We start from the raw sequence: 72089 nt of genomic DNA, 5'->3' as shown, positions 1-72089 counted from the left end.
GGAAGGCGGGCAGTCTTTAGGAGTTGAGAATGGCCCCCAGCTGACAGTAAACAAGGAGAGGCAGACCTCAGTCCTACAACCATAAGGAACTGAATTCTGCCAACAACAGAAACAAGCTTGGAAGCAGATGTTTCACCAGAGCCTCCAGACAAGAACTCAGTCTAGCCAATACCTTGATTTTAACCTTATGAGACCCTGAGCAGAGAACTCAGCCATGCCATGCCAGACTTCTGACCTACAGAACTGTGAGCTAATAAATGGGTGGGGTTTTGAGCCACTGAGTTTGCGGTAATTAGAAAACTAATATGCTGTGTTTAAAAGGGTGTGGAGAAACAGGCTGATTCATTTCTCATTGGCCGGCATATAAATAGGTATATCCTCTCTGGAGGGCAAGCTGGCAATATCTATGAAAATTGAAGTTGCTCATCCATTTGACCCAGCAACTCCACCTTTATGGATTCATCCTACAGATGTACTCACACATGTGCAAGAAGATCCAAAACAACAACATACATTGCAGCATTGTTTGTAACAGCAAGTCTGCCACCTAAATATCTATCAACAGAAGACTAGCCAAATACATGATGGTATGGCCCCCAAAATGCAACCATTCCAGATATACTGATGTAGAAACATCAGGAATTATATTTAGGCAAAAATGCAAGGTTTAGGTGGTGTGTAGAATGCTACTATCTATATAGGGCTCCCCAAAGATATACAATCAAACCTGTTGGTAAATGCACAAGATATTTTGGGGATATACCCGAGAAACCAGTCCCAAGAACACTTTGGGGAGTGGACTGTGTGACTAGGGGAGAGAGGAAAGAGGAAGGCTGTTCCCAGGTCACCTTGGTTCTCTTGTGTGTGTTACGTGTTCAGAAAAAAATACAAATGGAAGAACAAAATGAGCTCTGCCCTTTGGCGTACTTGAAGAGAATGAAACGGTTTCATTTATTCGTTTTGCTTTCCTCCTTCAAAGGAGGAAAGGGAAACTAGTAGGAGCAATGGAAGGAGAGACTTCCCCTCTCTTCAACTGCCTCTTTCTACTTGGTATGAATGGTACTGAGAGAGGCAGGCCCCTGGGGGAGAAAGCAGTTACTTGCCTAGCATGGTGGCCAGTGAGCTCAGCATCTAGCATAACACCTTCACACAGAATGGAAGGCTATATTTCTTGTTGGTCTTTTTGTTCTTTTTAAAGTGATTTTATTTACTTTTGGCTGTGTGGGCTTTCTCTAGTTGTGGCTGGAGGCGGGGGGCTATTCTCTAGTCGCGGTGCATGGGCTGCTCATCGTGGTGGCTTCCCTTGTTGCGGAGCCAGAGGGCGTCGGTAGTTGCATGATGTGGGCTCCGTAGTTGCAGTTCCTAGGCTCCAGAGCACAGGCTCAGTATTGAGGTGCTTAGTTGCCCTGCAGCATGTGGGATCTTCCCAGACCAGGGATCGAACCCATGTCCCCTGCATTGGCAGGCGGATTCGTAACCACTGGAGCACCAGGAATGTCCTATTTGTTTGTCTTTGGCCATGCGTTTTAGTTCCCCAACCAGGGATCGAGCCCATGTTCCCTGCAATGGAAGTGTTGAGTCTTAACCACTGGTCCACCATGGCATTCCAGGGTATGTTTGTTTTTATTTTCTCCCTCCCTTCCCCCATCAACTATGTGTTTCATCTCTGAATCCTCAGCTTCAAGCAATATACTGGCACACACTTTGTGCTCTAAAACTGTTTACTGAATGCATGCATGCATGAATGAATGAATGAACAAGCTTGGAGTGTATGTTACTGAGTACTAAGGGAGAAGACTGATTTTTGAGGTGCTAGGATCAAACTACAGTGGCTTTGAGTGCCAGAATGAGTTGTCTACTTGAATCATTTGAGGGAACAGCTTTCACACTTAAAAATTGGCAGAAAACACAGGCGTTTGAAATCAGAAAAATCTCAAAACCACTTGGCAAACGAGGCTGTGCCATATCCATGTTGTGGCACGAGGATGAATATTATTGCTTGAAAAACGGCTGTCATTTCTGTAATTTCTTGAAGTACCCCAGAGCCTCAGAAAATGATATTCCCACTCTTCCCTTCTCAACCAGGGCTTTGAAAAGCTATCCACAAGTGGATAGGACCCTGTGCTTCCAATGCAGGGGGCCCCCTAGCCCACATGCCTCGGGGTGAGGTGGGGGAGCCTCGGCAGGAAAAATGAAAGCCATCTCCAAACTTCCCTCTCAGTCCAAATAAAGATGCTCTTTTGGTTTCCTTTTTCAGTTGAACTGCTATGGAAAGTAACAACCGTGCCACAACTGAAATGACCCCAGACAGGAAGAACAAGAAGGGGCAAGTTATGTGGAAATCAGCGGTTGTATGCACAACCACTGCCATCCTCCGGAAATTGCCCAACATGCCCTCCTGGGCCAGGTCAGAGATGAACCAAGCAGGCCTGGCCACGGAAGTGACCTGCCCACCTGCCCTTGGGCACTCCCACGGCCTCTGCCATGCTGGCACCTAGATGGGGCCACCCTGCCCTGGTTGCCATGGTAGTGGATGGGAACTGAGTTGCTCCCATGTCCTCTGGCCCCAAGCCAGGACCAGGCTCCCTGCTGACAGGGAGCACTCCCTGGGGCTCTCGCCCGGCCCTGACTCACCTGTCCTGGCACCGATAGGTGTGGCCTGAGCAGAGACTCTACCAGTAAGGACCTGGGTGGCCTCCAGAAAATGAGCACCTGCTTTCCTGTCAGCCTGGGATCCAGCCAGAGTGTTCCAGGACCCTCAGAAAAGTACACTCAAAGGGCTGGACATCTTAATCTGCCTACCGTAAAATGTAAGGCAAGCATCAATATCAGAAGGATAGATAAGAGGAACACAATTCTTTTCACAGGGATTAGCCTGACTTGGCCACCCAGTACAGACGGGGCAGCCCAGGTACTTCTGGTATTGAAGCCCTGGCCTGCCCTGGCCTTTTTTTTTTTTTTTTTTGGCTGCACGGCATGCTGGATCTTCATTCCCTGACCAGGGATCAAACCAGAGCCCCCTGCACTGGAAGGTGGATTCTTAACCACTGGACCATCAGGGGAGTTCAATGAGATAGTTACTATTATTTGAAATTTACTGTTGGGAAGATTAAAGCACAGAGAGGTCATGTGACCTGCCTAAGTCACATAGCCAATAGCAGCAGAGCTAGGATTTAAACCAGGTTCTGGCCTCACTCAGGAAATAGCCATGTGTCTACAATTGTATAGACTTCCCTCTGACTGTTTTTATTCATTCTCCATTAGCCAAGCTCATGCTAAATTCCCCTTGAAACTCTGACTTTGCTCTTTCCTCTCCAGTCCCCGATCCAGCCCCAGGCCTAGACCCCCACCACTTCATTTCTTGATTCCTGCCCCAGCTTCTCAGTTGGCCTTTTACTGCCAGTCCTTGCTTAAAGTACACTTTTACACACAATCTGGGCTACACCTCCTAAAACCCTGCTTTCTTTCCATCATTATAATCATCTTTGGCTCTGCATCTTTGCCTGCAATGCATCCTGTATTCAGGGAGAAGCTCAGCCCACACCCACATGTCAGTCTGCACAGACCCCCAACCAGCACGTGCCATGCACATTCTCAGGCCCCATTTCCCAGCAGAACACATTCTTCTGTCTGCATAATCCTGTCTCTCCTCCAAGGCTCAGCTTACTTCCCTCACCCTCCACCCCCCTACAGGCCACCCTGGCCCACAACTGTCCTCCCTCTCCACAACTGTGCTGTTTTCTAAGACCACACAGTCTGATCCTGAATTGTCCCCTAGGAAACCCTTATGTTTCCCCAGTGTGACATGGGTGATGTTGAAACAGGAGGGGAGGGTGCAGGGCACAACCTTTAGAAGAATGGCATAGCCTTTGAGGATACACAAAAACTGGTCAGGCCCAAGAAGGCAGAAAAGTAGGTTTCCAGTGGACCTTGAGCCTTATTATACTCTCATCGTTGGAGAAGGAAATGGCAACCCACTCCAGTACTCTTGCCAGGAGAATCCCAGGGACGGAGGGGCCTGGTGAGCTGCCGTCTATGGGGTCTCACAGAGTCGGATATGACTGAAGAGACTTAGCGGCAGCAGCACATTCTCATCGTAATACACTTCGTGTGCGCTCAATCGCTTCAGTCGTGTCCGACTCTTTGGGACTCCATGGACTGTAGCCCACCAGGCTCCTCTGTCCATGGGGATTCTCCAGGCAAGAATAGTGGAGTGCATTGCCCTCCTCCAGATCTTCACAACCCAGGGGTCGAACCACTGTCTGTTGGGTCTCCTGAGGGTTCTTTACCACTAGCACCACCTGGGAAGCCCTCATAATACATTCAGTTCAGTTCAGTTCAGTTCAGTCACTCAGTCGTGTCCGACTCTTTGCGACCCCATGAATCACAGCACGCTAGGCCTCCCTGTCCATCACCAACTCCCAGAGTTCACTCAAACTCATGTCCATCGAGTCGGTGATGCCATCCAGCCATCTCATCCTCTGTCGTCCCCTTCTCCTCCTGCCCCCAATCCCTCCCAGCATCAGAGTCTTTTCCAATGAGTCAACTCTTCACATGAGGTGGCCAAAGTACTGGAGTTTCAGCCTCAGCACCAGTCCTTCCAATGAACACCCAGGACTGATCTCCTTTAGAATGGACTGGTTGGACCTCCTTGCAGTCCAAGGGACTCTCAAGCATCTTCCCCAACACCACAGTTCAAAAGCATCAATTCTTCAGCACTCAGCTTTCTTCACAGTCCAACTCTCATATCCATACATGACCACTGGAAAACCATAGCCTTGACTAGATGGACCTTTGTTGGCAAAGTAATGTCTCTGCTTTTCAACATGCTATCTAGGTTGGTCATAACTTTCCTTCCAAGGAGTAAGTGTCTTAATTTCATGGCTGCAATCACCATCTGCAGTGATTTTGGAGCCCCCAAAAACAAAATCTGACACTGTTTCCACTGTTTCCCCATCTATTTCCCATGAAGTGATGGGACCAGATGCCATGATCTTCGTTTTCTGAATGTTGAGCTTTAAGCCAACTTTTTCACTCTCCTCTTTCACTTTCATCAAGAGGCTTTGTAGTTCCTCTTCACTTTCTGCCATAAGGGTGGTGTCATCTGCATATCTGAGGTTATGGATATTTCTCCCGGCAATCTTGATTCCAGCTTGTGCTTCTTCCAGTCCAGCATTTCTCATGATATACTCTGCATAGAAGTTAAATAAGCAGGGTGACAATATACAGCCTTGACATACTCTGTTTCCTGTTTGGAACCAGTCTGTTGTTCCATGTCCAGTTCTAACTGTTGCTTCCTGACCTGTATACAGGTTTCACACCCACCAGCACCATGACAGCTCTGAAACAGAGCAGGACCCCATGGTCTTTGCTCCCCACCACCCCCCACCCGCACCCACCCATGTCTTCTGCCTGCCTTTTGTCTGTGGAAAATTTCAAAGAATTAAGTTTAATCAGAGAAATGAGAAATGCAGAAACAAAGGAAAACAGTCCAAGGAGACCAAATAATAATAACACAGTCATTAAGCATAGTCAAGGACCTTTAGTTCCTTCTCAAGGACTATAGATAATATTTTGAGCCACATCCTGTGAGCTGTCTTAGCGATACTAAAACCCCAGGTGGAGAAGTTAACCACATGATGGCCAGACTGTGCCCAGGACATGAGCTGCCACGGTTCTGAGAACTGGCCTCAGAGAAATGGGAACAAGTGGACCCTGGAACTGCAGATTAACTATACCTAAATCAAGACGACCAATTTCGAGATGACTGTCAGAGCTGACTGTGCTGTTTCTGCACGTAGCCCCTCCTTTTGACTATAAAAGCTCTTGCCCCACTGGTTGCCAGTTGGGGGGTGGGGCAGAGAGCCGGCCTTTGAACAGACGTCAGTCCTGACCCCGCCCACCAAGCCTGTTGCCGGCATCTGAAATAAAGCAAACTTTCGTTTCCACCATCCTGGCCTGTTTCTTAGCTTTTGAGCAGCGAGTAGCCAGACCCACACACTCTTTCAGTAACAATGCCAAGGCCAATCATAAAAGGCCAAAAAGTGGGCAGTGGTCCGGCTCCTGGAAATCCCTGCCCCTTCCTCTAAAGAGTTAGAACAATTCTCCCACTCATTAACCTAGGAAATTATCCAGTCCATAAAAACTAACCACCCTGTATTTCAGGGCCTCTCACCTTCTGAGATGGCCCACACTCTATCTGTGGAATGTGTTTATCCCAAGGCTGTTCTTGCCTTTTGAGAGGGACTGCGTTCTATGAAATGTGTATCTCTCTAAATAAATCCACTTCTTACCTATCACTTTGTCTCTCACTGAATTCTTTCTGCAACATTAAGAATCTGAAAACCATAATTCCAAAAGATACATAGAGCCCAGTGGGTTTGTTTGTTTAAATATTTATGTATTTATTTGGCTACACCAGGTCTTAGTTGTGGCACATGGGACCTTTATTTGTGGCATGTGGGATCTAGTTCTCTGACCAGGGATCGAACCCCAAGCCTCCTGCACTGGGCACACAGAGTCTTAGCCACTGGACCACCTGGGAAGTCCGCAGCCCAGTGTTTGTTGCAGCACTATTTACAATAGCTAAGTTACATGGAAGCAACCTAAATGTCCATCAACAGAGGAATGGATAAAGAAGATGTGGTACACATATACAATGGAAAATTATCAGTTGTAAAAAGGAACAAAATTGGGCTATTTGCAGAGACATGGATGGACACAGAAGAACTGTACAAAAAAAATCTTCACGACCCCAGATAATCACGATGGTGTGATCACTCACCTAGAGCCAGACATCCTGGAATGTAAAGTCAAGAGGGCCTTAGAAAGCAACACTACGAACAAAGCTAGTGGAGGTGATGAAATTCCAGTTGAGCTATTTCAAATCCTAAAAGATGATGCTGTGAAAGTGCTGCACTCAATATGCCAGCAATTTTGGAAAACTCAGCAGTGGCCACAGGACTGGAAAAGGTCAGTTTTCATTCCAATCCCAAAGAAAAGCAATGCCAAAGAATGCTCAAACTACTGCAAAAACGCACTCATCTCACACGCTAGTAAAGTAATGCTCAAAATTCTCCAAGCCAGGCTTCAGCAATCCGTGAACCGCGAACTCCCTGATGTTCAAGCTGGTTTTAGAAAAGGCAGAGGAACCAGACATCAAATTGCCAACATCCGTTGGATTATCGAAAAAGCAAGAGAGTTCCAGAAAAACATCTATTTCTGCTTTATTGACTATGCCAAAGCCTTTGACTCTGTGGATCACAATAAACTGTGGAAAATTCTGAAAGAGATGGGAATACCAGACCACCTGACCTGCCTCTTGAGAAACCTGTATGCAGGTCAGGAAGCAACAGTTAGAACTGGACATGGAACAACAGACTGGTTCCAAATAGGAAAAGGAGTACGTCAAGGCTGTATATTGTCACCCTGCTTATTTAACTTCTATGCAGAGTACATCATGAGAAACGCTGGACTGGAAGAAGCACAAGCTGGAATCAAGATTGTCCGGAGAAATATCCATAACCTCAGATATGCAGATGACACCACCCTTATGGCAGAAAGTAAAGAGGAACTATAAAGCCTCTTGATGAAAGTGAAAGAGGAGAGTGAAAAAGTTGGCTTAAAGCTCAACATTCAGAAAACGAAGATCATGGCATCTGGTCCCATCACTTCATGGGAAATAGATGGGGAAACAGTGGCTGACTTTGTTTTTGGGGGCTCCAAAATCACTGCAGATGGTGACTGCAGCCATGAAATTAAAAGACGCTTGGTCCTTGGAAGGAAAGTTATGACCAACCTAGATAGCATGTTGAAAAGCAGAGACATTACTTTGCCAACAAAGGTCCATCTAGTCAAGGCTATGGTTTTTCCAGTGGTCATGTATGGATGTGAGAGTTGGACTGTGAAGAAAGCTGAGTGCTGAAGAATTGATGCTTTTGAACTGTGGTGTTGGAGAAGACTCTTGAGAGTCCCTTGGACTGCAAGGAGATCCAACCAGTCCATTCTGAAGGAGATCAGCCCTGGGATTTCTTTGGAGGGAATGATGCTAAAGCTGAAACTCCAGTACTTTGGCCACCTCATTCGAAGAGTTGACTCATTGGAAAAGACTCTGATGCTGGGAGGGATTGGGGGCAGGAGGAGAAGGGGATGATAGAGGATGAGATGGCTGGATGGCATCACTGACTCAAGGGACGTGAGTCTGAGTGAACTCCAGGAGCTGGTGATGGACAGGGAGGCCTGGTGTGCTATGACTCATGGGGTAGCAAAGAGTCGGACACGACTGAGCGACTGAACTGGACTGAACTGGATGGACCTAGAGATTGTCATACAGAGTGAGGTAAGTCAGAAAGAGAAAAGTATCATGTATTAACACATATATGTGGAATCTAGAAAGATAGTACAGATGAACCTATTTGCAAAGCAGAAATAGACACAGACATACAGAATAAATGTATGGACACCAAGGGGAGAAAGTGAGGGGTGGAATGAACTGGGAGATTGACATTAACATATAAACACTACTACATATAAAATAGGTAACTAATGAAAAACTGTATAGCACAGGAAAGTCTTTAAAAAAGGGGAAATACATCTTCAATTTGTTTAATATCCACACAGTGGGATACTACTTAGCAATGAAGAGAAATAAACTATTTCTACCTGTAACAACGAAAAGAACCTGAACTTCAGTAAGTCCTGAGATTAAGTGTGTTATCTCAATTAAAAGACAGGGGGTGGGAGGCGCTTCCCTAGTGGCTCAGTGGTAAAGAATTTGCCTGCCAATGCAGGAGACACAGGTTCAAACCCTGGTCCAGGAAGATCCCACATTCTGAGGAGGAACTAAAGCCTGTGCACCACAACTAGAGAGTAGCCCCCATTCTCTGCAACTAGAGAAAAGCACATACAGCAATGAAGACCCAGCACAGTTATAAATAAATAAAATTATATCTTTTTACAATTATCATTCTAAAAATAAAAGATATATGGGGGGATTCCCTGGTGGTCCAGCAGTTAGGCCTTCTCACTCTCACTGCCAAGGGCCTGGGTTCAATCCCTGGTCAGGGAATTAAGTTCCCCACCAAGCCACACAGCCTGAAAAGAAAAAAAAGGGACTTCCCTAGTGACCTGGTGGTTAAGACTCCGCTTTCACTGTACGGGGTGTGGGTGGCATACCATGATGTGACCCCCCAAAATAAAAAAAGATTGGGTTCAAGTCCCAATCTGAGTTGTGCAGTTTCAAAGTCATACATTTCCTTGTAAATCACTCGTTTAGGGAACTTTACTAAAATGGCAATTACACAGATCCCATCTTAGACTTGCTTAACCAGAATCTCTGAGGGTAGGCTCGGATGTCTATATTTTTTTTGGTAATAGCTTAAGTGAGTTATAGGGCTTCCCAGATGGCTCATATGGTAAAGTGTCTGCCCGCAATGTGGGAGACCTGGGTTCTATCCCTGGGTCAGGAAGATCCCCTGAAGAAGGAAATGGCAACCCACTCCAGTACTCTTGCCTGGAAAATTCTATGGACAGAGGAGCCTGGTAGGCTACAGTCCATGGGGTCGCAAAGAGTCGGACACGACTGAGCAACTTCACTCACTTTAAGTGAGTTATACCTTACATAAAATTCACCTTTTTTTCTCTTCTAGTTTTATTGAGATCTGGTTGACATACAATGCTGTATAAGTTTTAGGTCTACAGCATAATGATTTGGCTTACGTAAGTCATGAAAATGATTACCACAATAAGTTTAGTGAATATTCCTTGTGAGGAGAAAATTCACCCTTTTGAAGTATACAAGTTATAGTTTTTAATATATTCACAGAGTTTTGCAAGCATCACCACTGGCTAATTTTATAACATTTTCATCACCCCCCCCAAAGGAAATTCCATACCCATTAGCAGTCACTCCCCATTCCCCTCTTCCTCCAGCCCCTAGCAACCACTAATCCACTTACTGTCTCTATGGATTTATTTATTCTGGAAATTTCCTTTAAACAAAATCATACACTGTGTGGTCCTTTGTGACTGCTTAGCTTTAAGTTTTCGAGGCTCATCTATGTTGTAACAGGAGTTAGTATTTCATTCCTTTTAATTGCTGAATGATATTCCACTGTAGGGATAGACCACATTTTGTTTCCATGCATCTTTTGCTGGATATTTGGCCTGTTTCCACTTTTTGACTATTATGAAAAAGCTGCTGTGAACATTTGTGTACAAGTTTTTGTGTGGACATAAGTTCTCACTTCTCTTGCGTAGACACTAGAATTGCTGGGTCATGGGATAACTCTTATGTTTAACTATTTGAGGAACCGCTGAAGTGTTTTCCACAGCAGCTGCACCAACAATAAGTGAGGGTTCTAGTTTCTCCACATCCTCGCCATATGTATTTTTAACACATTCCATGGGTATGACAAAGTTTGAGGATTCCTGTGCTAAATTCTGGAAGCCCTGCTTGTCTACCATCCTGAGAATTACCTGGGACTACTTTGAGGTGTTGGGTGGCCCTGGGTTGAATGACCTTCTGAGACAGGAGAGAATGGAGCTGGGCACATCCTCTAAACGAATGACATAGCCGTTGAGGATACACAAAAACTGGTTAGATCCAACAGGGCAGAAGATTTGACTTCTTGTGGACCTTGAGCCTTATTACACACTTGTAATATATTAGCATATGCTAAATGACATAACCACAGACACCATGACAGTTACAATGCGGACCACAAAAGGCCAAAAAGTGGGCAGGGGCCAAATCCTGGAAATCCCTGCCCCGTCCCCAAAATAGTTAGAAAAATCCTCCCATTGTTAGCTTATGAAATTACCCAGCCCATAAAAACTAACCACTTACACAGAGAGACAAGCATACACCTCCTCTCCCTTTCTGAGATGGCCCACAGGCTATCTGTGGAGTGTGTATCTCTCAGAAAATCTACTTATCAGTTTGCCTCTTACCGAATTCCTTCTGGGCCAAGACGTAAAGAACCTGAGCTTCATTAAGTCCTGAGACGAGGTATGCAGTTTCAGCTGGGAGATTTGGGGTTCAAATCCCTTTCCTAAGCCAAAGATTGTAGGTTCAAGTCCCATCTGAGGCACAATAGGGCTTAAGTCCCAGCTGCCGTACGCAGTTTCACTTCCACAGAGATCCCCAGATGGAGGTGGTGGAAACAGCGTAACTAGGAGCAAAAGCATGGCAGCCCAGGTGCTAAAACTAAAGGCCCAAGAAACGGAGGGCTTAGAGATATTTAGGAGGAAGTAGCTGCTCTGGGGGTAAGGCCTGAGACCCAGCCAAGTTCTGACTCAGCCTTTGTGTTGCTGTTTGTGTGTGACTGGGTCATTTAGCCTCCGGGGCAGGCCTCTATTGTGTAAAAAAAAAAAAAAAAAAAATGAGGATGGCATTTGCTCTCCATCCTCACCCCTGCTCTCCACCCCCATCCCAAGAAGGATGCTGTAAGGTTAAAATCGGCTAATTGAAAGCATCTGGTGGTAGCCCTGGCTCACTCCTTTGCTTGATTATGCTATTACCTCCGTCTAGTTCTCAGGTGGGAACCGGAGGGCGTGGTCCGTGGGCCAGGGGGTGCCACAATTTTCCAGACTGATCTAGCAGTTGTGATTCCTTCGAAGTGCTACAGCCCTGGTTTAAATCCCCGCCCCCACAGCTTTAAAGGACTCAAATAAACAGGAAGTTCCCGTTTCACCTCGATCTCACTGAGGCTTGGGCAGCGTGTGGTTTTAGCTGTCTAGTTCTGTATCTCTCTTGAAGGACCTTTCAGGCCGAGGCGTGGCTCCTTTGTACTCAAAGCAAAGCGTCCTCTTTTTTGTTTGTTTCTGAGGTGTTTTGTTTTGTTTTTTTCTTTTTGCCTGTATGACTTCCTATCCAGAAATGATTCTAGTCCCCTCTCCCCTCCACACACATGGAGAGAAAAGGTGCTGAAATCATAGGGTTAGAATTCATAGCGAAGCCCACCACCCCACCCCACCCCCCGCCCCCGGATCCTGTGGCAAATCCACATGAAGCTATTTGTGTAGGACCCTGACAGCTGTTACTCAGAAGCATAGTTCCTGAGAGCACAAAGAACATTTCTTTGAACCAAGTGAAACCTTAGTCCCTGGAACAACTGAAGGGTGTTTCCTTGCCTTGCCGGCGCAGGCTCCCTGTGGGGTGGGTCAGAGTCAGCCGAGCCCCGGCTTTTCTTTGTCTCTGGGTTTGTTACCGAGTCCCAGGGAGGACTCAGCCAAGGCCACCGCATGTCAGTCAAATGGTGGAGGGGGCGGGGCGGGGCGGGGGGTGGGGGTGGCCGACTGCTGTACAGGGAATCAGAGGTTTTGTTTCCTCTCTGCCATGAACAGCAGACCCCTGCAAGAGGTCTACGTGGAAATAGTCGTTGAGGATAAACAACTGTTCACGGCTGACAGCCATCACCGATCAGCCCCGACAGGGCTCCCTTCTCCTACTTCCTGGAATTGTATTCCTTGGCTGGGAGAGGAGCAGATGGTGTAAGTTCATTTGCAGCTTTGGAATGAAGGCTTTCCCCTCTCCCACCTTTTTAAATAGAAAAACGAATGGATTCCACACGGTCTGCTGCCCAAGTCTCTGCTAAATTTTATCAAGCCTTTGTATGGTTCGCATGTCGCCTCGTGATCCAGATCTCAGTCATAAACAAATAAGCCTATCGGAACCTCTGATCCTTTCCTTCCCAGAAATCGGATGAGTCACCAGCTCCTCAACCTCCCACTTGCAGAAGCCAGTGAGAGCGGAGCTAACCGGACTCTGCCCTGAGGGAGAAGCAGGTGAGACCTTTGACCCCTGCCTCCTCGGCAGTCTTCTGGCCTTTCCAGAATGGGGTTCCAGTCCCAGGAGGGGGTAGGGGAGCTCTGTTTGTGACTGGAAGAGTCAAGAGGACTTCTCCTAAGAGGGCAAAGAAACTTCCCAGAGTTTTGAGGAAATGAGGCCACCCAGGTTTTCGGGCTGTGTCCCCAGCACCGTGTCCTAGGGATAGAGGCCGTTCAAGAAAGGGCTTTGAACTGGAGGGAGAAATCCATGGGGGAGCTCATGGTACACCTTTTTTTAAAAAAAAGGAAATTATTTATTGGGCTCTGTCGGGTCTTAGTTGCCTGCAGCACATGGAGTCTGTTGCGTCATGTGGGATCTTTCACTGAGGTCACGTAGTCTGACCAGGGATCAAACCCACAACCCCTGCACTGCAAGGTGAATTCCCAACCACTGGACCACCAGGGAAGTCCCCAAGGTGCACCTTCTATTCCCTCGAGCTTGCTTAGGGTCAGCCCTCCAACTTCATCCAGCCCCAGACCAGACTTGGGGGACAGTGAGAACTGGACTCTGAATGCATCCACACTGACCTTCCAGAAGCTTCGGTTGGGGGCACGTTCCAGGCCTCAATCCATAGCAGCATCAGTGGATTGGAACTGCCTTGTTCCTTACCAGGTGCCCTGCCCACCCAGTTTGGTGGGTTGGGGGCCACTCTGTCCCCAGGGGGCAGTTTCTAGCCTGGCACTAGCATCCCCCCACCTGGCGATGATAACCCTCAGACTCTAGGGCATCGTCCAGAATGTTGATGGTTGGCAGATGGCTCTGGAAAATGACCAAGGTTAAAAAAATAACTAAACAGTGCCTCCCATCCTGCCACCCCAACTCCCCTCCTGGCTATATGTAAAGGGGGACAGAGCCTCCTGTTTCAGGAATTTAATTCATTGGCTAATATTGCAAGCTCAAGATAGAGGACCTCTCAGCCATTCCTCCGCCCTGAGGGCAGTGCTGTCCTACCTCCAGGGAGGCAGTGGCACTTCGGCAGGTCTCCGTGTCTCAGGCTGATGTTCCTTTGCTAGCCTGAGGTTGTCAATGAAAAGAAAACAAGATAATGTAGGGGAACTCTCAGGACTGCTGCAATGTTCTATAATTTCATCTACCCAGGTGGGGTAGACATGTGGCAGAATTCACTGAGCTGGTCACTTAGGATTTCTGCACTTTGCTACATATAAATCATATATCTGAAAAGAAGTATTGTTGGACTGAGAAAGAACAGAAAAACAAGACAACAGATGTGCAAAGGTACTTTGTAAACCATTTGTCTCATGGATTTTTAAAACTTTTTAGTGAAGTATAGCTACTATCCTGACTTCTAATATCAGGGATTCGTTGGTCTCCCTTTGCGCTTCATATAAACAGATCATTCAGTATGAACTCATGCTTGTTTGCCTTTTCCTTCCATATGATGAGACTCATCCATGTGATACCAATAGCTTGTTCATTCTTGTTACTATATAGTATTCAGTTGTGTGAAGACACCAACCCTTTCTCTGTTCCATGTTGGTGGCAGGTATTTGGGTAGTTTCTAGCTGGGGGCTGTTCCAGAGTGCTCCTGTGAACATTTTTATCTTTGGGTAGACAACCATTTGCCTTTCTATTGGGTCTATATCTAGGAGCGGAATTGCTAGGTCAGGGAACGTATATATTCAGTTTGGATAGATATGTATTGTTAATTACTAAAGGACAATCCTGCACCGTTCTCTTCACCAAAATAATTCAACATACAAAGCTTTAAATGAGCCCCTTACATCGATTTCACATAAAAAACGGTCACCTACCACCCCAGCACCATTCTGGAGCTCAGTATTTGTGCCAGCAGCATAGATTTACTTGTCTAGCCTCTATCCCTACTGCTGACACCAGTGGACACCAGTGATGCTTGTTCAACAAGGCCCCATTTCCATATGTCACCATATCGAGGGTTTAGGGTTTCAATATATGAATGGTGGGGACAAGGTCAGGCAACAGTTCAGCCAGGAAAATCCTGTTCATTTCTGTGCTGGGTCAGAGTTATGGAGGAGACAGGTAGGGGGTGGGGGGCAGGCCACCTGAGAATGGCCAGGGCAGGACATGGAGCAGAGAGGAATCTTCCAGTAGGAGGAGCGGCTGTATAGCCTCCTTTCTTCCATTAGCTGGGGCTTCCCAGATGGCACTAGTGGTAAAGAATTGCAGTGGCCTGCCAATGCAGGAGCCACAGGAGATGAGGGTTTGATCCCTAGGTCAGGAAGATCCCCTGGAGGAGGAAACAGCAACCCACTGCAGTATTCTTGCCTGGAGAATCCCATGGACAGAGGAGCCTGGTGCGCTACGGTGGCAAAGAGTTGGACACAACTGAGTGACTGAGCACACACACACACACATTTAGCTGGTTCACCACTGTATCCCCAGCATCTGTAAGCAAAAGCTCTGGCATGCAGTGTGTGCCCCATAAATGCTGCTTTTAGAATCTATTCTTATGGGAATTCTCAGGCAGACAAAAACTGAGAGACTGGTGCAATGAGCTCCTATATTCCTATCACCCAACTTCAACATCATCTGGCCCATCTAATATCACCTACCGGCTGTAGGAATCAGCATTCCAAGGACAGCAAATAGCATGTAAAAGACACGGAGACATGAAGACTACATGATGTATGTGTTCGGCCTCCAAAGGGTTAAAGGGTGACCAGATCCAGGAGCGGAATCCTGGGGGAGTGGTGGTCCCTGTGACCATTCCATCTCTGGCCTGCATCACCCTGATCTCATCTTTTCCCACAACATATACTAAGAGCCTACCAAGGGCCATCCCTGAGAGGGGTCACAGGGCAGCTCCACTTCTCTGACTATCTAGAGAGAGACCAATAGGGGGAAACTAGCAATATGCCATGATAGTGCTCGGACAAGGAGGCTGTAGGCATCTGACCAGGCTTGGCAGTCAGGAAAGGACTCTTGGAAGGAGTGATATTTTGTGATGGGTATTCTCCATTTGCCCCCAGATCCATTCTATGCTTGGAAGCTGACCTTTAACAGACTTCAGCAACCAAGCTCCCTTGCCTCTCTGGCTTCTAGGTGATCCAGCTCATCAGAAAAACAGGCAGGAGACTGAGGTGGAAAAAAAAAGAAATTGGAGTCTCCATTCTTCTTTGTTTTATGCCCCACTATAGTTCTGGCAGTGCCAGAACCATTTGTGGCCATGGCTTCTGTCAAGTGGCCCCTTTTCATGGCTTCAGCTCCTGCCAGAGCATCATTGCCTCCACCTACCCCTTCAGATCTATGGGTGTTAATGGCTTCCTGCTGTTGCTAGTTGCTGGGTGCCTCAATATCCCCTGTTAATTCCTTTCATCCTGCCAACACCTTTGCAAATGGTCCCTTCAATTAAAAAAATATATATCTCTGACTCCCCTGCTGGTCCAGTGGTTAGGAATCCGCCTGCCAATGCAGGGGACATCGGTTTGATCCTTGATCTGGGAAGACTCCACATGCTTCAGAGCAACTAAGCCCGTGCAGCACAACCACTGAGCCCATGTGCCCCAACTACTAAAGCCCAAACGCCCTAGAGCGTGATCCTCAACAAGAGAAGCCACTGCAATGAGAAGCTGGCACACTACAAGGAAGAGTATTCCCACTCGCTGTAACTAGAGAAAGCCCACGTGCGTCAGTGAAGACCCAGCACAGACAAATTTTTTAAAAAATCTCAAAAGTTCTGCATCAAGAAAGTAAGGAAGTGCTTGCGAAAGGATGGAAGAATGTTGAAAGGGCACTAAAGTCCACCTTTTATCCCCGCCCCACCCTCTGTTATTTATTTTTTTTGGCCGGGCCATGCAGCTTATGAGATCTTAGTTCATGACAAAGGATTAAACTTGCTCTCCCTGCAATGGAAGCATGGATTCAACCACTGGGGCCACTGGGGACGCCCCTGAAAGAGCTCTTAATGGCCAAAGTTAGAACGATTTGAAGAACAAACTAAATAATGACAGTATTGAATTATATCCTATCGAATAAAATAAATATCCAGGAGTCCATCCTAATAGTAATAACTGAATTAATGAATAAATGGGACTTCCCTGGTGGTCCAGAGGTTAGGACTCTGCACTTTCACAGTCGAGGGTGTGGGTGTGATCCCTGGTTGGAGAAATAGGATCCCACAAGCCAAGGGGTGTGGGCAAAACAATAAATAAATGAGGGAGAAGAGACAGCTCTTCCTTGCAGGAGAATTCCAATTAATAAATGTAAAAGGAACGAGGGGAAATACGAACAACACACAACACAGTAATAACAGTGGCGGGCAAGATCCACTGATGGATGCTAAAAGCCGAGAGCACAGAGAAGGCAATGGCAACCCACTCCAGTTCTCTTGTCTGGAAAATCCCATGGACGGAGGAGCCTGGTAGGCTGCAGTCCATGGGGTCACACACAGTCACACATGACTGAAGTGACTTAGCAGCAGCAGCATATTCCAAACATCACAATTCTCCCCCTTCTTACTGTTCTCAGGAATAATCTGATCCAGGACCAGGACCACCTCTTCAAATGACTGTATTTATAAAGACTTTTGGAGCTGCACTGAAACATCTGTAATAGTTAAACCAACCTGATTTTCTTTTCTTTTCTTTTTTTTTTTGAATTGAGTTCCCAAGGTACCTTATTAAAGATCTTTCAGAAAGCTCCAAAAAATAAATAAATAAAAGCCAAGAGCAAAAGTGTGAAGGGAAACAGGATAGACACATAGTTTCAAACTATCTTCTCCAAGATATTTATTAATAACCAAGGAGGAAATAGTAAATTTCAATGGAGAAACACAGCACAAACCACCTTAACATCATCAGTAATGAGACACATTAATATCCTGTATCCCCAGATATGGTGAAAGGAGCATAGCATCATTGTGTGGATTCTTGCTAAAAAATGCATAACCTCAATCGAACCACAAGAAAACATCAGACAAACCTGAACGGAGAGATATTCCACAAAATACATGACCAGTACACTTCAGAGGCATCAAAGAAAGACAAGGGAAGAACCGTCAGAGATTGGAGGAGACTGAGATATAAGGACTAAATGCAATGAGGAATCCTGGGTTGGATCCTAAAACAGTAAAATAATATTAGTTTTTTTTAAAAAGGTGAAATTTGAATTAATTTCATAGATTTTTGTTTTGCTATTATTCTTTGTTTTTATTGAGGTAATATTGGTCTCTAACATTATGTAAGTTTCATGTGTGCAACATTCCTACTTCGGTATACCCTGCAGTATGCTCACCACCAAAAGTTTAGCTTCCATGTGTCATCCTATAGCTGATCCCCTTTACCCATTTTTGCCCTTCCCCAACCCTACCCCTTCCTCTCTGGTAATCACTCCTTGGTTCTCTGTATTTACATATTTATTTTTGTTTGGTTTGTTTGTTCTTTTTTTTGTTTTTTTGGACTCCACAAATAAGTGAAATCACACAGTACGTCTTTCTCCATCTGACTTATTTCACTTAGCCAGATACCCTCAACATCAATCCAGTGTTGTCATAAATGGATAACAGTTCATCTTTTTTATGGCTGAGTGTTGATTGTTATATTAATCAGGTTGTACATTACATCCCTTGGTATTTACTTATAACTGGTAGTGTGTGTGTACCTTTTGACCACTGTCATCCAATTCCCCGTCCACCCTACCTGCTGCTTCTGACAACCACAAATCTGATCTCTTTTTCTATGAGTTTGTTTGTTTTTGAAATATAATTGATCTGCTACACTGTTAGTTCCTGTTACACAACATAGTGATTTGATATTTCAAATGATGATTACCATGGTAAGTCTAGTTATGGTATGTCACCATACAAAAATATTACATAGTTATTTTCCCCACACTGTGCATTTCATACCCGTGACTCATTTATTTCACAACTGAAAGTCTGTACTTCTTAATCTCCTTCACCTAATTTTTTCCTCTCCCTACCCTCTCCCCTTTGGCAACCATCGGTTTCCCTGTATCTATAACTCTATTTCTGTTTTGTTATGTTTGTTCATTTGTTCTGTTTTTAATTTTTTATTTTATTTTACTTAGCCATTCTTTTGTGTGGTTTTTTTTTTTTTTTTGGCTGTGCTGGGTGTTTGTTACTGCATGCTCTTTTCTCTAGTTGCAGTGAGTCGGGGCTAATCTCTAGTTGTGGTGCACCGGCCTTTCATTGCGGTGGCTTCTCTTGTTTCAGAGCACAGGTTCTAGGCCACTCAGGCTCCAGGAATTGTGGCATGTAGGCTCAGTAGTTGCGATTCCTGGGCTCGAGAGCACAGGCTCAATAGTTGTGGCTCACAGGCTTAGTTGCTTTGCTGTATGTGAGATCTTCTCAGACGAGGGATCAAACCCATGTCCCCTGCTTTGGCAGGTGGATTCTTTACCACTGAGCCAACAAGGAAGCCCTGTTTGATTTTTTAGATTCCACATACAAGTAAAAACATGCAGTAGTTTTGATTTGCATTTCCCTAATAATTAGTTGAACATCCTTGCATGTGCCTATTGGCCATCTGTATGTCATCTTTGGAAAAATGTTTACTCAGCTCCTCTGCCTATTTTTTAATTGGGTGTTTTTTTGTTGTTGTTGCTGTTGCTAAGATTCACAGCATCACACTGAGCTTAAATTCCTGGTTTTGATCATTGTATTGGGTTGGCCAAAAAGTTCGTTCAGGTTTATGTACGCTATTAGAACCAGGAGAAGCTGAGTGAAGGATATGTAGAAAGTCTTTGTCCTTTTTTGTGTGACATGTTTGTAAATCCAAATTCAAAATAAAAACTTAGGTTCTGATTCTGGTTAAGATGATGGAAGAATTACTTTCAATCCTGCTTCTCTCACTAAATGCAACTGAAAATCCTGGGCTGAGTGTATGAAGCACCTTATTTGAGGACTGTGAAAAGAAAATGGTAGCAGGTAGACTGGGGATATATATCAGAACTCAAAGAATGGCCAATCCAGTGGTGAGATTCCTAGACTTTTTTTTTTACCTCCCATATCTCCTGGCCTGGATTAAGACAGTACAAATCCCAGAATTGTATACCAGATGTGGAGCGAAAGATATTCACATAAGTGTTCTCTTTCTGGTTCATAGAATGGGAAGGGGAGCCCCAAATGATAGAGAAAGTGGAAAAATACCTTTTTTTCCCTCCAACTCCAAACCCCAAGCAAGTCCCACTTTCAAAGCTACAGTCCCATGGCAGCAGCAATGGCAACAGTGGCTGAGCAGGTACCTAAAATTTCTCTCTAACCAAAGGAATTCTCTCTAACTAGAGGAACTGTGGTACAGAGAACTCAGGAAATCACTGTTGCTTTTTGATTGTTTTGTCCTTCTTCAGCTTGACCGTGAAAACAGATAGAGGAAATTCCCTGGAGGTCCAATGGTTAGGATTCCTCGATTTCACTGCCAATGACGTGAGTTTGGTCCCTGGTCAAGGAGACCCTACAAGCCACACAGCCAAAAAAATGAAATGAGGACTTCCCTGGTGGTCCAGTGGTTAAGAATCAGCCTTGCAATGCAGGGGATACCGATTCAGCCCCTGGTTGGGGAAGATCCCACATGCCACAGAGCAACTAAGCCCATGCGCCACAACTTCTGGAGCCCTTGACCTGCAACTACTGAGCCCACGTGCCCAGAGCCGGTGCTCTACAACAAGAGTAGCCACTGCAGTGAGAAACGCACACACCAAAACTAGAGAGTAGCCCCCAATCTCTACAACTAGAGAAAGCCCATACACAGCAATGAAGACCCAGCACAGCCATAAATAAACAAATATTTTTTAAAATTAAAAATGAAATGAAATGAAAATTAAAAGAAAGCAAACTCTGTCACAGGAGCTATATGGCAGAGCCACGAGGCTAAGGCCCAGGCTTTCTAACCATAGGACCAGGATGGGGGTCCTCTTGGAGCTGAGGAATATAGAGTGATTGCAAAGAGAAGGGAAATTGAGAAAGGGATCACATAAAGTTGTGCGTAAAGTCCTGGACTCAAGCCCAAGCCCACATATATGGCCTTGACTCTAAAGAGTCAATACTGAAGATTTTGACGGCTAAGCTACGGAGCACAACGCTGTCTAGCGTGCAGATTGGCTCCCGGGTGGCCCACACATGGAGCAGATCTGAATAGCACTGCAAAATATTTCAAAACTAAACTGATATTGGAACCACAGCCTACAAAAGGAGAGGTCAGAACTTGGTGTCTAAACCTACCTGAAAGAAACAAACAAAAAAAATTAACATTTTCCATAGAATCTAAGCAAGACTCAGAGTCTGATAACATAACAGTCAAATGTCCAGGATATAACATGCCTTGGCATATGAAGAACCAAGAAAATCACAATAACTCACAAGGGAAAAGACAATCCATAGATACCAACCCTAAGGTGACCAAGGTGTTGGAAATGTCAGAAAACACTCTAAAACAGATAGTATAATCATGCTCCAAGGAGTATGAGCAAATACTCTTGGAATTATAAAAAGTGTCAGTAGAAAAAAAAAAATAGAAGCTACAAAAATAAACCAAGTAGAAGAAATTTTAGAACTTAAAAATTAGAATAACTGAAATAAGAAATACAAATTTGCTGGATGCGCTCAATAAAAATGGAGATAACAGAGAAGACTCAGTGACCTTGAAGATACATCAACAGAAATTATCTGATCTGAACAACAGAGGGAAAAAGATTTTTTTTTTAAGTGAACAAGGACTTCCTGATGTCCAGTAGTTAAGAATCCACCTTCCAATGCAGAGGACTCAGGTTCCATCCCTGGTTGGGGAACTAAGATCCCACATGCCTCAGGGCAACTAAGCCAGTGTGCCACAACTACTGAGCCTGTGCACTGAAACCAAGACCCTACACAGCCAAAAAATAAAATTAATGACTTAAAAAAAAAAAAAATCCAGGATTTGACCAAAGGTGTAAGATTCATGTCATTGGAGTCTAAAGTAGAAAGGAGAAGCATGATGCAGAAAAAAATAGTTGAAGAAATAAATTGGAAAATTTCCCAAATTTGAAGGAAGACATGAGCATAAAGATTCAAAACGATTGGAAAAAAAAAAACATTATAAACTCAAAGAAATAAATCCCAGACACACAACCAAACTTCTGAAAAGCAAAGACAAAGAAAAAAAATTAAAGCAAAGAAAAACAATTCATTGCATACAAAGGAATAATGATTCAAATGACTAGATATTTCTCATCAGAAACCATAAGGCCAGAAGTTTAAAAATAACATTTTTAAGTGCTGAAAAATTTGTCAACTCAGAATTCTATATCTTGTGAAAATATCTTTCAGAATGTAGGCAAAATAAAGACATTCTCAGATGAAGAAAAGCTAAGAGAATATGCCACTGTGAGTCCTGCTCTAAAAAGAAGTTCTCTAGACAGAAAGTAAATGATACCAGAAGGAAATATGAAATTTTACAAATGAAAGAAAAGAAAGAAAAATGGTAAGTATCTAAGTAAATATGATAGAGTTTTTCCTCCTAAGTTCTTTAAAATACATATGACATTTGAATGCAAAAATTGTAATGCTTCCTACAGGAGTTTTAATGTACATAGATGTAATACATACAATAACTAAAACATAAAAAAGAGTAAATGGTCTTATATGATGGGAAGGTTTCCACACTCCTTTTGGAGTAATAAAATATTAGTGAAAAGTTATGTATATGTATAATAATCCCTAGAGCAACCATTTAAAAAACTATATAGTGGGGGACTTCCCTGATAGTCCACTGGCTAAGACTCCAAGGTCTGATCCCTGGTCAGCGAACTAGACTCCACATTCCACAACTAAGACCTGGTGCAACCAAATACATAAATAAAAACCTACACAATGAAATAGAGTAAAAAAAAATCCAATTAATAAATTAAACGAATGTTTAAAAATATTCCCATAATCCAAAAGAAGGCAGAAAAGGAAAAACGGGGGAATAAAAAGGCATGGGGAAAAACAAAACAAAATAATAACATGATGGTTCTAAATCTAATATATCAATAACTACATTAAATGTAAGTGATTTTTTAATGTAGTGGATTAAACTCTACAATAAAAAGACAGAAATTTATAGGATAAATTTCTTAAAATGACCCGACTGTTTGCTATCTGCAAGAGACTCACTTTATTTTTATTTATTTATTTATTTATTTTTGAGACTCACTTTAGATCTAGGCATACAAATAGACTGAAAGTGAAAGGATGGAGAAAGATATTCCATGAATATAATAACCAAAAAGAGCGTAGAGGTGACTGTAATTAAGTCAATCAGAGAAGGCCAAATACTATATGATTCCACTTACGTGAGGAACCCGGAATAGCGAAATCTGTAGGGGCAGAAAGTAGAACAGTGGTTGGGGGAGGGGGAAATGGGAAGTTACTGTTTTAGAGGTACAGAGTTTGTTTTGCAAGATGAACATTTCAGAGATGCATGGTGGTGCTGCACAACAACATGAATAAACTTAATACCAGTTCACTTCAGTTCAGTTCAGTCGCTCAGTCATGTCTGATTCTTTGCGACCCCCATGGACTGCAGCATGCCAGGCTTCCCTGTCCATCACCAACTCCCAGAGCTTGCTCATACTCATGTACATTGAGTTGGTGATGCCATCCAACCATCTCATCCTCTGTCGTCCCCTTCTCCTCCTGCCTTCACTCTTTCCCAGCATCAGGGTCTTTTCAAATGAGTCAGCTCTTTGCATCAGGTGGCCAAAGTATTGGAGTTCCACCTTCAGCATCAATCCTTCCAATAAATATTCAAGACTGATTTTAGGATTGACTGGTTAGATCTCCTTGCAGTCCAAGGGACTCTTTACCAGCTGAGCCACCAGGGAAGCCCTAGTCCAAGGGACTCTTAAGAGTCTTCTCCAACACCACAATTCAAAAGCATCAATTATTCGGTGCTCAGCTTTCTTTATAGACCAACTCTCACATCCATACATGACTACTAGAGAAACCATAGCTTTGACTAGACAGACCTTTGTTGGCAAAGTAACGTCTCTGCTTTTTAAATATGTTGTCTAGGTTGGTCATAGCTTTTTTACCAAGGAGTAAGCGTCTTTTAACTTCGTGGCTGCAGTCACCATCTGCAGTGATTTTGGAGGTCCTCAAAAATAAAGTCTGTCACTGTTTCCATTGTTTCTCCATCCATTTGCCATGAAGTGATGGGACTGGATGCCATGATCTTAGTTTTCTGAATGTTGAGTTTTAAGCCAACTTTTTCACTCTCCTCTTCCACTTTCATCAAGGGGCTCTTTAGTTCGTTTTCTGCCATAAGGGTGGTATCATCTGCATTATTTATTATCATCTGAGTTTATTGATATTTCTCCCAGCAATCTTGATTCCAGCTTGTGCTTTATCCAGCCTGGCATTTCGCATGATGTACTCTGCATATAAGTTAAATAAGCAGGGTAATAATACACAGCCTTGTATTCCTTTCCCGATTTGGAACCAGTCTGTTGTTCCATGTCCAGTTCTAACTCTTGCTTCCTGACCTGCATACAGATTTCTCAGGAGGCAGGTAAGGTGGTCTTGTATTCCCATCTCTTTAAGAATTTTCCACAGTTTGTTGTGATCCACACAGTCAAAGGCTTTGGTGTAGTCAATAAAGCAGAAGTAGATGTTTTTCTGGAACTCTCTTGCTTTTTTTGATGATCCAACAGATGCTGCCAATTTGATCTCTGGTTCCTCTGCCTTTTCTAAATCCAGCTTGAACATCTGGAAGTTCATGGTTCACGTACTGTTGAAGCCTGGCTTGGAGCATTTTGAGCATTACTCTGCTACTGTGTGAGATGAGTGCAATTGTGCGATAGTTTGAACATTCTTTGGCATTGCCTTTCTTTGGGATTGGAATGAAAACTGACCTTTTCCAGTCCTGTGGCCACTGCTGAGTTTTCCAAATTTGCTGGCATATTGAGTGCAGCACTTTCACAGCATCATCCTTTAGGATTTGAAACAGCTCAACTGGAATTCCATCACCTCCACTAGCTTTGGTCGTAATGATGCTTCCTAAGGCCCACTTCACATTCCAGGATGTCTGGCTAGTGTGAGCGATCACTCCATCGTAGTTATCTGAGTCATGAAGATCTTTTTTGTATAGTTCTTCTGTATATTCTTGCCACCTCTTCTTAATATCTTCTGTTTCTGTTAGGTCCATACCATTTCTGTCCTTTATTGTGCCCATGTTTGCATGAAATGTTACCTTGGAATCTCTAATTTTCTTGAAGAGATCTCTAGTCTTTCCCATTCTATTATTTTCTTCTATTTCTTTACATTGATCACTAAGGAAGGCTTTCTTATCTCTCCTTGCATTCAAGGAGAACTCTGCATTCACATGGGTGTATCTTTCCTTTTCTCCTTTGCCTTTAGCTTCTCTTCTTTTCTCAGCTATTTGCAAGGCCTCCTCAGACAACCATTTTGCCTTTTTGCATTGCTTTTTCTTGGGGATGGTCTTGATCACTGCCTCCTGTACAATGTCATGAACCACCATCCATAGTTCTTCAGGCACTCTATGAGATCTAATCCCTTGAATCACTTCCACTGTATAATCGGAAGGGATTTGATTTAGATCATACCTGGTCTAGTGGTTTTCCCTACTTTCTTCAATTTAAGTCTGAATTTGGCAATAAGGAGTTCATGATCTGAGCCACAGTCAGCTCCTGGTCTTGTTTTTGCTGACTGTATAGAGCTTCTCCATCTTCGGCTGCAAAGAATACAAGAATATAATCAATCTGATTTCAGTGTTGACCATCTGGTGATGTCCATGTGTAGAGTCTTCTCTTGTGTTGCTGGAAGAGGGTGTTTGCTATGTCCAGTGCATTCTCTTGGCAGAACTCTATTAGCCTTTGTCCTGTTTCATTCTGTACTTCAAGGCCAAATTTGCCCATTACTCTAGCTATCTCTTGACTTCCTGCTTTGCATTCCAGTCCCCTATAATGAGAAGGACATCTTTTTGGGTGTTAGTTCTAGAAGGTCTTGTAGGTCTTCACAGAACCATTCAACTTCAGCTTCTTCATTCAGCATTACTGATTGGGACATAGACTTGGATTACCGTGATATTGAATGATTTGCCTTGGAGATGAACAGAGATCATTCTGTCGTTTTTGAGATTGCATCCAAGTACTGCATTTCAGACTCTTTTGTTGACTATGAGGGCTACTTCATTTCTTCTAAGGGATTCCTGCCCACAGTAGTAGATATAATGGTCATCTGAGTTAAATTCACCCATTCCAGTCCATTTTATTTCAGTGATTCCTAAAATGTTAATGTTCATTCTTGTCATCTCCTGTTTGACCACTTCCAACTTGCCTTGATTCATGGACCTAACATTCCAGGTTCCTATACAATATTGTTCTTAACAGCGAACCAGTGAGCTCACCTAAAAACGGTCAAGATGATCAATGTTATGTTTATGTGTATTTTCCCCACAATTTAAAAAAAAGTGTTATTAAATTTTTTTAAAGAGAATGAAAAGCAAGCTACAGACTGCAGAAAAAATATCTGTAATGCACATATCCAACAAAGGACCTCTATCCAGAATAAATCAATAACTCTTAATACTCAACAATAAGAAAACAAACCAGTTTTTGAAACAAGCAAAAGGTTTAAACAAACAGAAAATATATATATGGTAAATAGGCCCATGACTAAATGGTCAACATCATTAACAATTAGGGAAAAGGAAAACAAAAGCACCAGGAGATACATAGTATTAAAATAGCTAAAACACATTACATATAGAATGGATAAACAACAAGGCCCTACTGTATAACACAGGGAAGTGTATTCAATGTCCTGTGATAACCCATAATGAAAAAGAATATAAAAAAGAATGTATACATATGTATAACTGAATCACTGTGCTGTACAGCAGAAATTAGCACATTGTAAATCAACTATACTTCAATAAAATAATTTTTTTAAAAATAGGGATGAAAATTTAAAATGTGTAGAGAAAGAATGGCTAAAATTAAAAAGAAAACATACAACAGCAAGTGCTAGTCATGCAATGACATGGAAGGGTGGCTACTCTCAGATGTTACTGATGGGAGTTCACAATGGAAAACAGTTTGACAGTCTCATAAAATTAAATGTGTACTTATCACATGACCCATCAATCTGACTTGTAGACATTTACCTGTAGAAACATAGAACTTATTTCTGCAGAAGAAGTTGTATAGGAATGTTTATAGCAGTATTATTCATAATCACCAAAACATGGAAACCATCCAAATGCCTTTCAACATGTGAATGGAGAAAATAACTGCGGTACGTCCATACAACAAACTATTTGCTCAGCAATAAAAGGAGAGGAATGATCTGTTAATGCATGCAATAATATGATTGAATCGCTAAGGTACGCTGAGTGAAAGAAGCGAGTTTCTAAAGGTTATATACTCTATGGTTTCATTTATATACCATTCTCAAAAAGATAAAACAATAGTACTAGAGAACAGATAGGGGTTGCTGGGGAGGTAAGGGTGAGGGGAGGGTGTGACTTATAAAATAATACCTTTGGGGAGCGTTTCAGGATGATGAGACTATTCTATAACCTGATTGTGGTGGTTACACAGGTCTATACACATGTTAGAACTCAGAGCTGTACACCCTTAAAAAAGTCAATCTTACTGCATGTAAATTGTTTTCATGTTGCCAAGTGTGCTTCTGGGTTTTTTTTTTGTTTTTTTTTTTTCCCCAGGCCCCAGATGGATCCAATCACTAAAGAGATTTGGAGGATGTAAATTAGCCAGAGGAAGGGGAGGAAGTGTTTCTGACAGAACAGCATGTACAAAAGGCAGGAAGTGAGACAAAGACCCGGCAGGATCAGAAAAAGAAAGGTGGTTCAGTGTGACTGGAGTCAAGGGAATGATGAAAAAAAATTTTTTAAGAGTTAGGAAAGATGAAGCAGGAGCCATGCGATGTCAACACATTAGGAATCTGGGTTTCCATGAGGGCAACAGGGACCCACTGGAGTTGTGGCTCACGGGCTTAGTTGAAAGTGAAAGTTGCTCAGTAGTGTCCGACTCTTTGTGACCCCATGGACTATACAGTTCATGGAATTCTCCAGACCAGAATACTGGAGTGGGTAGCTGTTCCCTTCTCCAGGTGACCTTCCCAACCTAGGGATCGAACCTAGGTCTCCCGCACTGCAGGCAGATTCTTTACCAGGTAAGCCACAAGGGAAGCCCAATGGGCTTAGTTACCCCTCAGCATATGGGATTTTCCCAGACCAGGGATTGAACCTGTGACCACTGCATTGGCAGGCGAATTCTTAACCGCTGGACCATGAGGGAAGTCCAGGGACTTTTTTTTTTTTAAGTCTTACCCATCACCCAACTTCAACCACTATCACCTCATGGCCAATCTTGCTTAATCTCTACCCTGACCCACTTTCCCCTTTGATTATTTTGAAACAAATCCCAGACATCATTTCATTGTTAAAAATGTATCTCTAAAAGGTAAGGAGCCCCTCTCAAAAATAACTGCATTACCATTATCACAACTACTGCAATTCCTAATATCAGGGTGCTTGTAAGAACTAGCAAGTTCAATGACTCAAAGAGAGAATTTTATCTTTATCATCTGAGCCACCAGGGAAGACCTTAAAACAAGAGTGATGGTCATTATCACAGAGTCATTGGCTGTGGATGACTTGCTATTGGTTTTTCCATGTAGCAGGCTCACCTCTGTCCTAGTGGAACTATGATGACACAGTATCATTGCTCTCCATATCCCTGGGAGGAGTGTGTATATGTGTGTTGTCTTTTTAAAAAATATACAGCTAGAGTTTTAAAACAAGGAACTTTATAATATTTGCAGAAGGGTCATGTAAATAATATCTCATATGATGGAAAATATTTGTGTCATGAGAGATCATTGGATGTGTCCTTTTCCACTAGCATACAAGTTCTTTTATGTCTCAATTTTTTATTTAGAAAAAAATTAAACCTGCCGAAGACTTACAAATATAGCAGCCCAAAGGATGGAGAATGAGATACACAGGGATTTATGTTTCTTATGTAAAAAGAGGTCCAGAGAAAGACAGCTCAGGCTGGGGCACTGGCCTCACTGGGTCATCTAGAATACAGGCTGGCTTATCTTCCACTCCACCATTGTCAGCATATATTTTTGTCCTCATGGTTGCAGAAGAGTTCCTGCCTCTCTGGGTGTTATGCTCTAAGTTCTAGGAGAGAAAAAAAATAGTAGAGCCAAAAGTCTTCTCATGAGGTTTTGTTGGGGAAGGGGCGCTCAGCTTAGGGACTTTCTACCTACATTGACCAGAACTGGGGGATAAGGTGATTCAAGCTGCAAGGGAGGCTGAGGAGCCAAATATTCTTAGAGAAGTACATCCATCCTGAGCCAAACTGGAGTTCTGTTAGTGAGGAGAGCAGAGAGGGATGTGTCACCGATGGAGAGAGGATGGAGGCAGAAAGACAGCTGTTTCTGTGGTCTGAGCTGAAGGCAGGAAGGAAGGGAAGGGACCACAAACGTGAGCAGTGTTCAGAAATGATGAGGCAGCTTTGGGTGACTGGCTGGTGGAGAGAGGTAGTGAAATAAGTTGTCAGGGTGATTCTGAACTTTCTACCCTGGGAGAGTAGAGGAAGGATGGGGGTTTGGGGGGGTAAGGTTTTATTTGTGACAGTTGTGACTGTTTACTATTAGATATCCATTGATATCATGGGATCATAATATGATACTTTACATACATTGTCCCCTTAATTATCACAAGCTAAGTGTATGGGCAGGTACTGTTATTCCTACTTCACGCTAAAGAAGCTGTGATTCAGAGGTTAAGGTACTTGCTGAAGGTCACAGTTAGTGGGGTGGTGTTCTCTTGCATATAAAGAGACAACATCTTGGTTTTAGAAAGTGAAAGTGGTTTCATGCTATAGATCTTTGCATGGAGGGAAGGCAGTAGGGGAGGATGGCCCTCAATATATGAGTGTCAAGGTAACCAGGAAGCATCTGGCAAGCATGTACCGCATCTAGTGACCAGGAGACAGTGGAAGCACAGCCCTCTGTGACCTGTCCCCCACTAGCTGGAAGTACAACCAAAGAAGAGTCATCAGCCTCAGTGGCTCCCGCCGGCACCTTTCCTAGGCAAGGTACTGGCCCAGGGTCCTGTCTGAGATTGCACATCTCTCCTTTAGGGCTTGCGTGGAACTTTTATTAGTTAGCTAGCAATGTCAGGGTAGGCCTCTCTGAAGAGGCGGCATTTGAGTTAAGACCTGAATGAGGAGAAGACAGCCATAAGTAAAAAGGAGGATCTAGCCGAAAGGATGATGTTGGCATGGTTAGGGGTTGGAACGTTGGTATGATATTAATAGGAGCAGGGTGGATGGGAAGTTGGGAGGAACCTAATCAGGTAGCGATCAGAAACCATAAAGGAGGCAGGGAGACCAGTTAAGGAGGCTGTTAGAATAGTTCTGGTGAGAAAGGAAGTTATCTTGGACCAAGATTTTAGCAGCTAGGAAATATAGTGGAAGAAGATACTCCATTTATAACAGTGACAAATAATAACATAAAATACCTAAAAATAAACATCACATAAAATGTAAAAGATCTTCATTTCAAAAAACCTAACAAATGTTTAGACCTAAACTGTCATTTAAAAAATAATAATAATAAGCAAGAAGCATCTATACTCCAATAAAAATTAAACTATAGAAAATAAAAATAAGCAAGAAGAGAAAAATTAAACTCTAAAAGAACATTGATATTAAAGATATTAAACCATATCACAAAGCCTCAGCAATTAAAACTATGTGGATCTAGCACATGACATAAAAGGCCAGGGTTAACACAATAGAAAAATTTCAGAAGTAAGTCCATTGGTATAATGGGAGTTTCATATCTGAAAATTGTTAACTGTGTTGGAGACTGTTAGGTACCCTCCCAAATACATTCACACCTTCTTTTCTACTAGTAGAATGTGCCCAGCTAAATTATAATTCCCAATCTTCCTTGTGGTTAGATGTGGCTATGTGATGAAGATTTTGCCAAAATGGCATGAGTAAAGTGATGTGTGCCACTTCTGTGCTGACACATGAAAATATTGGTTAGTGTGCCTCCTCTGGGTTGTCTTTTTTCAGCTTATCTATAATACAGGTTTATTTGAACCACACAGATGAGGACAATGCCCTAAATGAGGGGTTCTCACACGTAAGGGCATCAGAATCCCCTGAAGGGCTTGTTAAAACACAGATCACTGGACCCCATCTCCATTGTTTCTGAGTCAGCAGATCTGGGGTGGGCCCCAAGAATTTGTGTTTCTAACAAGTTCCCAGGTGATGTTGATGCTGCTGGAGTAGGGATCATGTTTTGAAAACTACTGCCCTAAAGGTAGAGGAATAAAAGGGAAGGAACTTCAATCCGAATGACTGAGGGCAACAGAGTCACCTACTGACCTATGAACATGAATTCTGAACTGGTAGGTAAGAGAAATCATTACTACCTTGTTTAAGTCATTGCATTTCAGAGCCTCTTTGTTACATTTTAACCCTATCCTAACTAATATAGCGTAGAAAAGACAGATACTTCAGTAGACGGTAACTGCGTCAAAAAGTAAAAAATGTTGGATCTATACACCATTATCATTCACCAAGATGAACTCCAAACAGATTAAAAAATTAATATATAAAATATAACCATAAGACATAGCCATAAAAATAGACATGTAACTATTATAAAAGAAGAAAACAGGGACTTCCATGGTGGTTCAGTGGTTAAGAATCTGCCTTCCAATGCACGGACGGGGGTTCAATCCCTGAATGGGGAACTAAGATCCCACATGCCCCAGGGCAACTAAGCCCAAGAGCTGCAGCTAGAGAAGCCAGGGGGTCAAAACAAAGAGCCAGCCTGCTGCAACCAAAACCCAATGCAGCTAAAAATAAACAAACAAAATAAAAATGTGTTTTTTAAAGAAGAAGAAAACATAGAGGAATTCTTTGATAACATGTTGGAGTAGGGAAAAAATATGGAAAATATATGCTTCAGTTAGTATCTCCAGTACATCATTAAATAATAATTGTGAATTCTTCTGGTGTCTCCCCACCAACTATGATGCTGGAATAATGTTAAAGAATCTGTCTGCCAATGCAGGAGACACAGGTTCGATCCCTCATCCAGGAAGATCCCACATGCTGTGGAGCAACTAAGGCCATGGGCCACAGCTACTGAACTTGTGCACTAGAGCCTGGGAGCCACAGCTACTGAGCCGGTGCACTTTAGAGCCCATGCTCTGCAACAAGAGCAGCCACCGCAATAAGAAGCCTGCACGCTGCCACGGGAGAGTAGCCCCAGCTCGCTGCAACTAGAGAAAAGCCTCCAGCACAGCTGAAAATAATTAATTAAAAAAGAGAATCCGGGAGAGAGGGCATTATGGATAATGCATTAACAGATGAGAGAGGGGATCCCCTGGTGGTCCAGTGGTTAAGACTCCTTGCTTCCAATGCAGGGGGCCTGGGTTCAATCCCTGGTCAGGGAACTAGATTATATATGCTGCGACTAAAACCCCGTGCAGCCAAATAAATATTAAAAAGCAAAAAAAAAAAAAGATGAGATTGCTAGGTTTTTGAAAAAGGCAGAAATAGATGAGAAAGGCACAAACAGAAGACTGGTCCTTAAACAAGAGCCCTCCATACTTCCTCTACGAGAAAGTAATAGAAAGCACGTGAGAGGAGAAAAAGCACAATAAGGCCAGGGATGATGCGAGTTCCTTTCTTAAGCTTTTAAGCAGATCTATTATCAAAACACAGCCTTATCTTCTAGTGCTACACACTTTTATTTTGGCTGCTTGATTAAAACATAGTAACCCTGTAGCTATGTCTAACTTATCGACATTACCATTCAAAACAAATCTCACTAGTTGTTTGATCTCCCCTAGTAGATTCTCAGCCCAGGTGGCATTAGTGGTAAAGAACCCACCTGCCAATGCAGGAGACATAGAGATGCGGGATTGATCCCTGGGTTGGGAAGATCCCCTAGAGAAGGAAATAGTAACCCACTCCAGTATTCTTGCCTGGAGAATTCTATGTACAGAGGAGCCTAGGTGGCTGCAATCCATGGGGTTGCAAAGAGTCAGACGTGACTGAGGGAGTAACACTTTCAAGTCCTAAGTAGATAATGAAGGACAGGGAACCCTGGCATGCTACAGTCCATGGGTCACAGAGCGTCACGGCACAACTAAGCAACTGAACGACAAAGTCCTAAGCAAGAAATGAGTAAGATCACTTGAGTTGCTGTGCTGCCAGATTTAATTTTTATCATCCTTAAATCTAAATTCCCGTCTCAGGATACTCGTTTGGTAAGAAACCAAAACAAAAAATAGTGTGAAGTTTCATTTTATAGATTTATACTTTAACTCTGAAATTTGGAGGCAACTTATACATGTCCATGCAAGAAAATGAAAAAAGTCAGAAAAGAAAAAATAAGTAGGTAAAAGAAAAAAAAAAATTAGTAGGTGAAGATCCAACTAGGGGTAAATGCCATAGACCTTGAGGGTGGGGTTGGCGGGGGGCGGGGGGTGGAGAGTGAAATCATGTAGTTTTCACACTGTTCAGAAGAGAAAAACATGTTTCTCAGAAGCAAAGCCTGTTTGTCACACTGATACCTGAGATAAATTTATCCCACAGGTCCTCTTATAAAATAAACTGTTAACACGGTAGATTTCTTTGAAATCCACAGACTAAACAGGACCATGAATTGCACTTGGCAGCTTGGGGGCCCCTTGTGAAAGACAAGGCTCTGCCTAAGTGTATGCCAACTAAAGCATGTCTACAGGAAGTCACCACAGTACATTCCAAGGACACAGTTCCTTGATGAAAACTGCCATTAAATTTTTAAAGTGTTATTAAAATTCTAGAACATTATGGTAATTAAATTCCAAGCATGCTGAGAATGAATATTGAAATAAGACTCCAAAGTACTCTCAAAATAATGAGTTTTAAAATGAAATTGAAAAGGTGTAAGGTTTCTTCCAAGTTTGGGATTAGCTGAATATTGCCATTTTGGAACAGGCAGTTACTAACTTACTTACTTGTCTCTAACAGGCACCCTTCCAGAAGATGCTTACTGGCTCAGAACAGGAAGGCCTGCATGAAATTTATACTTGCAGTTTTATGGTCATCTTCAGCAGGAGGGTTGATCCGAAATACCCAGGCTGCCATGACTAGCAACTGGACTCCTTAATATTCTTGTATGAATGTTCTCCACAAAATGTGGCATTTCATAGATAACTTGTACCATGGACATGTTTCAAAAGAGAAGCATGATCCTAGGATAAATAAATAGCAGTGTTCCATGTAAAAAGTATTAGATAATCTCCCGTTAGCTGGATATTCTGAATTCTCGACTTAAAAAAAAATGTTTTAACACTAATTCAAAAAGATACATGCACCTCAATGTTCAAGCATTATTTACAATTGCCAAGATAGGAGAGCAACCTAAGTGTCTATCAACAGATGACTGGATAAAGAAGACGTGTATATATAAACAATGGAAGACCATGCAGCCATAAAAAAGAATGAAAATTTGCCATTTGCAACAACACAGAAGAACCTGGAGGACATTAGTGAAATACTTCAGAGAAAGACAAATACTGTATGATACCACTTATAGTTAGTGTCTAAAAAATAAAACAAACCAGTGAATATAACAACAAAAAAAAAAGAAACAAACAAAACCTCACAGATACAGAGAACCAGTGGGGAGAGAGAACGGAGGGCAAAATAGGGGTAGCAGATTAAGAGGAACAAATATGTATGAAATAAACAATATACAAGGGTATATTATACAACAAAGGGAATATAGCCAATATTTTATAACTGTAAACGGAATAGAACCTTTAACAATTATGAACCACTATTGTATACCTGAAACATATAATTATACCTCAACTAAAATTATACACACACACACATACATGGGCTTCCCAAGTGGCTCAGTGGTAAAAATTCCACCTGTCAATGCAGGAGACTCAGGTTCAATCCCTGGATGGGAAAGACCCCCTGGAGAAGAAAATGGCTACCCACTCCAGTATTGCCTGGGAAACCCCATGGACAGAGGAGCCTGGCGGGCGCCAGTCCATGGTGTCACAAAGAGTCAGATACAACTGAGTTACTAACACTTTCTTTTGGGGGTTGTGAATAATGCTAAGGCATATTCACATGCAAGCCTAAACTGTAAATTCTTTTCCTAGAATTGCTAGGTCATATAATTAACTCTTTTGAGACACCTCCTTGAAGTAAATGTGTTGATTTCCTGTTTTCTCCAAAAAACATTTCCACAAGAAATATTCTTCCACAATACAACATACTGCCATGTCAAAATAATCTTACTTATGCAATTTTTCTAAAGACAACCTAGTCAGATATAGGTAGGGAAAACAGAGGAGAAAAGAATCAACAATGAAAACAAGAAATGGAAATCACTAAGAGGAACCAAGATGGCCAGGAGAAATATCAATAACCTTGACATGCAGATGACATCACCCTTATGGCAGAAAGCGAAGAACTAAAGAGCCTCTTGATGAGTGAAAAGGTTGGCTTAAAACTCAACATTCAGAAAACTAAGATCATGGCATCTGGTCCCATCACTTCAAGGCAAATAAACGGAAACAGTGGGAACAGTGACAGACTTATTTTCTTGGGCTCCGAAATCACTGCAGATGGTGACTGCAGCCATGAAATTAAGATGCTCCTTGGAAGAAAAGCTACGACCAACCTAGACAGCATATTAAAAAGCAGAGACATTACTTTGCCAACAAAGCTGTCTACTCCAGTAGTCATGTATGGATGTGAGTTGGACTATAAAGAAAGCTGAACACCAAATTGATGCTTTTGAACTGTAGTGCTGGGGAAGACTCAGTCCCTTGGACTGCAGGGAGATCCAACCAGTCCAGCCTAAGGGAAATCAGTCCTGAATATTCACTGGAAGGACTGATGCTAAAGCTGAAACTCCCAATACTTTGGCCACCTGATGCAAAGAACTGACTTATTGGCAAAGACCCTGATGTTGGGAAAGATTGAAGGCGGGAGAAGGATGATGGTTGCATGGCATCACTGACTCAATGGATATGAGTTTTGAGTAAACCCTGGGAGTTGGTGATGGACAGGGAGGCCTGGTATGCTGCAGTCCATGGGGTTGCAGAGTCAGACACAACTGAGCGACTGATCACCCCAAACCCAAATAACATTCTTGATCTGTAAGTGCTTATTGCGCATGTTAGATTACTAATGCATCTTTTTACCCAATTCATTACTGTACTGTTCAATCATCCTATGTATCAAGTGCTTCCAAGAATAGTTTCCACCCCTCCATCCATAAATGTCAAACTATAATCATAAACTGTACATCAACAAGGATCTTTTGGATTTCCATCTGTTACAAAAGTCTTTTTCACTGTATTCCAAACTAATACCATCTTCATCTTTTATTAACGTAGCAGGGTAATTCTATATCCAAGAGGTATTTCAAAATCAGCACTGTATGGCAACCCCAAAAAATTACATCTTACAACTCTTCAGGCAAGACCACAACTTTATTTTCACCTAATAATAAACCACAATTGACAACAACAAAAGAGACTGTGCAGTTCAACTTTTATTTTAATAAAATCAGAATATGCACAGCACATGCAGTGCTAGCATCTAAACTAATACAATAAGCAATTACTAAAGCTACAGTGACTTGAGGTTCAATCTTTACATTCAGCAAGTTTAACTTCTTACATGATTTTTGAAACCTTATTTATTAACTGAAAATATTGCTTGCTGATAAAACTTGCTCAAATGCTATCGCTGAATGTCCAAGTCACTGACTATGCCAATACAACAAAGATAACCACATGTTTCAGGATTGCAATGAGCCAGACATTCACTGGAAAAAAAAAATACACACAACGAAACAAAACACACAATATTTGAATATGGACACTTCGTATCAGTGTTTTGAAGTGTTTCATTAATATCTTAAGACGAGTGTATCAAAACCTTGGCATGATTTAATTTAAAGTCGCCAATTTTGTTTTTACTAACATCAGAAAGTTATGGCTACACTGCCAATGCCGGGTCTGCTTAATTTGACTTAAGAGTTTAATATGACTTAACATTAAAAGCTCACACTACCCCGAAATATATAATTTCACGCATACGGTGACATTCAACATTCAAGTGCCAGTGTTTTTGTACTGTCTTTTGGTCAAGTTTCTTTAAACTTTCAAAGAATCACTTTTAGGCTTACAAAAATAAATATTTGTCAAAATGTTCAATAAATATTACATAAAACTAGCAGCAAAAAGTATCTAGAAATCTGTCGTGTGCAAATAGTTTTCTTCCCAACTATCATTCCCATGGTCCCAAATAAATTTTAGAATCTAGTCCCATCCCCTTCCTAGACAAGCTGCGTTCAACAATCTCCAAGAGACAAAATAAGATTGGAAGTTTAAGGACACGCACACAAGACATATATATAAAATTCTCTGAATGTGCAATAAAAGAAGTACTTTGTAAAAAGTTATGGGCAAAATGTACAAGGGCCTAAACCTAGACTAATTGAAATAGCACCATAACAAATGACCTCAATACTGTCAAGTGCACCTACTTAATAAAAGTTTTAGAACAAGGCACAATACACTTGAAAATCTATTGCACTTTAGGAAATTTTTGCCATCTTCCTATGCCACTGTAAAAAGATTGAGCATTTTGATCACCGCATTCTGGCCACAAAATTAGCACAGAATTCAAAAGTGGCAGAGGCATTTTAGTGGTGGACAATGCTCATCTTTGGCCAGATTTAGCATAAACAGACTATAAATACAATGGAAACCTATGCAACTAAAACTGACTAAAACTGCACTGTATAGCAGAATTGACACCTTGTGCAGTTATGTACATATTTCCAACCTGTGTGATCTCAAAGATTTCAGTTTGTTACTCTTCTGGAGCCATTTTTACAAAGTCTATAGTAAGCCAGTTTAACATCTCAACGCAGCTTGAACAGAGTAATATGAATCGGCATTTAAAAGAAAGCCTGCTGCATTTAATTCTTCCTGTTCATACCCTCTTGACCAAAAAACATCAACACTAGCATGCGTTATTAGACCAAAAATCATCCAGGGCCCTAATGAGGGCTGGTCATTGCTGTGGTCAGCCATTCTACCATTTCAATTTCACTTATGGCAGGCATTTAAAAAGTCTAAGTAGATGAATTCTCCTAAAACCCTATCTCAAGTTATCAGACCTTTAAACTTTCCCTGTAATATTATGCCCACATTTGGCTAGCTCATAATTAATGATCTGCCTAAACACTGAAAGAGGAATTGCTGTATTTACTTGCATTAACTTTGAAAACAGTGCTTTGAATGTATGCATGTATTCATACATCACCTCATCATGACTGGAATGGCTTGTTTAAAGACTATCAGGTTCTAAATACCTATCCAGGATAGAGTGAGCAAATCAGAACTTTAACTTAATACAGTTCGCCACATTAGAAACTAATTCCATTAATATGCTTCAAAGACATTTGTTGTTTGTTTTCCCCCAATCTGCAAGTATCAAAAAGCCCTAATGCAGGCTACTGCATAAGTTTTTTCCTTATAATATTTATGGATGAATCGATGATTCCTGTTAAGTTGTATCACACCTGTGTGCCAAGGTTTGATTTTAGCCCAAGTTCAGTAAATTTATTTTGTCAAAAACAATTGGTATCTTGAGCATTACTGAGCCAACAGGACATCAAAATAAAAAGTTGTCTAAAGTTAAAGGCACAGTACATTAACAAACAAATGATCCTCAGTCACAAATTATAAATGCAGTTTGGGATGGGGGTTGGGAGGGGAGTTAATCCAAACTACAGCAATGAAATCTTCAAACCACCTTCTGAACAGGGCTGCTGATTGTTCCTTTCGACTCTTCATGTGACCTTGAGCTCCCTTAAAAAAAAAATTTCAGTGGAGAATCACAGCTGGTAATGTACTGCGAGTTCTTGAAGCTACACAAGGTATAGTCTGGCTAAGTTACATGTGGTTTCCATATTAGCTTGTTTGGCAGGGTGACCTACTGCAAAGCAGGTTCAGTTACCCCACCAGTCAACCCCCTGGGAGTTATAATTTCCTCCATATCCATCACTGTTGTAAAAGCCTCCATAGCCACCTAATGAGAGATTAAAAAAAAAAAAATTATTAAGTCATCCATTGTGTAATACAACCTTTCCCTTCTTTAAATATTTTGATGTAAAATTACAAAAAGCAATCTACGGGGCCAATATTTTAAATTACTCTTTGAAAAGGATGAAAAAGGGCAAAAGCCTTTCCCAAAGGTATGAGATTAAAATGTAACATCACCTCCACCAAACCCTCTGCTGCTTCCATGGCCGCCTCCACCACTGCGGCTGCTGCTGGCGCGGCTGCTGCTGAAGCTGGAACTGCTGCCACCACTACTCTGTCGGTAGTCTCTGGCACCAAATCCTCCACTGAATCTACTACTATAAGAACAAAATGTTAGTTTACATAAAGACAACCCAATTCTTGTTAAAATTTCCAATGAGCAATTTCTGATTTTCCAATTCAAGCAATTCCACTTAGCCCTTCTTTTCTGTAATAAGAATTTTATATATAAGGCCTTAGCTGTGAAAAGCTGACACTGAAGGTCACTTAAATAACCTTAAAAATCACACCCCTCTCCATTATACACATTTAATAAAACACATTATTTCGAACTCACCTTTTGGATCGTCCACGACTGCTACCCTTGTAGTGGTGTTCATAAGCCATGTTTTCTAACCAAGATGGCACTTCCTGTTTAGCTTCAACAAGAAGATCCAACAAATCCTTGGTAATATTTATGTTCCTCTCATTAAAGAATGAGGTGGCAAGGCCTAAAACAGTTCCAAAAAGTACATAAATTAAGGTCTTCCACAGAGCAGCACAATATTCTTACTTTCATATTAGAATATTAAGTAGAATAATAATTTTTTAAAAAGATAATTTGCTATTTGTTCTTTGAACAAACCTTGACTTTCCCCCCTTGCCACTTCTGATATTTTAATAGCATTCCTTGAAAATCAAGAGTTCATCTAAGACCCTGAAAAGTTCTTTGCTGTAAGAATCACACTGAAAATCAGAAGCCACCAGATCATCCTAAGTAACACACTTACCAAGGTTTCCTACACGTCCTGTACGACCAATGCGATGTACATATTCTTCAATATCACTTGGCAAGTCAAAATTGATAACATGTTTCACATTTGATATGTCCAGTCCTCTTGCTGCTACCTAGAAAATAATTTTTGTTACATATGGTCCATTTAAAACAAAGTAAATAGTTGAACATGCTGGCCTAGAAAATAAAATTAAATTTTACATACTGCTGTAGCCACGAGAATTGGGCTTTTTCCTGAGCGGAACTGGTGAAGGGCCTCTTCTCTATCTCTCTGAGATCGGTCTCCATGGATACTGGTACAAGCATATCCTTCATGGTATAAGAAATCCTCCAGAGAATCCGCACCCTTTTTGGTCTCCACAAACACTAAGGTCAGTGAATCTTTGCCTGAAGTTAAAATATCACAAGGTTTCTGTCACTGATAGTGGCTTGGTTCTCTTTGCACTTAGTAAACTTACGAATAGAGGCAAATAGACTGTCTCAACAGAATGTATTGGATGAGAAGGAAAAGCACTAAAGGTGATCCTAATAGATTACCCTAAGCCACCAGACTAATGCTAAAATTATACCTGTTGCATTTAGAAGATCAAGCAGAAATGACCGTTTGTCTGACTCTTCAACCCAAACGACTTTCTGTGTTATGTTCTCAGAGGTAGAGCCAACTCTTCCTACGGCCAAAAAGATATACTCATCCAAGAAGTCGCGAGCAAGCATCTGAAAGAAAAAAATTATTGTTTTATCATCTATTGAGATAAACAAATTCTCTAAGTAAGATCTGCAGCACCAAACAATACCTGTATTTCCTTAGGGAAAGTAGCACTAAACATCATAGTGTGGCGAACTCCCTTTGGTGGCATAGTATCTTGTTCAACGATTCTACGTATCTGAGGTTCAAACCCCATATCCAACATCCGATCGGCTTCATCTAACACCAAGTACCTGCCATGAAAAAAAAATCCAGCTTAGAATTTGAGGCGAAAAGGTAGTTTCCATTTCTATAAGCACAGTTAATTCTTCATTCAGGTAGTTTAGTTCCTCACACCATACAATCTGACCCATGTACATAAGACACAGCACAGGATCTCTGCCACTAAATCGCACAGCCAAATCAGCTCTGTATACTTGACTCTGGTCTCAAGGTCTGGTCATTCTTAGCCTCTACTAAAATCACTTCAAATTAAAATTACAATCAGCTAACTTTTAAGTTGGAAGACTAAAAAATGCTTTTCACACATTTAAAAATTAACATACTTGCAAAAGTCTAATCCAATTTTTCCTCTTTCCATCATATCCACTAGACGTCCTGGAGTCGCAACTAACAAATGGCATCCACGTTCCAAGTCTCGAATTTGCTGACCAATATCAGCACCACCATAAACCACGCAAGGACGAACTCTAGATCGGTATGAAAACTATAAGCAAAGAAAAATTTATTAATTTTAAGACCAAGATTTTTACATGGTCATAAAACACTTCATCAGAATCAATGAGAAGGCCAATAACCTGAAAGGCATACTTACTTTCCTGGCTTCCTCATAGATCTGTACAGCCAATTCTCTAGTTGGTGCTAACACCAAAGAGATTGGGTATTGTTTGCGGCGCCCGTATCTTCCATTTTCCTAAGAAATAATTTATTAAACTTGTTAACATCCTCTCTTAAAGGTTCATTACAACATAATCCCCTTCTGCAATTTATAGACTACATGTAAATGCTGTTACTAATTATACAGATTAGAATGCACAAGTCTGTCGTTTAGAAAGCTTTCTCATTTTATACAGAAATATTTACCTTCATGGCCCTCAGAGCCTCGCCAGGACCATCAGAATAAATCTGACTCAAGATGGGCAAGAGAAATGCTGCAGTTTTTCCAGACCCTATTTTAAAGAAAGGATATTCATTTAACCACAGAAAAACTGGCTTATTACTTTTGAACATATATTGGTAGATGATGGTGTTTTAACTGCCCAATTACTTAGCAATTAATTAGTAATCTCACTTTAATTCCCAAATTAAATTTCTAAAAATAGGCTAATTTTAAAATACCATCAAGTGATGACTTTGATCAACCTGTAGTAGGAGTTAGCAAACTAAGTTTAAACTATTTATTTTTATAAATAAAGCTTTACTGGAATATAGCTGTGACCAGTAATTTACATATCATCTATGGCTGCTTTCATACAACAGCAGAGTAGTTGCAGAGACCACATGGTCCATCAGCCAAAAAAAAAACCACACCATATATATATACACACACCAAATTTTGGTCACAAACATTGTAGTAGTTTTCACTTCTTTGCTTCACTTGTGTAACGTTATGTGTCACACAGTCATGTCTGATTCTTTGCAACCCCATGGACTGTAGCCCACCAGGCACCTCTGTCCATGAGGATTCTCCAGCCAAGAATACTGGAGCTGTCATGCCCACATCCAGGGGATCCTCCCAACCCAGGGATCAAACCCTAGGTCTCCTGCATTGTAGGCAGATTCTTTACCATCTGAGCCACTAGGAAGCACTTATGTAAAGAGAGCAGGAATTCTGTCTCAAAACTGGTGTCAATTTCTAATACTTCCTTATAAGTATTGTATATACTGATAGGGAGGTACTACTTTACCCATCAATGAACCTTCTTTTGGCCACATTTCCACGGATCACAGGCTATTCTCTATCTTTCTCTCATTTTCTACAGTTCTCACTTCCCCACCACTGCAATCACAAAAACCTATCTACTTGTTACAGTAGTATCAAGCTCACGACTTTCTATAGGCCATCCCTAAGATACCCTAATAAAAGCACTAGGAGTAATATAACCAAAAGGCTAAGACAAAAGAGATACCATCCAGCTACTCCTTACCAAGGTGTACCAGTCAGGCTACATACAGGACTCAAGCTTCCTCATGAAACTTAAAATGCTCCATGCATAGTTTCCTGGTATTGGTTTTTATTAGAGCAAGCCAAGTCAAGGTATTCTTGACAACTTTTCACTTTCATCAAGTCTGCTTACCTGTTTGGGCACAGGCCATCAAGTCTCTCTTCTCTTTGATAATAGGAATAGCATGCTTTTGCACTGGAGTTGGGCGAGTGTAACGAGTAAGCTCAATGTTTCCCATAATAATTTCTCCCATCTCAACATCACTGAACTGTTAAGAAATTCATCAGGGTAAACAAGCAGAAACGCTATCTGGAGCATTTTGTTTCATACAAATACAAGGTGGGGACAACTATCAACCAATTTGAACTTTCAATTTGCTTTACAGTAAAAGTCATCATCTTACACATTTTGAGGAAAAACAAAACCAAACCACTCCATAAGCTTAAACTACAATGGAAAAGTTTTGGGTTCTTCCTATGTTTGACCCACTTACTATTTCTTCTTACCCCCAATCTTTTGCCTTGTTTATTTCAACTCTCAGCTTCTTGACTATTTACTTTTTAAGTTAGTTTTTATAGGTATACAATTACTTTACAAAGATGTGTTAGTTTCTACTGTACGGCAAAGTTAAATCAGCTGTATGTATACACATCCCCCTTTTGGATTTCCTTCCCATTTAGGACAACACTCGACCCATTTTCTATTTCAAATTATTAGTAATGGTAACACCGAATTCACTCTCCCCCTTTCCACAAACCACGAGGCAGGTTTTTAAATTAACTTTAAAAAACTGTCAAGATAAAGCAAGCAGTCTACGTATGTTAGGAAGCCCATCTCATCTTGATGTGCTGTGAAAAGATCTACCCTTCCCTATCTTAAAGGTCATGCAAAAATACCTACACTTTCAATGTGTGGAGGACAGTTGTTGCCTGTTGCCTCAACTGGAATGTCATCATATTTTTCAAAGTTAATCCCAGTGTTGCCTCCAGAAAAGAGTTCTCTGAAATCAGAAGATTGGTAAGTTTGTTACACGGAGCTGATAAGGCTTCATCACAATTAACATACACTTCAGAAACTTACTGTTCCAAGCGTTCACTTGGTGGGAGTGGTTTTGACCAATCATCTTCATCTGATTTGTCACACCAGCGACTATTTCCACGTTCATATTTGCCAAAACCACCTCTGTCACCACGGCCACCAATGCCGTCATAGTCACCTCGTCCACGATCATCAAACCTAAACAGCACAAACAATTAATCAAAATCTTATTTAACCATTATCAGATTCCTACCACTAGAACTGTACCTGGAGAGAGGTTCATTATGGCTAATTTCAAGGATGTCACCAGTCCAATTCGGGCTTACTCTTACTTGACAAATAAGGCCCTCTAACCAGACTATACCATTTATATAACTTTATTTTCTAAATTCAGTATCCTCTTTTATTATTACATAGCCGATACAGTCCTCATACATGTTGAGATCAAGAATCAAGTCTTTGTACCTGAAACATAATATTGTAAAGCAACTATACTTCAATTAATATAGAAATAAAAATCCTTGGGGCAATCAGTCTTATATGTGAAACCAGCACATTAACTTACACCTTTAAATGTTTTCATCCAAATATTTTTAGTGTTAGAGGAAAAAAAGGAAAGTATCACACCAAATATCAATTGTCCTGGTTACATTAGGATGCTACTTAAAGGACAACTTACTTGTGTGCCAGACTTTGGATAAAAGGTAGAAAATAATCCTTACCTGAATTAAGATGTTTTTAGTTTTAGGCCTGTTTTCGAAAAAGCAGGACACACAGGACTAACCACAGCTATTAGGCGCATGAGGTCAGTTCATCACACTTGTGTAATCAAAAATATAAGGTTTAAAAATTGTCATAGAATATCCACAAAAATGTCAACCAAATTAGGCCATTCACTAAACTTACTCTTTTAAGTAGAATACATAAAATTAGAGAAATATAAAAATAATTGATTTCATTATGCCAAAGGGCATATTCTTATTCTCATTTAATTTCGGTGTAGTAAGTTCAATTTAGTAAAGACTTCTTACAGTTAAAAATCTATGATTAAAAAGACACTTAACATCCAAACAGGTGGTCCACTAAGGGGGAAAGATAATAATGCTTAATGGTCAGGGTACAGACCAATTTCTAAATTGCTTTACTGTACACATGCAAGAAAGGCAAGAAGATAATAAGTCACTTACCTTCCCCTTGATCCACTTCCACGATCACTGAAGAAACTAGACTTTCCTCTTGAATCACTTCGGGAACCAAAACTGCTGTATGCATCCTTATCTTTACTAGAACTCCACCCTGAACTGTCTTTATCATAGAATCCTTCAATTAAAAAAAAAGCAAACTCATTTTATTGTAGTAATTAGAAAATGACACTAGTTTAAAACATGATTTCTATGTTTCTGAGTTTGAAACCCTCCAATGACTATCACATCTCTGGATCAGAGGGACAACGGAAATATTCCTACCATAGTACTAGAACATACTATACGCTGAACAAAACAATCAAGTCTGAAAATGTTCTAAATGAATACAACTTCTAAAAGGTCAGTAGGTTTGCCTTTAACACAATGACTATGGTCTTGTTACATGACCATCACAATTTAATTTCATTTTACAGGTGTGAATGAGTCTACCAGGAAAGAGCAATCATTGTCTCTATGTTTCTTAGTGATATTCATTTAAAACATTAAGAAATTTACTTTGTTTAATATAGTATTTCTTGGTTTCAATAGTAAAAAATTTAAGAACAGTGCTCTGTTCACATGTAATACATGGTATCAGATGAGAATTAGGAATATCTAGAAAAAAGGAAAATCCTGATACCTACACACTCCGTGTAGACAGGTTCCTAGGGTATAGCTATAAACACTCAGTAAAAGGGGATGACAAAGGTATAAATTAGCCCAACAGGTATATGGTTTAAAGACAAGCAGAGGATTTAACTAGCTTCAGTGACATTTTATTAAATAGTCAGAGACAGTTTACAAGTTAATTAGGTTACTTTCCTTCTCCCTGTGCCTCTATTAGCCCAGTGATTAACAGCCTTAGCTACCAATAAAGAGCTGAGTTAGATTTCTAAGACCTATTTCAGCTCTAACTCCTATATGATACTGCCTCTTTCCCTACTTTGATTCCTATCATTGCAATAAGGCAGGAAAAGCACTAAATACACATGGGGGTCAATTTCAGCTAGTACATTCTAAGGAATAAGAATCCGACTGTACAGTAACTAGACAATGATGTGACACCTAAGAAATAATATAGGAGTTCTTTTTAATGTTTTTGGCCCCATGGCATGCAGGATTTTAGTTCCATTCCCTAGATCTTATATTCCGTGTATTGCCTTAGATAGTGAAGCTAATACAGACTACCTATGAATATAGACAAATGACAGCAAATCATGGGCTCCTGTGGACTCTCCACCCTTCCAATCCTGCTTTCTTTATCCAGTATCTTCCCTCTTGATGACTTTTAGTTTTCCTGACCTTCCCTTTTCCTCCAAAATCTCAGATGACCTATTTAAAGGAAGCAGTTGAAGCCAGAGAACCACTCCCATCTATCAGGAGCATGCCTGATGCTTGTTAACTATTCCCCAATAATCCCATTTCATTTGGCACCTCTGCAAGACCGAAATAACTGGATTGTTATCACTGTGCAGCAGTTTTGTTTACACAGTAGGATCCCCACTCACCTTTTTCAAATTGAACTGATGTTATTTATGATTACATACAGAGGTTAAGCACAAGACTAGTGAAATTGTACAAAACCATGCCCTTGGCCTCAGATGAGTGTGACATAGGAAATGCAGAGATTTCCTCTATCTGACATTAGATGAGTTTTTTCTAAGCCCTAGTAAGCCCTAGTATCTGAAATTATTCTGACAGTAGGAGAAAAGAGCAGAGTGTTCAGACTTCGAGGTGTCTCACTTTCCCTAAGCTCCAATTTCTAAATGCAGCAATCATTAAGTATACCAAGTTGCTCAAAAAACTTACCTTTAGTAGCTTCTCTGTTCCTTAAGTGAGGAGGAATATAGCGCCCTTCTAAAAGAAATGACAAAGTTAAATTTCACATTCCAAAAAACTTTAAAGCTTTTTATTGAAGTTTGTGATGCTAAAAAAGTCCTGGAAAGAAAAAATTTAAATCTCTAGTCTTCTAGTCTGGTCTATTTTAAATGAGTTACTGCTTTAATAAGATGAATTTTAAAAGGGGAAGAACAGATTTGAATTGAATTGGAACCTAATAGTTGAAATCTACGAATAAATTTAATTTGCCACTAGTGGCCAATTTAACACACTATTTTTAAAAAGTCTGCTGAGATTTCAGAGAATTGTCATAAATAACAAGAGTTGCAACATTGTTACTACAATAATCTAGCAAAGACAACAAAAATATTAACAAGTCTCTCATGGAGCATAAGTACTACTGTAACAATCTAAAAAGTAACAAATCGTGTATCTAGTCACTAAGAAGCTTTTTTGTTCCTGCTCTGGTTAAATCCAAAACATATGTACATATGTAATATGGGAAAAGCTGCAGAGTGAAATGATTTCAAGGAATTGTGGGTTTTGACACTTGCACTGTTTAAGGAAAGTCAACTGTTGTTCTATATGCAAATAAAAACACAGCCTAGACTATGAGTGAGAACAAAAGCAAGAAATATATATCCAACTAATAACATCAACTTGCTTTATTACTAGTTAATCTGCAATTTAACCTCTTCACTTCTGGGCTGAATTAAAGATCTCCATTAGAATGGTCAATTACTAAAAGATTCTTAGCCTGACAAAGTGAAATTTAAAACAAATACCAAGTAACTGTGCCCAGTGAGGCCCTTCCTGCCTAAAAATAAACATCCCTTAACTATGCAATAAACAGAGCTTGAAGAAACAGTGCTTTCAGCCCTTAACACATTCAATATACATACTACATTTTTTCTTTCAGTTAATTCAATAGTAGAGATCTGAGCTGAAGCAGGTCTACTGCCAATAATAAACCAAGAGCCCCCCCTACACCTTAGTCTTTACCATGTCTCAAAAAAACCCTTTCAAGAGAAAATAACAAAAAAAACCCAAAAACTTCTTCTCAGGAAAAAAAAAAAAAAATTCAGCATTTAAAATCCTGACCACCACTTTGAGATTCATTATAGCCTTGTTCTATTAGTAATCCTCATGTTCTTCATGGGAAAGGAGTGGCTGTACCTGATGTATGTGAATATGTGAATATTCTCTTTATTCAGTTTAATTCCAGTAAATTCACTCTTAATAGTGAAATAAACACTCCTACCACCTTTAAGCTGTGTTCAGGATTCATAATGGACATAATCAAACTCTGTAATTTGTGTGTTGTATAAGGTCCTTAACAATTGTTTCACTCAAGAAAACTACTCGTTATCAAAAGACCACACTACCCACATTCTTTACACAGTAAAAACTGGAAGGGAAATTCCTAAATTTTAAATAAATCCAATGAAACATTAAGTTATTATAGTTCTAATACTCAGTAACATAACATTGTAAATCAACTATATTCCGACAATTTTTTTTAAAAGCTCTAACATTCAGTAAATGCATAAAATATTTTACTTACTGCTGGCTGTACTTCCTCCACTCTGATTATCTGAAGAGTTCAGGTCTAGGCCAGCAAACTAGAAGAGAGTTAAATTTTGGTTAGCAGCCCATGCGCAGAAACATTACACTAAAGGAAAACTTAGTGGAACTCTTAAGGAGAATGTGACTAAGAACGTGAGCAAACGCAAAATACTACAGTACTACAGTTTACACTGCAGAAGGTACCTAATCAAGATGGTGGCGCTATCCAGGAGAAACCGGGTCCAAATTCATAATCAAAATGAATTTTCCCTGTAACTTTTTCCATTGTAAAAGTTCAAAAAATTTAAATTATTTCAAAATGTCAAGTAGTCAGTGGATTCATTTTAGCTCCAAATATTTGGAGATAAATGTTTTCTACTGGGAATTATTCTAAACCTACAGAGCACACCTGAAAAATATTCAGAACAAAACTTGTATTGACCATTTCTCAGCTTTCATTTCTAAATACTGCAACTAGAGTAGCACTCTTCAGAACAAAAATTTACAATATAACCACTACACAACCATATTAAGTAGGTATCTATTTATTTTTCCATTTTCACAGTGAAGCTGAGAACACTTTGGACATAAATGGCACATTTTACTGCCTTTCATCTCCATTTCTACCCATCCCTTTACACTGGTAACTTAAAAGCCTCAACATTCTAAAAAAAAAGCGCTTCATCGAATTCTGTGATGACTAAACAAACTATTTACAAAGCAACGAGGAGAAAACTATGTACCAAAAGCAGTATTTCATTAAAAAAAAAATTTAACCAGCCACACGGCACTATTGCCACGTGTTTCCAATAAACCACAACGTTTAAGTCCTGTTAAAAGCTTAAAATTGTATACTGTAAAGTTGCAAGCATCAATGTAATCACTGAAAACTGGAAGATGCTAAATCTTAAAGAAAAAATGAATACGGTAACACTTTGGAGGCAGCTCGTTTCCTAACTTCTATTAACAAAACGCTGCGGTGCTTTCTCTGCACGATTGTCTCAGCAACAGACTAATACTTTAAGGCACAAAAACTTCCTTTTTGTTCTTATTGCAGTACGTTTTGTTATTAATTTTACACTTGGCAAAATGAACTACGTGGAGCACTTTAAATGCTACTGTAAATTGCTAGGGTGACATTAATGCAATTTTCTCATTTGTGAATTTGCTTGCTGCTTAATTCTAACGACTGTGTATATTTTTTTCCAATTATTTCGATTTCAAGTTTTATTCCTGCTTATAATCTTAAATAGGTGCCGGCACCACCTATATGTTCAATTTAAAAACTGGGGACCGGCCATGTTCTTGATCAGATTTTTTTTTATGTCTCTGCTCCATTTAACACGGAACATGTCAGCATTTGGAAGCTTTATTCCGATTCATTAATGGAAAAAATGCTCTCCCCCAAACAGATAGCCGAGTTCCTATAAAACACTATACACGACTGAAAATCTATTAACAATTCATTTGTGTCACTCAAGTTCGTTTCAGAATTCTGGAGCTCGCGATAAGCAGAAGTTTACTTAAAAGCAACAAAACATCGATTGAAGAGCTTCTCTGAAGCGTGGTGCCACTGTTGCTGAGGGATGCAGACTTCTGCCATCTCCGCCCAGAACCCCTCCTCTGCGATCACGCGCCCTCCCGTCCTCTACCTCTAAACCCTTACAAGAGGGGCTCCAATTAAGACAAACCCGGGGCCCCTGACTGATTTCGAAATTTTCAGTCCACAAGCAGCAACAAGTCACCAACAAAATTCCTTATTTCTTCCCAAGCCACATTCCTGGCGTTTTTTCCCAGGCCGAGCCCCGCACCAAACGTCCCCAACCTGAGGACACTGGTACACTCCGTGGTACCTCCCAAAACGACGCGTGGCTCGGAAGAAAACCTCCACACTCACTATTGCGACCACGTGAGGCGGAGCCGGCCGTGCCGGGTCGCTAACCTCCTCGCCGCGTTCCACCTCGATCTCCAGAGCCCGGCGCCACCGCGCACGCAGCGGCCCATTCCTCCCTCCTCTCCATCCCTCCCCCCCCCCACTCCTCCTCGAATCTTCTGCGTCACAAAACTTTCCACTCCGGAAACGCGGCCTCGCGGGCCACGGACCCGAGGCTGCGGAAACCGGGCTGGAACGAAAAAAAAGCCCCGGGGAAGGAAGCCCAGGAAGAACAAGATGCCCATCCATCCCTGTTTCCGGGCCCTCGGCGGCCCGTCTTCCCCCGTTCGGGGGGCGCAGCGCCGCCCAGCCACCCGACACCACACAAAGGAGGCCGCCGCCATTACCCCGAGCGAAGGCCACCCCCCGCACCGCCCCCTCCCACATTCCAGGGCCGCTTTCCACCGCCCGCTCACACGCGCGTGCACACACAGACACGCCAACGCCGCCTGGGTCTCCGACAAGAATCCGAGCCGCGCACGCCCGAACTCTCAGGGCCATAAAGGTCCCCTTTCGCGAACCTCCGCGCCGCGCCCCTCCCCCCCCCGCAACACCCATGGGTCACAAGTCAAGTCGAGGTTCGCGCGTGCGCGCCTCCGCGAGAACGCGCGCCCCCTCCCCCTCCGCCCGCCTGCGCACGCACACACAAAAGCCGCCATTGTGCTCTGCCCGGGGACAATACCGCCGGCCAAGCTGGGGCCCCTGCGACAGCCACAATCAGCATTCCGGTCACCTTCCCGTTCCCCCACAGCCCCGGGACACTGACACTCGCTAGCCTGAGGGACCCAGAAAATGGGAACTGAGGGTACCAGGTAGCACTGCGCCACAAACCAGGTTAGATCGGGGGAGGGATTCCTGCAGCAACAATCCCGGTAGGCTCCTTGCGGCTCACCTGCTGGTCCAGCCCGAGCGCATTTTCCACCGCCACATGACTCATCCCTGAAGAGTACCGAGAACTCGGAGTCTTCCGCTGCTGAGCTAATGTGTTGGGTTCACCGCGAAGGTCCTCTCACGGGAGAACTGCGGCTCTGAAATGCACGGCGCGGCCACGGATCTAATATACCCGCTCAAGTGACTGCTACGTCAGCACGTACGACGTGTGCCCTCCCTCTCACACCCGCACTCCTCCCGCCGCTACGACTTTTGCCTAGCTACTGCGCGCTCGTTTAGTCCTAACCTCGCGGGATTTCCTAGTCGGTGGCGTCTGCGCCTCGTCGTCCTACCTTGGCACTCAGCGCTAAATGCTGTCCTAGATCGCTTGAGTGCCACTTCCCCTGTCCTCCGCTATTACCTTTTCTCAGGACTGGGAGGTCTCGAGATCTCGCGAGACCTCATCCCCTCCCGTTTTCCGCCAGCTGTGAGACCTTAAAATATAATCTAGACCTTTTTCCCCTTTTTTTCCCAACCTCCTCAGTTTTCACTGTTCCTTTCTTTCTAGGGAGCACTCTTTCCTTCTCTCTCCGTCCCCTAGACTTTGAAAGGTTGTGCGATTTCTCCAAACTAATCAGCCCATGTATTTTCCCGGGCAGAAGCCCCGAAATCCAAGTTTGGCAATGAGGGGCCCGAAGCCCAGGGGACAGCGGGTCACGTGACCGCAGGTGCCAAATGCGGAGGCCATTTTGTGGAGCAGGAAACCGTGGTTTTAAATAGAGTGCTCGGAATCGGGGGGAGGAGGGGAAAGAGGGAGGGAGGAGACGGGAAGAGGAGAAGGGGGGAGGGGGAAAAGAGAGGAAGGAGGAGGGAAGAGGGCGTGATGGTGATGGGGCGTGGGGGGGAGGGAGAAGTGGAGGGGCGCTGGCGGCGCGCGCGGGTGGTGGGACACTAGTTGCCTAGGCAGCGGGTGCGCCGCCTAGGAATGCCATAGCCCCTTGGTTCCCACACACACCTCCGACTCCCCCACCAAGAGAGCGCGCTCTAGCGCGCGCGTCCCCGCTCCCCGCAGTTAAGAAACAATGAGACAATCGGGCTGAACACGAGCGGGAGGTAGCGCACCCTCTTGGGACCCCCGCCCTTCGCCGGCACCACAGCTCCGTTAGGCCGCAGGTTTCCTATTGTGGGGCGTCCAGCGGCTCAGGGCCGATGGCCACCACCGGCGCGGTGCTGCTTCCCTCAAAGCCAGAGGACTCGGGATGGAGAGCCGTTCTCCTAGGGAGTCGGAGGCGTTTGTGGTTGGGCGCAATCTGGGCCTGCCGAAGAAAGTCTACCGCATCATCGGCCTGGGTTCAGGGTGACCCCGGGCCACTGCGGTGAATGGGGAATTGCCGGAATGGGTCGGAGGCACCCCTTATGCTCCCCCCTCCTAAGCAGGCGACCTCCGGTCCCAACCTCAGTGCCACAGAACCTTAAATAGAAGAAAATGTGTTGACTAGTGAATCCCTGGCTTTAAGCGAGCGGCGGCACATATATGGTTTTTAGAAACGTTTTTCTCTCTTTTCTGACCCTCAGCCTGACAGAATTAAATAATATACAGGGTTTCCAACCATCCCCCAAAGGATCTGCTGCTGCCAGAATTCAAACAGCTCGTTCACATCACGTACTTTACCACTTTGCTTTTCTCTTCCAATTTTTAAAAATGAAACAAATTCTAACGAGATAGGGAGATAAAATAACACTTCTGTCCTGGGCAAGTTGCTTAACTGCTTTAGGTTTCGATTTCCTCTATAAAAGGAGGTGGACTACGTGACCCCGCGAAAGACCAGATTCCTTTTTATAACAACTATTTGGTAATGTCCCCTTTAACCATACTGAAATAGTACACCACAGATAACGTAACCTAACAACACACAATTTCAAAAAACACGACATAACGAGAATAAAAGCAAAATAATTATAATAAAGCAATATATTTTAATATATGAATGCTCCCACACAGGGGCACTAAATGATGATAGATACCTGCCTAGCGCAGTCACAAATGCAAACTGAAAAAAGTGTTTTTACAATTCAAGTACCATAAACAATGTTACATTGGTGACCTTAGTTTCCAAAATGGCAAACTCTTGGTAATGTTTGAAACAAAAACACAATAGTCTTCCCTCAAGTGATAGTTTTATTCCTAGAATTCAGTGTATATCGAAACTGGGTAAAATATTTTTGTTTATAGGTAAAATATAGTGTGTGTTCTAAGCTTATATCATGATGAACTGTTTTTTTCCATTGAGTCAATTTTTCTCTGTATGGGACAGTTCAGATTTGAACTGTCAGATATTGAACTCTTCAGATATCGCTAGAGTATCTAGCAAACCTGGTCTCTGCTCACTAACTTTAGTAGCCCTTGCCAATCATTGCAACACCCTATACATATATAATTTTTTAAAATTATTTTTCACAATGCCCCCTTGAGAACTATTAAGCTTAATAATGATCATTAAGGTCCCTTTCAGCCCTACAAGCACGGGTGAGGTGAGTTTTCACTTGGTTTTGCTTCCTTTTCGTATGGACCAGAGTAAAGATTTAAAAGCCCAGAGTTCCGACAGTTCAAACTGCATATAGCAACGATGGGATGTTCTGAGTACCCAGGTTCTGCTTTTAAGTAGAGCCAATTAAAGGGTACTGCCATGGGAGTATCTAAAAGAATTAAAATATATAGCCGTTTCCCGTTTTCAATTAACCCCTGCTCATAGGCATTCTCAGTTCAAACCAGTGGCATGTTTTGTTAATCAATTTGTTTAGCATTGGAATATCAATTTGGAAAGGAAGCAAAGTAAACATAAAGCTTTGTTTTCAAACGCATTCGTTCTGAAAAAGGATGGCGCGCTTGAGGTAGCTAAATGAGCCAACTTTCACAACACTCGGAATAACTTTACCTCTAAGCAAGTATTTGAATACCTTTTCCATTAGGCCCTTTTTGTAGGTTTTATTTTTGTTTGGCCACACTGTGCGGTTCGCTGGATCTTAATTCCCCAACCGGGGATGGAACTTGCACCCTCTGCAGTGAAAATGAGGCGTCTTAACCACTGGACCTGGACCACCAGGGAAGTCCCGTCACAAGGCCCTTCTTTGTGAATTTTATTTGAAGGGACCTAAAAATAGTTAGGAAAAGCTGAAGCCAAAGAAACTTTTTTCACAAGTTCCTTTTCTTACATTCCCGGGCATTATTAAGCCGCATTCCCAGGCATTGTTAAGATGAGCACCCATACTGAAACAAATATACTATTTGCACCACCCCGACTCTTGTCCCCTCCTCACCCCTCCATCGGGAGCAGATCGCCTGCCATTCTACTGCTTACAAGCTGTGTGACTGGGGGTAACTTACTTGACATCTTAGAGCCTCAGGTTCTTTGTCTATAAAGTTATAATAAAAATAGTTTAGTTTCTGCCTCAAAACATGGTTGGGATTCAAGGGCTCACGCATGAAAGGAGTGAGAATATGTCTATATCTCTCTCTCCATTGTCTCAACTACCCCAGCAGAGTAGGTTGCTGGGCTCCAAGAGCACTCGCTGTTCAAGTCTCCACTGTAACACTCACTGTGTTGTACTGCAGTTGGGTGTGAGCCCACGGAGGGAAAGGAACTTGTCCCACCCCAGGACTGCACAAGGTGTGGTACACACAGAGGCCCAATAGATGTTAAAGATGAATGAACAGTACAGATATTCGGCTTCAGCAACATATGGGACATGTTACATCCATTATTTTGCTTCCACACACGGCTTTAGGAAAATTTCATCACCACTCTCTGAGACTAACATAGACTGAAATCACATTATCGTGATGCAAATAAAATAAAATGTCCAAGTAGCCTAAAACCTCACAGAAAGATAATTACAGTAGTCTGCAACTTGAAGAAAAGCAGTAATAAGAGGAATTCCAGGAGACAGAAACCTCAGAGCCTTTAATCAACCTCATGATTGCCAGTCATTTTTCTGCAAGGTCCAGGAGGCCTTTTGGGTCCAACTGACCCACACTTCCCTTTAGTGTGGATGGTGAATAAAGTTCAAGGAGGGCAGAACTCCCCTGTAATCGGAACGATAATTATAGGTGTAGAGTTAAAGCTGTTGCCTAGTGAGTCTCCTTTTATGTTTTAAAGTGTCATTGCCTTTTTGAGTGCTTGTTTGTTTGTTTGTTTGTGGCTTCAGATACAACTGGTTAAGCTTCCAATGCCAGGTGATTTACAGTAATTAAGAAGATGTTACTATGAAGGCAAATAAAAGTTCTAAAGGGAAAACAGGAGTCCTAGGCTCTAGGATATTGTTGTACACTTTTATTCTCCAAGGATGAGAGCTGGTACATACAAAACCAGCTTTGTTTTAGGCAATTATTATACTCCCCAACGGGCTTCCCTCAGCGGTAAAGAACCCGCCTTTAAATGCAGGAGAGGGAGACATAGGTTCAATCCCTGAGTCGGGAAGATCCCCTGGAGAGGGAAATGGCAACTCTCTTCAGTATTCTTGCCTGGGAAATTGAGTGGACAGAGGATCTGTCAGTCTACAGACTGGCAGTCTACAGTCCACAGGGTCGCACAGAGTCAGACACGACTTGGCGACTAAACAACAACAGCGTACTCCCAAATAGCAGATCTGGCCTGGAATCTGCTTTCCTTTCACAGAGATGGCAAGATTAAAAACAAAATTATATTGGAGGGCATCTTCTCTACAACTAACATTGCTAAAAATATTTTCAAACAGAAGAATCCAGTGTCCTTCTGCCTTCATTCATGCGAAGTGATTGGGCAGTAATAGGACTAAATAACAAAGAAACATCGGGTAAAGCTGCCTTGCTTTGAGAGAAAAGACAAGAGGTCCTGGAAATACAGCAAAGGGATTCACAGACCTTCAAAATTCCTTGCTGTGTCTTAAGTAATAGGGGCATTTTTAGCAGTTTCTCTCTCAGATGATAAAGAACTTGGCCATGACCTCACAGATATGGCTGAATAGCAGTCCTTGTGTTGGAATTACAATCATTCCTCTGTATCCACGGGGAATTGGTTCCAGGATCCCACTCAAATACTCAAATCCTCAGATGCTCAAGTCCCTTATATAAAATGGCATAGTATATGCATATAAGCTATGCATATCCTCCCATATATAGGCAAACTTCGGAGATTTCAGGTTCAGTTCCAGGGCACCACAGTAAATTGAATATTGCAATAACTCGAGTCATACACTTTTTTTTTTTGCTTTCTCAGTGTGTATAGAAGTTATGTTGGGAATTCTCTGACAGTCCAGTGGTTAGGACTTCACACTGTCACTGCTGAAGGCTTGGGTTCAATCCTTAATCCCACAAGCTGCGAGGTGAGGCTCCAAAAGGAAATTAGTTATGTTTACACTGTACTGTAGTGTATTAAGTGTGCAATAGCATGTCTAAAAAAAGGACATACCTTAATTTTAAAATACTTCATTGCTAAAAATGTTAATCGTCATCTGAGCTTTCAGTCGTACTCTTTTTGCAATAGTAATATCAAAGATCATTGATCACAGATCACCATAACAAATATAATAACGAAAAAGCTTGAAATATTGTGAGAATTACAAAAATATGACACAGAGAGATGAAGTGAGCAAATGCTGTTGGTAAAACGATCCCCAGAAACTTGCTCCATCTGGGCTTGCCACAGACCTTCAATTTGTAACAAACAAATTATCTCGGAAGCACAGGAGAAAGAGATGTGCCTGTCCTTGACACCATCTCTTGATTACTTATAAAACCTAATACAATATAAAGACTATGTAAATAGTTGTAAGCAGGGCTTCCCAGGTGGCAGTAGTGGTAAAGAGCCCACCTGCCAGTGCAGGAAACATAAGAGACTCGCGTTCGAACCCTGGATCCCTGGAGGAAGGCATGGCAACCCACTCCAGTATTCTTGCCTGGAGAATCCCATGGACAGAGGAGCCTGGCAGGCTACAGTGCAGGTCCGTGGGGTCCAAAGAGTCGGACACGACTGAAGCGACTTAGCAGGCACACACGCAAAAATGGTTATAAATACAATGTAAATGTTATGTAAATAGTTGCTTGAAAAGTGAAGCAGTCGTGTCCGACTCTTTGCCACCCCGTTTTATCAGGATCCTCCGTCCATGGGGTTTTCCAGGCAATAGTACTGGAATGGGTTGCCATTTCCTTCTCCAGGGTATCTTCCCGACCCAGGGATCGAACCCCGATCTCCCTCATTGTAGACAGATGCTTTACTGTCTGAACCACCAGGGAAGTCCTTGCCACAGGGCAAATTCAAGTTTTGCTCTAAGAACCTTTATGGAATTTTTTTCCGTGAATATTTTCCTTCTTTGGATACAGAACTAGAAGATATGAAGGGCCAACTGTACGTACTCTGAGCTTCCTGAAATTAATTCACTTTCTCCTACCCCTTCCGATTTGGTGATTATCACTCTCATTGCCCTATAGACCTTGATAGCTAGTAGGTTTAATCATTTTTAAAGTTTTTAAAATCTTTTCAATGTTTTAATTTTTATTCCTGCAAAGATGTCTTGTTTAGACTGTAATTTTGGGATTAATAATAAGAATATATACAGCATTTGGTCTTTGACCTTGTTCCTGGCACAAAGCTCCTAAAACCCTAGGAATTTCCTGTGACGGGAGTGATTAAAGGTCTTTTGTTATGTTAATGAGGTGGCTTTGTGAAGGCTGCTAAAGATGGGGGCTGGTTGCCAGAGAAGGCAATCACGTGATTAGAGGGTGGGACCATTCAATCCCACGCCTTCATCCCTGGGGAGAGGAGAGAGGCTGGAGGGTTCAATTGTTCTGTCACTCAGTCGTGTCCGACTCTGCAGCCCCACTGACTGCAGCACTCCAGGCTTCCCTGTCCTTCGCTATCTCCCGGAGTTTGCTCAAACTCACGTCTATTAAGTTGGTGATGCCATCCTCTGTCACCCCCTTCTCCTCCTGCCCTCAATCTTTCCCAGCATCAGGATTTTTCCCAATGAGTCAACTCTTCGAATCAAGTGGCCAAAGTATTGGAGCTTCAGCTTCAGCATCAGTCCTTCCAATGAATATTCAGGGTTGATTTCCTTTAGGATGGACTGGCTTGATCTCTTTGCAGTCCAAGGGACTCTCAAGAGTCTTCTCCAGCACAACAGTTGGAAAGCATCAATTCCTCAGCGCTCAGCCTTTTTTATGGTCCAACTCACATCTGTACGTGACTACTGGAAAAACCATAGCTTTGACTGTATGGACTTTTGTTGGCAAAGTGATGTCTCTGCTTTTTAATACACTGTCTGTGTCTGTCATAGCTTTTCTTCCAAGGAGCAAGCGTCTTAATTTTGTGGTTGCAGTCACTGTACGCAGTGATTTTGGGACCCTCTGGGGAGGGGAGAGAGGCTGGAGAGTGAATTTAATTACCAGTGGCCAGTGATTTAATCCATCATGCCTACATAATGAAACCTCCATGCTGCTGCTGCTGCTGCTAAGTCACTTCAGTCGTGTCTGACTCTGTGCGACCCCATAGACGGCAGCCCACCAGGCTCCCCTGTCCCTGGGATTCTCCAGGCAAGAACACTGGAGTGGGTTGCCGTTTCCTTCTCCAATGCATGAAAGTGAAAAGTGAAAGTGAAGTCACTCAGTTGTCTCTGACTCTTAGCGACCCCGTGGACTGCAGCTTACCAGGCTCCTCCGCCCATGGGATTTTCCAGGCAAGAGTACTGGAGTGGGTTGCCATTGCCTTCTCCGGAAACCTCCATAAACACCCAAAAAAGACTGGTTTCAGAGAGTTTCCAGGTTGTCGTGGAAGCTTGTGCCCTTTTCCCATAGCTTACCCTATGCTCTCTCTTTCATCTGGCTGTCTCTAAGTTACATCCTTTTATAATAAATCGGTAATCTAGTAAGTAAAATGTTCTTTTTGAGTTCTGGGAGCCACTCTGGTAAATTAATTGAACCCTAGGCGGGGGTGGGGGACAGGTGGGGGTATTGGAGCCTCCATTCTATAGTCCTGTGGTCAGAAGTGCAGGTGACACCTGGATTTACAATTGTTTTCTTAAGTGGGGGGAGCCACAGTCTGCTGAAACTGAGCCCTTGGCCTGTGGGGCCTGCTTCTCCAGGTAGATGGTGTCAGAACTGAGTTGAATTGTAGGACCCAGCTGGTGACAGAGAATTGCAGGGTGATGTGGGAAAACAAACATGCATTGCGATTGGAGCCAGAATGGTACTGTCCAGCCCATTGCTCTATTAAGAACTACCGAATCTGGTTCCTAGATAGAACTGTGGAGCTTCTATGAATTCTCCCTTCACACTGGCCATTCTCATATTATAAAGCAAAAAGGCAGGGAAGATTCATCCTGGAAATACAGCTTAATTACAGTCTGTGACTGTCACCACATACACAGGGCAGGTGACTCCTCCTGGGATGTGGGGTCCAGAGAAGGTGCTTTGAAACTCTTCTTGTTCTCTGGGAAGCTAAAGAGCTGCAGGTTCAACGGTTTTCTGGGTCTATTTAGAAGCATTATTCTAAGTGCTTCAAGCGTAGTTAGCTCTTCGAATTCTCACAGCAGCCCTCGAGGAAGGTACGGTACCCCACCCCACCCCAGGTGTACAGATGAGAGGCCCCAGGACTTGCTGTGGTTCGCACATAAGGCTAGTAAGGCTAGTGAGACCAGAGCATCTCAGACCTCTCAAACTCAGACAGTCCTATATCGGACAAAATAACTTCCTCCTACGGTCTTTATCTCAGATAAGAGCATCATCATCTCTTAAGATTTAGACTTAAAACCACTGTGTCTCTTCTCTCCTCCCCGCTAACCATAAACAGTCCCTTTCTCTTTTCTACCTATGCCTCTCAAACTGGTCTTTTCTCACTGCCAAGTTCAAGCCTTTTTTTTTTTTTTTTAACTTCCACATTAGTAGTGAGCATTCTTTTTTTTTTTTTTTTTGGCATTAGTGTCAATTTAAGAACAATATACATGTTTATAAGCTGTCTTTTCCCACAAGAGGAAAAAAAAAAAACCCCACTATATTCTCCCAGATGGTTGGAACATGGCTCAAGCCTGCTCTTGATTATGCCAGGAGCTTCCTCACTGCCTCTGCTCCCTCTCTCCTCCCCCCTCTACCCAACCCTTTACAGATCTGCCGGAGTTTTCTTCTTCAGAGTCCTAGTGTGCCACTTCCCTGCTCAGAAACCTCTGACACCTCCCATTGCTTCCAAGGTCCTTCCTGACCTAGCTTGCTGCTCCCCACCATTCCCCACCCCGCTTGTGCGCCTTGCCCCCTGCCTCGTGTGTCCAGTTCCTTCCTGGCACTTTTCGCCTCTCCGCTGCACTGCGCAGTACTTTGAACAGACTCAGACTTCGTTTTTCTCCACCTCTGTTCCTTCTTTTCACAGTGTTTCCTCCCTATGAAATGTTCCTCCTCTGTGTTCCCACCTCTCAGATCCCTACCTGAACCTACACACAGACGCAAGCAACACCTGCACGCTCCAATGCAGCCTGCGATGTGTCCACTTTGGCCCAGCCATGGTACCCAGGTATTTGGTCAGATCCAATCTAGGCGTTGCTGGGAAGATACTTTTCAGGTGAGAATAACTTTTAAGTCGGTAGACTTTGAATAAAGCAGATAATCATCGTCCATAATGTACATGCATGCGCGCCTGCTTTGGTCGTGTCTGACTCTTTGTGACCCTGTGGACTGTAGCCTGCCAGAAGAAGGCTTTTGCAACAGCAGCCCCTCTCTGGGTCTCCAGCCTCTCAGCCCACCCTGCATATTTCAAACTTCTGAGCACCCACATCACATGAGCCAATTCTTTAAAATCTATCTCTTGATAGATAGAAAGACGTATCAATAAAAAAGACACATACACAGAACCCTATTGGTTCTCTGTTTCTTTGAGAACTCTGCCTGCTCTGTGCTCACAGTTTCTGCCTGCTCTGTGCTCCCGCGGCCCTTTCTCTGTTTCCATTGCTTCCTGTCTTGCGTAACATACATACATGTGTACGCAGGTCAGTACCTCCATGGGTACATGTCCACTGAGGGCAGAGACACTTTCTTTTCTGCAGATCTCCATAGAACCCAGTGCCTCGTAAAGATCTTGCTTCACCCAGAAAAGACATGCCCCAAAGCAAACACAGGAGAACTGGGGAAATGAAGGGCTTGAATAGGGCAAAGGGGAAATAACCAACCCCAAAAGGAAACACACCGGCCGAAGGTTATAACCTCAAGACTCCTCAGGGCCAGACAGGCCTAGTGGATGAAGAAAGACAGCCAGACATAGTGGGGGACATGGTGAAACTGGAGGGGCAACTCCATGCAGGGCCTACTAATTATTTCCCTAGAGGAATACAGGCCCGGGGTGCCAGGTTTTTCCAGAGAGGCTAGCCATCCAGACTTTTGTGTGAAATGCTCCAGTCTTACAGTGTGTGCCTAGAAGGTTTCAGGCTATTGGTACTGTTTTAATTGTTAAGCCTGATTCCTCTTGCCTCACAGATGTTCGAAATACCCATTTCTGTGCATTGCAAATTAAACTGAAAAATCTGTAAACCCTTTATATGAATTCAGTCGTGCCAGCAGACCACCCATCTGTGTCCTCTACTGCAGGGTAGTTTGTTGTTTCGCAAAACTTGCAGATTAAATGAAGCTTTGTGGCTATATACCTTCTCTTGAATAATAACTGGATTAGTTAAGCGTTACTTTGGGACGAAAATAGAAAAAAGGCAGCAATGCTGTTTCTTCCACAAGAATTGCTCTATGAAAGGAAAAATGTTGCAGCTCACTGACTGCCACCCACTCCTTCCTCTCTGGAATGTTTTTGTATCTTTCATATGTTACCTTTTGCACAACTTGATCTTGAATAGAAGGATATTAATTATACTGCACAAACCAAACTCTGACTCCAAGCATATACATGTCCCTCTTTGCAGCTTTGAAGAAGTCTGTATGTGTGTGTAACAGGGCACAATTTGTACTCAGCGTCTGAGAGAGAGAGATCTAAATACTAGCACCATGGAGATAGCTCTGTCTTTGCTTCCAAAAATGTTCAGCCTCTATTTTGAATGAAGCAACTATGACTCCCTTGCAGCTGGGAACAAGTTACTTCACCATTCTTCGCCTCAGTTTCCTCATTGATAAAATAAGAATAATGAGAGCCATCTCCTAAGTATCATGTATGGGTGATAGGAAATTATTTTATCTGGCTGGAGGAAGAAAACTCCAGAGAGGGAAAAATATCAAATCAAATTATTATTTTAATCATTCTGCTACCAAGCCAAACTTGGGTCTACGCCCCTGAGTACAGTAAAGCCAATCTACTGACAACCACGTTGTCATGAAGGGAAAGTGCGGTATTTATTATAAGGCTTTATGCAAGTCATCTGGGCCAGCTAGTGCTGACAAAACCCCAACTGGGTTCCAGAAACTTTCTTTTTTAACTTTTTTTTATTATGGAAAATTCCAAACATACACTAGTGTAATAAATTCCCGTGGGGGATTAGCCTTGCGAATTATCAACACAAGGCCAATCTCATCTATCTCCTTCTCTTGTCCCTTCTTCATTTATTTATTTTCAATTGGATGATAGTTGCTTTACAAGATTTTATTGGTTTCTGCCATATCTATTGTTTTTTAACAGTAGGTCCTTTGGTTTGTTGTTTTTTTTAAAGAGCAGTGTGTGCATGTCAGTCCCAAACTCTAATTATCCCTCCCCACCAGGTAACTATAAAATAGTTCTCTAGGCCTATGAGTCTGTTTTGTTTCGTAAATAAGTTCATTTGTATGGCTGTTTTTTTTTTTTCTTCTTAGATTCCCCATATAAGCGATATCATAAGGTATTTCTCTTTTTCTGTCTTACTTCACTCAGTTTGAAACAGGAAAGTATTTTTAAAGGACAGGTGAGGGAGGTAGTTTGCGAGGTCTGTAATCATCTTATGCAGAGTTCTCTGATTGGCTGATGGTGAGGTAGCAGGGAGATGTCACAGGAGTTAACATCAATCCTTAGGCTCCAGTAGGCCTGGAGGCTATGTGCTCAGGGTCAGTAGATAACATGATGCCATGCGGTGGAGAGTTTTCACATCTGTAAAACAACTCAGATACTGTTATCTGGGTATCACCTTCCAAAGGCCCCATCTCCTCTGGAGAGGAGCCTAAAGCTAAGGATACAGGGGAGGGGCCTACCCCAGGAATGCCCCATAAGGTCCTGTTGGTTATGATTCAAAAGATGTTTATTGAACACCATGATAAGACCTGGATGTGAGGGGGTGGCAAGTTTAAAACATGGCCTCTGCCTATGTATGACTGAGTCCCTTTGCTGGTCACCTGAAACTATCACAACATTGTTAATCAGCTACACCCCAACACAAAATAAAAAGAAAGAAAGAATACTAGATTCAAAAATGGCTTCTGCAATCATAGAACTGGGGAGACAAGACATATACACAAAAAGTGATTAACCCAACATGAGGCAATATGTGGTAAATGCCTTCTAGACTGTGAGCTCCTCTACTGCTGGGCCTGCGTTTTGTTTGTCTTGTTAAATGTGGACCAAATGAATGAGTCCAGGGCAAACTGGCGGGCTATAGTCCATGAGATCGTAAGGGGTTCGACATTGGACGAGACTGAATGACTAACACTTTCTTTTGTGACCCCATGGACTGTAGCCCGCCAGGCTCCTCCGTCCATGGGATTCTCCAAGCAAGAGTACTGGAGTGGGGTGCCATTTCCTTCTCCAGGGGATCTTCCGGACCCAGGGATCGAACCCAGGTCTCCCACATTGCAGGCAGACGCTTTAACCTCTGAGCCACCAACAGTACAATAGCTCTTCTAAGAAGGAAGACACCTGGGTGGGCTAGAAAGTTCCAGAAGCCTTCAAAGTTGCAGCTTGAGTCAAACCTGGAGATATGGTTAGGACTCAATATGGTTAGGATCAGAGAGTGGGGGAAAGGCGTTTCTGGTGGGGGTAGCTGTAGGGATGAGGGAGAAGAAAAAACCTAGTATATGGAAACTTGTGGGCGGGGTGGGGTAGAAATGGCCAGGGAATTTTTTGAAACAGTGAGTTTTAGAAACAATGGTTGGAGGGGACAATTTGATCGTTCATCAACAAAACAAAGCAGGAATACAGTGGTAAATAAGCAAGACTCCCGTCCTTGACGTCATGGAGTTGGCCATCCATTGACTATGGTGTTTAAGTTTAGACAAATGGGGGAGACTAAAAGGTAAGAAGAAAAAAAGAAAAGTAGATTGAAGCTGATTATGGAAAATGAAGTATTTGGACTTTATTTTGTAAGCAGTGGGGAGCAACTAAAAATTTCTAAGCAGAGAGTGACAGGAGGAACTGTTGCATTTGAGATGCAAATCTAGTGTTGCTTTCTTAGCTTATGCTGCTATCACAGAATGCCACAAGACTGGGTGGCTTATGAACAACAGACTTCTGTTGTTCTTGTAATGTTCTGCTTTCTGCTTCATGGAAGAGACCTTCTTACCATGTCTTCACAAGGTAGAAGAGACAAGGGAGCTCTCAGGTCTCTTTTATAAAGGCACTGATCCCATTCTTGAGGGCTCCACCCCTAGGACCTAACCACCTCCTAATGCCAGCACACTGGGGATTAGGCTTCAACACATGAATTTGGGAGGACACAAACTTTCAGTCTAGAGTGTACAGGATGGGTTGGGGCAGGGGGCAGAGAAGCTGAAGCTGGATATGTCAAGTGTCCCTACACCAAACTGAAGTAGGAATAGGAAGAAAGGGAGAATATAAGGGAGCAATGTCACCAAGGGAGAATTTACAGAATGAAGTCCTGATTAGACATAAGAACAGAAAGCATTTTCACATTTTCAGCCTCAAGTATTTGTTATAATGATAATTTGATCAAGCTTTCTATTTAAAAAATTCTTAATTTTTTAAGAATTAAAAATTCTTAAATTAAGAATTAAAAATTCTTAACCTAAACCACTGGTTCCATCTTTTTTTTGTTGTTTTTTCATAAGATTTTTCTTTTGTTTTGTGTTTTTGGCCTTGCCTGCTATGCATAGCTGTCTATGGGGTCGCACAGAGTCGGACACGACTGAAGCAATTTAGCAGCAGCAGCAGCTATGCACAGCTCCCTGAACAGGGACCAGGGATCAGACCCTTGCCCCCTGCAGTGGAAGCACTGGAAGCTGAGCCTTCACCACTGGACCACCAGGGAATTCCAAGTTTGATCCTCTTTTCTCACTTAAGAATCCCTAAAGTGTTAGTGTTAGTCACTTAGTCATGTCCAACTCTTTGTGACCCCATGGACTGTCCGCCAAGCTCCTCTGTCCATGGGATTCTCCAGGCAAGAATACTAGAGTGGGTTGCCATTCCCTTCTCCAGGAGATCTTCCTAACCTTGGGATCGAACCCTGGTCTCCCGCATTGCAGGCAGATTCTTTACTGTCTGAGCCACCAGGGAAGCCCCTAAGAATCCCTAGGTTCCTCCCAAATGTGTCGCTGGACATACTCTTCTAGGTCCCTGGGGAGGGAACATCATACTTTACTCGGAATATAGGCCACTGCATAATAAATCTTGTCTTGCCTTCTTTGAAGAGTCAGTGCAAAATGAGGCAGCTTGTCATGTGAGTCCAGTCCTTTAAGCTTCTTGGGTGATGTTGCTATATTAAGACCAAGGACTGTTATGCAACAAGACCCAGCTACACCTTTCCTTGATGCCGGAACTTCTTAGTGAAGACCACCTGTTGAACTAACAGGTGTCATTTTATTTTTGAAAAATGATGACATCCAGGGGTGAATTCTCCATTAATCTCATAAGATCTCAGTTGGAGTATTAATCAGTGGGGGATGTGGAAAGAATATTCTAGAAAATGAATGAGTGGTAATTTTCATGAGAAGAATCGGTGGAAATGTTTTTACAAAATATACCATGGCCTATGTATAGCTAAAATAATACTAGGGTTTCAACTCACCCATAACTGACAGTCCTTGAGAAGCTGTGTGAAAAGAGGCAAGCAAGGATCGGCCTTCCCACCTGCCCCAGTCAGAGCAAGTGCTCTATCTTGGGCTCCCACAACCTGCTTTCCATCCCTTACCACATTCCATAGAAGGCACGTGCTCCATGTCCCTGTCCTTGCTAGATTATGGACACCTAAAGGCAACTGTACTTTATTCCTTTTCACATCACTAGGACCTGACTCTGAACCTGAAACATAGTAAGTGTTTAATAAAAACATTGGATGGAGGGATGGATGGGCAGACAGATGGACGACATATGTACATGCCCTTATTTGGCATGGAATACAGGGTAGGCTGGGGGATCACTATATATATATATATATATATATATTTAACTTTAAAATGAAACCACGTCAAAATTTCAAACTTTTCTCTGCCAAAGACCCTGGTAAGAAGAAGAAAAGACAAGTTAACAACTGGAAGAAAATATTTGCAAATCATACATCTTACAAAGTACTTGTATCTGTAATATATAAAGAACTCTCCATTTTAATGATAATAAATAGTACAATTAGAAAATTGGCAAAAGACATGAACAGATATTTCACTGAAGAGAGTATACAGATGGCAAATGAACACATGAAAAGTTGTTCAATATCATTAACCATTACAGAAATACACATTAAAACCACAGTGAGATCGTACCATACACCTATCAGAATGGCTAAAATTTTTTAAATTCTGACAACACCAGATGCTGGAGAGGATGTAAAGAAATGGAATTTCTCCTGTGTTGCTGCTGGAAATGTAAAATGATGCAGCCACTCTGGAAAACAGTTGGGCAGGTCCTTTTAAAACTAAACATGGATTTACCATACAACCTAGCCCTTGCACTCAAGCATTTTTCCCAGAAAAAAATGAAAACTTATTTTCACACAGAAACTTGTATACAAAGGTTCATAGAAGCTTTATTTGTAATAGTCAAAGACTGAAAGCTACCCAAATGTCCTTCAGCGGATGACTGGTTCAACTATGGTACATCCATACCATGAACACACTATACCATAGAACAAACTATTGTATTATGGGCTCAATGTTTTATGGACTCACAAAGTTGATAGGCTGAAACCCTAATCCCTCCCTGCTCCAGTTTGATGGTGTTTGGAGGTGGTGCCTTTGGGAGGTTATTAGGTTTAGATGAGGTTTGGAGGATGGGACCCTCATTGTGGGATTGGTGCTCTTCTAAAAAAGAGGAAGAGATGCCAGGGAGTGCTTGCATTCGCTTTTCCTCCCTCTCCCTCCCTCCCCGTCACCATCCTACACCCAGAGGAAAGGTCAGGTGAGGACACCGCAAGAAGGCAGCTGTCTGAAGCCAGAAAGAGGGCCTTCACCAAGAACCCAATCTACCACACCTTGATCTTTGACTTCCAGGCTCCACTACTATGGGAAATACATTTCTGTTGTTTAAGCCACCCAGTCTGTAGTACTCTGTTACAGCCACCTGAGCTGACTAAGACATATTGTACATATCACAACAAGATGGACATATCTTCAGGGAATCATGTTGAGTGGGAAAAAAAATCCAGTTGCAAAAGAGTACATACTATATGACTCTGTTTATATAACTTTAATGGAATAACATAATTATAGAGATGGAGAATAGCTTCTTATTGCCGGGGGTTCAGATGGGGGAGGTGAGAGGAATGGGTGTAGCAATAAAGAAATAACCTGAGGGAAACTTTTGGAGATGGTAGAACTCAGTGTCTTGATTGCAGTGGTGGCTACACAAAGCTACACATGTGATAGCTTTGCACAGAGCTCCCCCCACCCCCCAACACACACACACACACACAAATGAGTGCATGTGAAACCGATGAAATCTGAATACAGTCTATGTATTGTACATTTCCTGATTTTAATTTTGTACTAAGTTGTACAACTTCCTGTCAATCTATAATTATTTCAGAATGTAAAGTTTTTATATACTAAAACATAATATTGTGAATCACAATATACTTCAACTAAAAGAATTTTTATCTAATTAAAAATAAGATCCTTTTCTAAAAAACCAGTTAGCCTTTCTGACTTGCAACTTTGTTTTTTTTCTTTATGTACTCCCTCTCTTTTAAATACTGCTTCTTGCATCATGATTTATGAGAACTTTGAGGCAGTTAAAATATATCTAGAGGCTTCAAAGTGAAAGTGAAGTCGCTCAGTCATGTCCGACTCTTTTCGACCCCATGGACTGTAGCCCACCAGGTCCTCCATCCATGGGATTCTCCAGGCAAGAATACTGGAGAAAGTTGCCATTTCCTTCTCCAGGGAATCTTCCTGACCCAGGGATCAAACCCAGGTCTCCTGCATTGCAGGCAGACACTTTAACTTCTGAGCCACCAGGGAAGCCCTGAGGCTTCAAAGGTGCCTTTAAAGTTGTAATCCTTTTGTTATTGTTTTGTGGTGGTAACAGTGGAAGTCGATTTCTTTCTTTTTTGATTTCTTTTAGAGGCCCAACGCCAATCCCCTCCTTTCCTTTCTTCCTGGTTAGTGAAATCATTATCACCTTCCTTCTTGGTAAACTCTGCTGAAAAATGTTGGCTGAAGTGTTTTCTGATGATCCTGGAAGATGATTAGAGAGTGTCCAGAGATGTAAATTAGTCAGTGACATATATGTGAACTTTCCTTTTGTCATTTCCCCCAAAGGTTTATTGGACAATCATATTCTTCAATTAGCCTAACTTTAATAGCAGGCTGGGCTCCTTACCTGGTGGTTAATTAACCATCACAAACTTCTGTTATTTCTTGACCTCATCACAAGGACAACTGGAGGACTGTCTTGTCCATTCGGGCCGCTGTAACAAAATACTCAGACTGAGTATCTGAGACTGGGTGACTCAGAAACAACAGACATTGATTTCTCACAGTTCTGGGGGCTGGAAGTCCAAGATCAAGATGCTGGCAGATTCAGTGTTTGGTGAGAACCCATTTCCTAGTTCCTAGATGATCATCTGCTTCTGTGGCCTCATTTGACATGAGGGGCTTGGGAGCTCCCTGGGCTCTCCTTTATTATAAGGACACTAATCCTATTCACTGTGGCGCTGCCCTCATGACCTAATCACCTCGAAAAAAGGCCACACCTCCTAATTTCATCACCTTGGGAATTGGGATTTCAATATTAGGAAGAACATTTCTCTCAGGTCCTCCAGGGACCCCGCAGGGGTTGGATGGTGAAACAGAGAGAAAAGAAAGGCAAGGCCCCTCAGGGAAAATATTTCTTGAGAAAGATCTGGGAGTCTGTGGCTATAGGGGTGGGGTCAGGCCTCTTCCGTTCTGGTTCCACTTTACCTGCCATTGGCCTTTGGGCCTTGGGTCTGCACTGCTTATATCTTCCCCACGCCCTTTGGGACCCAAGAGAAACCAGCTGTCACAGTCCAGTTTACAAGCACCTTTGTCACTTCTGAGTCCCTCTTCTGTGCAAGACTCCTTGGCGGTGCTGACCATAGGGCTTATGCCACACAGGGTTTTTTTTTAACATTTGTTTTTAAGTTTTTTTAAAATTTATTTATTTTTAATTGAAGGATAATTGCTTTACAGTGTTGGTTTGATTCTTGTTAAAGATTTTTTTTGACATGGACCATTTTTAAAGTGTTTATTGAATTTGTTACAATAATGCTTCTGTTTTATGTTTTGGTTATTTTGGCCACGAGGCAGGTAGGATCTTAGTTCCCTGACCCAGGATCCAACCCGTACCTCCTGCATCGGAAGGTGAAGTCTTAACTACCGGATCATCAGGGAAGTCCTCGCACAGGATTTTGAACAAAGCCTTCCAACACACAACAAAGATTTGTTACATCCTCTGAGATCAAACCAGTAAAAGATCAGAAATATTTGGTCTTGATATACACCATGTCCATAAACTCTGGAAACAAAGATGCTTTTTTTTTTTTAACCTGATGATATCCTGATGACATTCTATACTTTTGCCCCTTTCCATTCTGGATGACTACCCTGTATAGTTAGCTAGGGTGTGACTCAGTTACACCATGAATGGAGCTGTTTTCAGTCCGGCTATTTATAGTATCTCTGTGGGTTACCTGACTCCAAGCTACTCAGTTTCAGGACTTCTAAGTCATAGATTCATTCATTAGGCAGACATTTTTGAGTACCATCTGGGTTTCATGACAGCATTCCAGGAAGAAGGAAGAAAGCAATTCCCGTTGATTATCTACCCTGTGGGGGACACTGACCCCTGGACAAATTCTTTGTGTCTTATCAGCTCTATTAACATAATTAACATGTTTCCTTCCATCTTCTGAGAGGAGGGAATTGGTGAGGCTGGGATCTCTCTATCAGCTCAATGACTGTGTTGTCCTGACTGCCTTCCTGTGTGTAATTGTTCAGCGTTGAGTCTACCAGCCTCGTCATCATCAACAACAACAATCCTATGAAAACTCAGCAAGAAAACGACTGCTCTGCTAAAGTCGTTTTGCAGGCAGCGTGCCCAGATTGTCTTTCTTTACTGAGTTCTTTAAGCCAGTCTCTGAAAAACACCTGTACTGTGTTCTGTGTCTCCAGAAGGACCCAGTTCTTAGAAAGAGATCCTGGAGAAACATGATTTTAACTAAGAGCAGTGAAATGGTAGCAACCGGAAGCTGTTTTTCCAGTCAGCTCTGGAACATTGGCCCACAGTTACTTCCCAGGTTCCACCAGAATGCTACCAGTAGCTAATGTTACCTTTATTCATTCAAGAGGCTCATGATTGTTATTACTTAACTTATTTTCCTTAATTGTAATCGCAAAACTTCTAACCTAGCAAAGGGGGCCCACAAGTAAGATCCAAGAAGAAACTAATTGAGGTCTAAAAGCTGAGGTATAGGGACTTCCCTGATGGTCCACTGGCTAAGACTGCGTTCCCAATGCAGGGGGCCTGGGTTCAATCCCTGGTTAGGGAAGTAGATCCCACATGCTCTTAACTAAAGATCCCACATTCTGAAACTAAGACCCAGAACTGCCAAATCAATATTTTTTAAAAAAGAAAATAAAAATGCATATCTTAAAAAAAAATTTTTAGTAACAACTGAAGTATAAATGCTGGGGAGATTCTTGATGTTCCCTTGTGCTAAGCATACAGAAGGATGAATCAGCACATCCTCATGGGAGTAGACAGTAGTTTGGAACTGAAATTTTGGTGCACTTAGGAAACTAGGGCTTAATCTGGGTGCTAGTTATGTACTGTTATATAAAAGACACCCCAGGGACTTCCCTGGCAGTCCAGTGGTTAAGACTCTATGCTTCCAGTGCAGGGGGCATGAGTTCCATATCTGGTTGGGAGATTAAGATCCTGCATGCCACTCAGTGTGGCCAAAATTAAATAAATAAAATAACCCTATGGACCATAGTCTGCCAGGCTCCTCTGTCCATGGGATTCTCCAGGCAAGAATACCAGGGTGGGTTGCTGTGCCCTCCTTCAGGGGATCTTCCCAACCCGGGGATCGAACCCTAGTCTCAGGCATCTGCTTTGGCAGGCAGGTTCTTTACCACTAGCCACACAGTTCTGAGGGATGATAAAAAAAGGCTCAGCTGTGCGGTGCTTCTTTGAGGTTCTGAGTTTGGTTGAAGTCAAATGGTGCATAAGGCTGGACTTATCTGAATCTTCTTCACTCTCGTCTGGCCCCTGGGTTAGAGTGGCTGGAAAGCAACTGCGGGCTTCCTTACAGCATGGCAGTCTCCAAGGACTTGGGCTTCTTGAAGCCAGCATGGCAGCCAAAGCACTTGTTCCAAGAGCCCCAGGTGGTAGCTGCAAGGCTCCTTAGAACCTAGCCTCAGAAGCCACACAGTGTCATTCCACACTGTTCTGTTAGCTAAAAAACAAGTTCCAGGGTCAATCAGGGTCCAGGAGCATGAATACCAGTC

At 42.3% G+C, this 72089-nt stretch overlaps 1 protein-coding gene and 1 long non-coding RNA gene across 6 annotated transcripts; one reads left to right on the top strand and one right to left on the bottom strand.

Annotated features, from left to right (window-relative positions):
• The first annotated feature begins 12314 nt into the window (after window positions 1-12314).
• On the top strand, window positions 12315-36375 carry LOC105605439 (uncharacterized). 2 transcript variants are annotated; one of them, XR_001025161.3, is made up of 3 exons: window positions 12315-12786; window positions 22092-22245; window positions 33845-36375. It is a non-coding gene; the product is annotated as an uncharacterized LOC105605439 (long non-coding RNA). The 2 variants fall into 2 exon arrangements; XR_006058325.2 differs by lacking the exon at window positions 22092-22245.
• A 2-nt stretch (window positions 36376-36377) lies between these two features.
• On the bottom strand, window positions 36378-51416 carry DDX3X (DEAD-box helicase 3 X-linked). 4 transcript variants are annotated; one of them, XM_004022011.4, is made up of 17 exons: window positions 51279-51416; window positions 48452-48509; window positions 46858-46905; window positions 45052-45184; window positions 43907-44062; window positions 43727-43826; window positions 42959-43094; window positions 41745-41830; window positions 41476-41574; window positions 41207-41367; window positions 40750-40894; window positions 40525-40669; window positions 40161-40342; window positions 39951-40068; window positions 39518-39671; window positions 39139-39278; window positions 36378-38947 (listed from the first exon to the last, which is right to left on the bottom strand). In XM_004022011.4, exons 1-17 carry the CDS (start codon window positions 51321-51323, stop codon window positions 38868-38870), a joined length of 1986 nt encoding a protein of 661 aa, XP_004022060.1. In that variant the 5' UTR covers window positions 51324-51416; the 3' UTR covers window positions 36378-38867. The 4 variants fall into 4 exon arrangements, with proteins under 4 accessions (XP_004022060.1, XP_011961906.1, XP_011961907.1 ...); XM_012106516.3 differs by having other exon boundaries at window positions 39139-39275; XM_012106517.3 differs by having other exon boundaries at window positions 46858-46902.
• Window positions 51417-72089: the final 20673 nt, after the last annotated feature.

The sequence above is a fragment of the Ovis aries genome, chromosome X (genome assembly GCF_016772045.2).
Source record: "Ovis aries strain OAR_USU_Benz2616 breed Rambouillet chromosome X, ARS-UI_Ramb_v3.0, whole genome shotgun sequence".
NCBI classification, from domain to species: Eukaryota; Metazoa; Chordata; class Mammalia; order Artiodactyla; family Bovidae; genus Ovis; species Ovis aries.
This window is presented reverse-complemented; position numbering and strand designations above follow the sequence as displayed.

What these genes read in the sequence shown, in the direction of transcription:
- DDX3X (XM_004022011.4), bottom strand. Translation starts at nt 51,323, where the DNA reads ATGAGTCATGTGGCGGTGGAAAATGCGCTCGGGCTGGACCAGCAG. An exon ending in GATGGCCTGTGCCCAAACAG is followed by an intron (nt 41,831 to 42,958) that starts GTAAGCAGACTT and finishes TCTTTAAAATAG; the next exon opens with GGTCTGGAAAAACTGCAGCA. An exon ending in AGGCTCTGAGGGCCATGAAG is followed by an intron (nt 41,575 to 41,744) that starts GTAAATATTTCT and finishes ATTATTTCTTAG; the next exon opens with GAAAATGGAAGATACGGGCG.